Source organism: Octopus sinensis, linkage group LG4 (assembly GCF_006345805.1).
Source record: "Octopus sinensis linkage group LG4, ASM634580v1, whole genome shotgun sequence".
NCBI classification, from domain to species: domain Eukaryota; kingdom Metazoa; phylum Mollusca; class Cephalopoda; order Octopoda; family Octopodidae; genus Octopus; species Octopus sinensis.
In genome coordinates, this window is record NC_043000.1 from 144,360,537 (window position 1) to 144,432,625 (window position 72,089).

Consider the following 72,089-nt stretch of genomic DNA (forward strand, 5'->3'; position numbering starts at 1 on the left):
TAAGTAAACCTCAGTTCGCATGTATATATACAAGCACACACACACACACATATACATATATATAATATATATATATATATATATATTATATATATATATATGATGTATGTATGCATGTATATATAGTATATATTATATATGTATATATATATATATATATATAATATATATAATAAATATTAGGGAATAAATCCAATTACAGGGAAAAAATCAGATTTAGGATTAAACCGATTTTATAGTAAGATATTATAAAATATTATTAGAGACAAAACCACTATTTTGCAAAACAAACAAGGAAAGACTTAATCAATACATAAAATTTTAATAAATAGTCAAAAAAACCGCCACTACAATCGTTTCTTGTCTTGATCGACAATCTTCAGGTGGACTTCCAATAATTCAGTGTCAAATATGACTTCATAATTTGACACTGAATTATTGGAAGTCCACCTGAAGATTGTCGATCAAGACAAGAAACGATTGTAGTGGCGGTTTTTTGACTATTTATTAAAATTTTATGTATTGATTAAGTCTTTCCTTGTTTGTTTTGCAAAATAGTGGTTTTGTCTCTAATAATATTATATATATATATACAATAATATGTTACATTACTCGGTAGTCAAGATAAAACTCTGAGTTTCAGATGCCGAAGTGGAAATCCACAACACCATCTCTTCAGTTATCTGGCTATTTGAAAACGCTATGAAAAAATACCTTACTCACCCGAGGTGGCCTTCGATATAGGTAAATATTTCCTAGCACTGATAGATAGACATTTTCCAGTTAACCATACTTATAGGAAACTCTTCAATAGACACAATTTAAAAATTAGTTTTAGTTCAGCTACCAATTTTAAAAACATAATCAAACATAACATACAAAAAACACAAGAAAACAGCTGTTCATGCAGGAATAAAGAATTGTGCCCGCTAAATGGAGCTTGCATGTCCAACACCATCATATATGAAGCTACCGTAAACTCTATAACCACTAAAGACACCGTTTCCACGAAGAAATACGTGGGCCTTACAGAGGGTAATTTCAAGGCCAGGTTCAATAACCACACTTTGAGCTTTAGGCACTGGAACAAAAGAAAAGCGACACAATTATCTAATCACATTTGTTCTTTAAGAGATAAAGATGTCAATTATAACATACAATGGAAGATTTGGGCCAGATGTAAGCCCTATACCAACGGCAGCGGAAGGTGCGGTCTATGCGATATGGAGAGATGGCTTATCTGGAAAAGCAGCTTAGACCCTACTACATGTCTAAATACAAGGACAGAGCTTTTCGGATCATGCCCACATGTGACTAAATTTCTGTTACGTTTTTGGTCCCCTAAAGAAAACAGATAGAACATGCTTTCTATGTTATGTCCCAAGAAGAATTTATATATTTGTATATATTTTTATATATTTTTTATGTATTTTTATATAATTTTTATGACGAAAAATGCGAGCGATGTATAAGTACGCAGGCAAGCAGAGTTATAACACAGTAATTTCCCTTTATTTAACGGTATTTTTTCATAGCGTTTTCAAATAGCCAGATAACCGAAGAGATGGTGTTGTGGATTTCCACTTCGGCATCTAAAACTCAGAGTTTTATCTTGACTACCGAGTAATGTAACATTATTGTATAGATAAATTTCCTGTATTTACATAATATTGAAGTCTCTTTCTTTCTTTTGTTATCTTACCGTTTTATCAATATATATATATATATATATATATATATATATATATACAGTGCCTGCGTATGCCATTGTCCTAACAAACACCCGGAAGGAAGGAAATTTTATAGAATTTTCCTTGATGGAAAACTTTACGTTAGCCGCGTTTGGAACTCGTCAGTTGTGGGGGGGGGTATGTTGTGTGTGTGTGTGTGTGTATCTTTCTCCTGCCCACATCTGAATAAAGCCACGGATTTGCGCTCATTAGAGCAACGTCGAAATATTTCGATTTTAGATTTCAAGAGACCACACCAATTTTGTGTATTTTCTTTGAAGCAGATCTTGCTATGCTCACTTCCCTCAGTTGATTTACTATCGCATTGTGTCTTCATTTTGAAACTCTGAAATATCGCACCCCCTTTGGGTTCGAAAATATTATCTGTGATTATTTAACCTTGGGTTGAGGGATCCCTTCATTGACCGAATATATCTCTGTATGTGTATCCTCCTTTGGTTTTCGATGACTCCATTTCTGCGACATAATATACGGCTTTTATTTTTCCCTGACATTCAAATGCCGTTCATTATAAAGTCTTGTTTCTCTTTTGGTAGCTTTCAATTACATACGAATATATTTTTGCGGCTAGATGCATAGCAATTTAGACAAACGAGCTTTTCAGTTTGGCGACGAGACCTATATGGCCTGAGTCGAGGGCATCCAGTTTTTCTTGATTTTGGGTTGGCAACGTTTAGATAGATAGATAAATTTAGAGTTGTTTATGTAGAAATCTGAGGTTGAGCTACTGGATCATAGTAAAATGGCGTTTAATCTCATGCACGTTACGTGCATTCTTCTGTAAAGATAATTAGGTAGCATGAATATGATCTTGGTTGGGAAACGGAATTAATATAATTCCACGTCCGCAAAGAGAATATACTGCTAGTGTTACCGTAATTATTTAGAAGCGAAGAGTTGCAGAATCCATAGTGAAGCACATACACGTTTGTGACTTATGGTAATACACGTTTGTGACTTATGGTAATACAAACGTAAAAGATAATAAGTCAGTTGTCCATGCATCACAACAAATCACTTTTTATATGAAATATAGTGTAGTCATGAATTTACACCGGCGAGCAGTATCGTGCAGATTATGTTATATAAGGTTGTGGATGTTATCTTCGATGTCATTGGTTATATATCTGATCAGACTGTATGATACATTATCGCGTCAACAATTGTAATTAGTAATATTGATGATTCTTCATAATGTTATCTCGAAAGGTATAACCTTTTTTATACTATGAAAATTATGTGTGTGCGCGTGTGTGTTTGCGTATTTGTATGTGTGTATGTATGTATATGTATGTATATATATATATATATATATATATATATATAATATGTTATATTAAATTAGAGATAAAACCACTACTAGGCAAATCAAACAGTGAAAATCATAAGCCAATACATAGAAATAAAATTAATTTTAAAATATATAAAAAATATAAAATATAAAATATAAACATCCAATTAAAATATTTAAATTAAAGTTAGAAATTAAAGCAAATTATTTAAATTAATAATTTAAACTTATAAATTATAAATATATATATATATATATATATATATATATATATATAATATATATATATAAATATTTATTATTATTTTATTTAATTAGTTATTTTTTTATGTATTTATATTTTTTATTTATTTATTCTATTTCTTTTTATTTTTTCTATTTTTATATTTTTATATTCATTTATTTATTTATTTATTTTTTTATAAACTATCAAAAAGTATTACAAGTTTAATAAGATAAAGACTATATATATATATATATTGCTTCACTTCATGGCCTTGATTGATGCGGTTGCGTTTCACCCGGATTAGTGGTCCCAGATACTTCATCATAGTATTGCCCACCAATGTCCACTACAGCCAGTCTCCATTCCTCCTTCCAGATGACGTCGACTCTCTGGAAATCTTCCCCGATCCTGTCCAGCCATATGGTTGGGGGGTTTGTCACGTGGCCTCTTTCAGCTTGCTGCTGCTACATCGAATGAAAATATAGCCCTGGCAAGATAATCCAGCGGAGAAAGTTTACATGTCCGAACCAGCGCAGAGGACGAATAGCTATGAGTACACATTGTTCGTTGATGGAAGTAATGCCATAGTCTGTCAAGTAATATTTTGCAATGAGAACTCCATTGAGCAATTAGCACTTCATTCATAATTATTGGCTGTAAATTGCGTAATATTTGATCGATATTTAGAAAATATCGATTATGAATAAATTATTAATTCTAGAAACGTGTGTACATGTCTGTGTTTGCACGTATACGCACACACACATTCACACCCATATATAATATATATATATACATATATATATATATATATATATATATATATATATATATATATATATTTGTGTTTTACACTCACGTACACACGCACAGACACAAATGCACACACACACAGACTCACGCGCGCACACATATGCGATATATTCAGAATATGCGCGTAAGTGCAGGAATTGAATAACCGACACGGAACATATTGAGTTAGAAATTTATGAATCTCAGTTCATAACGAAATATATTTCAGTGAATGTATTTGAAATTTAATTAACAAATTCAATATTTTATATTTTATGTGTCTCAGTTATATACACCTGAAAGACATATCATTGATAAAACAATAGTGTATTTAGGAAAAAATACAAAACATTTAAATTTCTGTTCATATGCACTCACATTTAAATAACAAACTTACACATAAAGAAACTTTTACATTGTTTCAAGCCAGAAGAGGTTTTCATATTTCTAACGTATATTGATCAAAGTATTCAGGAAAAGCCAACTTTTTGTTATGAGATGAGCAAAAATGTTTGTTTACGAATAAATGTATATATGTAAATCATTTTTCTGTTTAATATTACTATTGTGATGAATAAATTGTTCGTTCTATGGAAGGCAAATGCACATTATTGCAGGATTGTAACTTAGTAAGGCAAATACGAATATTTAAAGCACATGCACACATGCGTACACACATATACGCGCACACACATAGATCTATGTAAGTATATGTGTGTGTATTTGTGTGTGCGCGTCTGTGTATAGATACTGTATATTGAAAAAGAAGAGGCAGCCAGCACTTTGGATATTTGGATAATCCTTTATTAGCGCTAGCGTTCGTTTGCAAACTCGTGAAGACAAAAAAATATATATATATTCGGTCTCCATATATATTTATGTATGTATATATATATATATATATATATATATATATATATATATATATATATATATATATATATATATGTATATGCATATATATCATCATCATCATGATCATCATCATGATCATCATCATCATCGTCGTCGTCGTCGTCATTTAACGTCCGCTTTCCATGCTAGCATGGGTTGGACGGTTTGACTGTGCGCTGGCGAACCAGATGGCTGCACTAGACCCAAGTCTTGATCTGGCAGAGTTTCTACAGCTGAATGCCCTTCCTAACGCCAATCCTTCCGAGAGTGTAGTGGGTGCTTTTACGTGCCACCTGCACGGGGGCCAGTCAGGCGGTATAGTCAACGACCTCGCTCAAATTTTTTGACAGATGCCAACGGCACAGGTCCCAGTATGGCGATGCTGGTAACGATCTTGCTCTAATGGTGCATCCTACATGCCACAGGAATGTATATATATATACATACGTATATATAGGTAAAAACGAAAAGAATCCATATACACAACTATAGGTATGTACTCTTACATACATACAAATACTTATAAAAAGTAATAACAACTTAATTGAAACTGAATGCACAGTCACAGTATAATATAAAAAAAAGGATAAGATATGCTCAAAAATTCAAATATTCCGGAAAATTTAGATATTTGATAAAATTCTCTGCAATGAGAAATAAGAAACTTTACATGACTGAACAATTTCATAGCTATATTTCACGATTGTGAGTTCAATTGGTCTCATAGGAGTAAGTTATATTAAAAATAAGTTACGATGAAGTATCAAGTGTCAGGTCAATTTAAACAAAAATAAAATACGTTTAAAAACGTTGATATTCTTAGAATAGACTTTTAATATCATCTGCTAGGCTTGGAGTCTAATGGTTAGATTGAAGTTTAGATTTATGCACTGTAATTATATTAAAATTTAATAGTTTTGAAGTTTGCTTCAGTTTCTTATAATCACAGCATTGATTAATAGCCAAAACAAAATGAATTAAAAGTAGGAGGGAAGTAATCGAAAGATACAAATAATCGTATTATTACGTGGAAAATGATGGGAAGAAAATATTTAAAATTCAAATTGTTAGAGCTAATACGTTGATACAAGCATACATACACACATACAAAAAGCGCACACACACACACACACACGCAATCACACATATAAGCACACACACAAATACATATAGAAACACACACACAAATACACATGCAAACACACATACATATACAAACAATGCACACATGCACACGCACAAACACACACATAATTAGACAGACCCGCAGACACATATTTTCAAATTTTTTATATTACTATAAGGATCCATGCCTTTTAATTTCAAGCCTTCAAGTGTCCCACGAAAAGAAGCTGTTGTTGGGAAATAAGGTAACAAATACTGTGGTGGAGTGTGAACTATTATACTTATAAGAGGAAGCATTTACTCTTTTACTCTTTTACTTGTTTCCGTCTTTTGACTGCGGCCATGCTGGAGCACCGCCTTTAATCGAGCAACCTGGCCCCCTGGATTTATTCTTTTGTAAGCCCAGTACTTATTCTATCAGTCTCTTTTGCCGAACCGCTAAGTAATGGGGACGTAAACACACCAGCATCGGTTGTCAAGCAATGCTAGGGGGACACACACAGACACAGAAATACACCCACGCATATATATATATATATATATATATATACATATATACGACGGGCTTCTTTCAGTTGTCCGTCTACCAAATCCACTCACAAGGCGTTGGTCGGCCCGAGGCTATAGTAGAAGACACTTGCCCAAAGTTCCACGCAGTGGGACTGAACCCGGTACCATGTGGTTGGTAAACAAGCTACTTACCACACAGCCACTCCTGCGCCTGAACAAATTTTCAGAGTTCCATTTATTGCCTTTCAATTTCAAGCGTGATTACACGAGTTAAAACATCCTTTGCTTTCAACATATATGTGTGTGTGTGTGCATGTGTGAGTGTGTTTGTGTGTGTGTGTGTGTATGTATGTGTGCGGGTATTTCTGAGTATTGGTATATTTCTACCGTTGTCTGTATATAATTAGATCTTCAATTTTGATAGCACAAAATAAAATATGGCTGTGCGTAATGCAGTCACTACAAGAGACGTTTAGAATTAGTACACTGATTCTTCTTATACAATTTCCTAAATTTTGAATATTGTTTATGCCTCAAGGTAAACTGCAGAAATACAGAAAACAGTGAACGAATAAACGACAAATTTTACATTTTCTCCCTTGCAGCTGAAACTTTGATAGAAGCGAAGTACAGTTTTCCCAGTGTAACAAATATTTCTAACGTAAACCTTGTCTGACTTGCATTTTGCGGTTTTAAGTGTATTTATTTATCTAATAATTTCTTTATTTATTGATGGTGGCAGGGACTTTAATTCTTTCATGCCGAGAGCGTCGAGAATGATAAAAATTTCAATGTCAAAGACTGCATCAAGAAGCCAGCAACTTTACGCTTAGCTGTCATTTGACAGGCTCGAAATAGTGACCAATTTTCCTTGACATTAAACTTTTTACGTATTACACTCTAAAAGAAGTATTAGTTGTGTATGGTTTAAATGCCTTTTGTAACAATTCTGACAGTGAGAATTGATATAGAGCTAAAAAACATATTAAGAACTAGAACAATACCACCAAACATTATTGTTCACTTTATAGCTTGCACAGCTTTACTGCAAGTATCTGCAATTATACTGCAAAGTTTATAAGACACGTTCTTTTATTGATTTATTTTTGTTGAAGCTATGGACAAGTGATTGTCTCAAGTTAATTTATGTCTTGACACCGGGCATTGTTAGCCATTTGTAGATTCCATTGTTTCTTATTTTATAAAGATTTGCATATTATTTTATTATCGCATTCCGGATCGTTGCTGTCTAAGTTCAAATCTCGTCGAGATCAACTTCGTCTTTCATGCTACCAGTATCGATAAGATAACGTACAGTATTTGGGTTGAAAGTTTAATCCAACCACACCTCTCTAAATTATTGGTTTTGCGCACAAATGAGAAACATTTGTTATATTTCTAATGTTGTTTTTTCTTTTTCTGTCGATGTTTTGTTATCTGTTACCTATTTTACATCACACCTGTGGCTATCAAAGAATGGGTAAATTGTTCATTAAGTTTATATAAAATTTTATATATTTTTCTATGTATCTTCTCATTGGAAGAAATTAGATTCTAGCCTAGCAGATTTTGTTTTAATCGCATCTTTTAAAAAACGGCGCTAGGGAAGTGAATGTTATTTACAGATGCAATTGATAAAATCTCCATAGTTAAGAATATAACATATATACTAACATTTACATATGTGTGTATATGCGTGTATGTATGTATGTATATATATATATATATATACACATACATGCATGCATGCATTTACTCGCGTGGACTACATATATATATGTAAATGCATATAAAATAATGCATACATGTGCATATTTAAATATAGAAGAAAATAAATGTAAAAATAATTTGGGGAGGAAGAGATGCATGTCTTGAGCATGTTGCATTGATTTTGCATCATTTGAACTAATGTTTTACATTCATTACATATGCAGAATTATTTAGTTCTTTAATAAGCATTATATTATAGGATTATATAGTCATGTTAAGGAAACTGAGTTCACTGATTGAGCAATAATATTTACGCAGTATATGTTAGTTCAAATGGAAGCCGCTTCTATTTCAATATATTCAAATGCTAACTGAATCGTTCACATATAATAATACTTCGAATTGTTACTCCAAGCTGTTACTCCTACACACTTTATATTGTTGGTATTATTTTGTACTTTGCAGTTGGCATGTGATTTATCTGTCGCATATTTTTAAACCATTGTGATATATGTGTCACAGTTGAAAGAGTCAAATGAATCTGCGTTTTTGCTGCGTTGATTTAATTGTTTTAATTGTCTTTAAACTCTTCCTATAAAATTTTTACTAACTAGTATTGGCCGTAGCATCTGTAGACATTCCGCTATCAAGAGTATTGTTATCTTCCCATGTATTTGCCATAACTATTTACTTATTATCTCCAGAGAGTCTATTTCATAACTTGTTACTATATAGAGGCAACATTCAATTTGCATCATTGTTTCGAATATCACCCATTCAATTTGCCCTTTTATACACTTTGTGTTTATCTATTTGTGTCAGCCTTTTGGAGCATTATAGAGAGAACGATTATACCGTTCCTGTGGTTAGCGTATTAATGACACTTGTTTTTATCACGCATACGATATCTTCCATTACGATGTTCAACTTTTCAGTTTCCGAACTATCTTGCGCAGATAGTTTATTGAATGCCTATATGTGTAATCAATAATTATTACATACGCCATTAATAGAATTTGATAGGTGCTGCGTTATAGCTACATGTGTGCTTTATCCACCATACTTCAATATAAGGAAACGTTTTAGCATAATTAATGTGATCAACATAGGTAGAGTGTAGTGCTTGTTTGATACTTTAACAAATTTCTAATACTTTTGTATATCTCGTTTCAGTAAAACAAATTTATGTGTGTGTCTCAAATTTCTTTTTTCAATTTGCATGACTTTTAAGTTTTACTAAAAAAATCTGAAACATTTCAGTGTTTTTTTTTTTTTAGTATCTTTATATTTGGCACGAACTGCGTTTGCAGTCAGGATCACGCAGAAAAAATTATGATATTCTAGGATCGTTAGTACATTTGCACTAACTACGTGGAAAATATTGCTTTCCAAAGATTTCATAATAGTATCCTATTATTGCTTGCTTGTAAGGCGGCGAGCTGGCAGAAACGTTAGCACGCAGTGCGAAATGCTTATCAGTATTTCGTTTGCCGTTACGTTCTGAGTTCAAATTCCGTCGAGGTCAACTTTGCCTTTCATCCTTTCGGGTTCGATAAATTAAGTACCAGTTACGCACTGGGGTCGATATAATCTACTTAATCCGTCTGCCTACCGTGTTTGTCCTCTCTGTGTTTAGCCCCTTGTGGGTAGTAAAGAAATAGGTATTTCGTCTGTTTTTACGTTCTGAGTTCAAATTCCGCTGAGGTCGATTTGCCTTTCATCCTTTCGTGGTCGATAAATTGAATAACATTTACGTACTGAGGGCGATCTAATTTACTGACTACTTCCCTAATAATATTGGGCCATGTACGTAGAATACAAAAGAATTAGTGATTGTTTGAAGGCTATTTGGTATTTGTGGTTGCAAATTTAAGAATTTGCCCACCTTTTGAATGAGTTGCTTCCCCTCTTTTTTTTTTGTGATGTGCAATTCCAAGTTATTGATATATCTTGAAAGACATATATTATGAAAAACCTGCCAGACATATCGGTAGGGAAGCCACTAACTCCTTATGTGTAGGATGTTTCTTTCGTGTTAATTATTAGCTTGTTAATAAATTATAAAATAGCTTGTAAAATCTACGTTAAACAAAAGCATATTAATTTCCTGTCAGTTTGAGCTAATATGTACAGGTATTATTTATTGTAAAGCAGGCTTATAGAGTAAATTCTTTAACGTAAACTAATAGGCATTGTTCGCCACAAAACGTAGGGCCGTCAATTTAGCATCATACACAGCTATACTATTTATAGCGATTGCAATTGCCATTTCGTGTTAACTATTTTTTAAAGTCAGCAATGTAGATATACCACTGAACTTATTGAACATAGTGACATGTAGGTAAATTATTTGAGACGTAATTTTCTGTCATTCAATAGTAACTCATTGTTTACCGTTTTAAACTTACTTTTAGGTTCAAACAACTCAGAAATTTCATCTACTAAATTCATATTGTGAAAGACATGGAATTATTTTGTTTCTTGAAGAACAGGTATATTTTTTCATGAAGAAGAGATTTATTTAAGTACTGAGGTTGATCCGTCTGACAACAGCCCTTCGAAGTGGTGCTGCAGTATGGTCACAATCTACAGACTGAAACAAGTAAAAGATAAAAGATAATTCATCTTTAATGGAATTATGTTTAATGACAATGATACAAGTTATAGGGAACATTTCTCTTAATATTTTCGAATCTTTTGAAATTTGCCCCTCTTTGTCTAAATGACAAACTCCCGTCTAGTAATCCGACATTGATTAAATTTTGTGGCTAATAGTCTTCTATTGAAAATTACATGTTGAGCACTTTCCGCTATTAATGTTTTTGTGTATATAAGTGCATAATATTGTTACAGAGATTAACAAGATCTACAGCATAATGTCTATCAAAGTATTTAGAAAAAAACTATGTGGATACAAATATAGGTCTTATTGTTTATCCGCAAGCCAGGAAATAATGAGCGTATGATCAGAGATATCTTAGCAATGGCCATTTATTAATTTTGTGAATATTATATACTTCGCTATATCTACAAAATATCTTTTTAAGAAACAGTCTGATGGAGTTAGAGCGAAAGTGGTTAATATTCATAGTAACTCGAATGACAGCTAATAGGAGCTATTGGTACGTCGATATAACATAGTGTTATGTTTGACAGTGAGGCATTCCGTCAGCAACTGCATACGAATCTCTATCTTTCAATGCATACTCATTCTCCTTCACTAAAATCGTGCTGTTCACTTATTTAACATTCACTCACATGTTTAATTCCGTAGCCTTGAACGTTGGTTTGGGTGTGCCAGGCGAATGAGAGTAGGGCAGAGTTTAACATTACTTCAGATAATTTTGATTCCAGAGAGAATATAATATAGGCAGTAATATAGAAAAAAACTGATACATGTGCAGCCGCACATACGTAGGCATTTATGTATATATCTATATATCTATCTATCTATCTATTATCTATCTATCTATCTATCTATCTATCTATCTATCTATCTATCTATCTAATCTATCTATCTATCTATCTATATATCTATCTATATATATATCTATATATATATATATATATATATATATATATATTATATACATAAATACATATATACATCATACGTGTAAGACACAAGCACGCTTTTATATACATATACATATACATTTTTATATATATATATATATATATATATTATATATATATATTATATAGGCATCATTCGTATAAGGCAGATAAGTGCGCTTGTAAATAATTATATTTACATGTATATATGTTTATGTGTGCGCGCGCGCTAGTGCTAAGATAACGTGTCCTACCCATAAACTCTCTATATAGGCGTAAAGGTGACGTTAGGAAGTAGAATCAGAAAGGATAAAGAAGAAAAAAATAAGAAATTTATATATGCCATTTAATATATAAATGACTGATTTTGTAACCAATTTCAAAACGATTTTACAAGTGTACGTGAAGAAATTTTCAAGTACTGTTTATCAACTTTGACTCTAATTTCACGTTAGCATATATGTACCTATATACATCAGAAAAATGCATACATCTCCTTTGTAAGCAGACAGGCAGACAGCCAGATAGACAGACAGAAAAACACAAGCACACTCACACACACACACACACACTAATATACTTACATATATATATATACGTGCATATTTATAAGTACATATATATAAGTATATGTACAAAAACATATGTATATAGATATATATGCACATATATAAGTATACATATGTGTATGTTTGTGCATATATATATGTGTGTGTTTTATATATATATATATATATATATATATATATATAATATATATATATATACGTATATATGTACACACACACAGAACAGATAAAACTGGGTTTGATGAGTATAGGAAATTATTGGCGAAATAAAGATCTCCTTCTTGAGAGAATGAACCATGTAATCTACATTGAGTGCACCAGAGTAATTTCATTAAAATCATCGAAAGCACAACATTTTGCGCATCTAACACATACACAAATACGCATAAACATTTATACATACACAGAGATGGTGCTTGTGTATGTTCGTATGTATAAGTATGTATATAGATATATATATATATATGTGTGTGTGTGTGTGTGTGTGTGTGTGTGTGTGTGTATGTATGTCTCTTTATTAGTGCGGGTGTGTGAGTGCATCAATGTGCATGTAGCAAAAGAATGAGTATGGGAATGGACTATCCTCTATGATTATCATAAAAACCAATTTATTCGAAACTTCAACAACTGCACTGGTTTAACTCGGCGAGAAAGTGTAGGAATTTTCAATAGATATCCGGAATCTCCACTTGCGCGAAAAGAGACGTCTCTTTTTTATTTAATATCTATCTTTTCAGTAAATGAAGTATTTGTTTTATTGACTTAAATATCGTTTTTGTACTCACTTATTTGGATATAGAAATATTGCATTCTTCACCGATAATTCTGGGCCTACATACATGTACTTATATATATATATATATATCGACATAATCCCCCACCCACCCAGCCTCCTCCTCCTCATCATCATCATAATCAAATATGTTCTGTTAAACAAGGTTAAGTTCCGCGCTATTGCAATTTCGAGGAGACATGAGTATAGCTACTTAATATGGTTTCTTATATATTCATAATTTTTTTTTTTAAATTATACTTTACTATTTCTGTGTATGAATTATTGAAGAGTGTTGTAAACGCCATATATATACGTGTATATAATTTTATGGGTAAGTGTAAGTACAAATATGTATATATATATATATATATAAATATATAACCACACAGACACACACAGACGAGAAGTAATGTTTATCATCACTTTAAATATACTATCGTTTATAGCCGCCAGAGGACGCCCCTTCATGCAGCTGGTTATTGATGCAGACTGCATCCGATATGTATTTTAAGCTGGGGAGCGAACCCCCGCCACTTCTATTGAGGACAGGACAACCAGACCATCCTGTTTCAAGCTATTTGTGCTCATCCTCTATAGGTGACACCAGTCCACCAGCGATCTCAGAAATTTGCTCCAATTCACTATATATAGAAAAATAAGTGAGTGACAACCATCACTGAGTTTGCAACCACTTATCTGCTATCTCTAACCGACGGGTGTCCAGCAATGAAAAGGAGCAAAATAGCTCGAAACCGGACGGTCCGTTGATCCCGTGGTTGCTGGAAGAGGGAAGTCCCCTCCCCAACCTGCTTTCAATATATATCAGGTGCAGACGGCATCGATAACCAGCTGTAAGAGGTGTCCTCCTGGGGTTAAAAACGATTGTAAAGTCAATTCCTACGGAACAGCCATGTTGAAATGGTAATAACCATTACTTCGCAGTATATTTAGTACTTTCATCTTTTATACAGATTTCCTATGTAGCTACTTTGCTTGTTGCAAAATCACTGACTGGTTGGCAATAAAGTTTCTATTATTGCGAGCTGGAGTGAACTATTGCTATCGCTAGTAGACGTATGTCCAACGCTAAGGATACGGACAGATAGATCGAAAGCAGAAGTCTGATGGTCCTGCCGTCGCTTTAAGAGGATAGGTTTTCGCTACCCTGCTCACAATATATATCGGGTGTATATAGCTTCGATATCTAGTTGTAGGAAGCGTCTTCTTAGCGTAAAAAACGGAAGCAAACTCGGTTACTACGAAACAACCATTTTCAAGCGGCGATAAACACTACTTATATATATATATATATATATATATATATATATATATATATATATATATACAGATATTTTATAATTATAAACATAATTATAATTAGGGTTCATCTAATTGCTTCATCACATACCGAATTTTGAAATAAGAGTGAAAATTCCTTTTCTACTACTATAAGAATCTCCATGACGCTAGCATACTTTTTTACGAAGGCAAAGAGAAAAACAATGAAGCAATACACATACACACACACACACACACACACACATATATATATATATATATATCTCATTATAAAAGGCAGATTTTATCTGCCTCCCTTTGTCTCTTATAGAAATCTACAATATAGGATTTCTTCAATTACAATCTACCTAGCATTTTTAAGAGTAGAATGCATCGGGTCGTGCCAGGTCCAGTTTTTCAAATTTCAACCCCAATTAAGCAAAATTTAGAGAAAACTCACATTGTGGTGTGTAAGTGAAGTGCTTTTCTTAGTGTGGGCTACAGCACACACACACACGCACACACACAAAAACGGAGCGATCTGCTTCACTGATGCTATCACCCTAATTTCTCCTCCTTTCTCTTTGCAAGTGTGCAACGATTAAAATGAAAGTATTTATATAAAACGAGAGAAGTGTACCTTAAACCAGTACTCAAAAAAAAAACAACAACACAGCAGACAGAAACAAATAAATACATAACGATTTACTAAAAACACAATTTCTTCAATTAGAGTTTACCTATGATTTTTCAAAGTATTCCATTCGGTCATAGCATACAAAATTTCTTTCAATTTCACCCCCATTTCAGAAAACATTCAAGAAAACTCAATATTTTACCATTTCACTCTGCATATTACTCCCACTTCATATTTACACACATAGACACGCAAATATATAAATAAAATTGTAAGCTAACGTGTGTGTGTGTGTGCGTGTGTGTGAGTGTGTGTGTGTGTGCGTGTGTGTGAGAGGGTGCGTGTGTGTCTGTGTGTGTGTGTGCGTGTGTGTGAGTGTGTGACAGGGATGAGCATGTCAAACTGGTCATCCTTTTTGCTAGATCACCTAACATCTAAAGTTATCTCTAAGTAGCAGTCGCCCAAAAGTGTATATAGACACACACATGTATGTATAATGTGTGTGTATATATTTCCATAAAGGTAACCATTCACTCCATACAAGTTATTTAGGACGAATTGGACGAATATAAGATCTAAAGTATATCCAAGTAGCAGAAAGATCGCCCAAAAGTGTATATAGATATTTAAATGTATTTATATATTCATCTATACACACATGTATGTATGATGTGTGTGTATATATTTCCATAGAGGTAACCATTCACTCCGCACAAAGTTTTTTAGGACGGACGAAAATCTTCATATATAAAAGAAAGGTTGTGTGTCTGTCTACTCCGATTTAGATTCCTAACTACTCCCACATTTTGCGATGCAGTTTAACCAAAACCGAGTATCTTATAGTGGTGATTCATATCGAGCCCTTCTGTGTATTAGCGCGCGTCTTCGATGAGTCTACGATTTTACAAATAATTTACCATCATTTTCTCCCATTTTAATGCATATTTCTTTAATAAAGGGAAGTAACTCTCAAACTTCACACCAATATGCGTGCTCATATGCGACGTAATATCACATCAGCAGCATTTCCTCACACCCTCCTTGCACTTGGCGTAGGCAAAATACCAGGGGATGAAAATGGTAATATTGCCATCGATTCCATTTGTACCATTGTTAAGATGCCTTCTGATCTCAGAGATGCAGTGTTCCAAGATCTACAAGCTAATTATCAGAATATGGATTGGATTGGCCAAAAGGCTATACTGTCCCCGAGGAATAAAACTGTTCACCATATTAATGATGAAATGCTAAAACTCATTCCTGGGGAAGTCTATGTATATCAGTCTATCAATACAACTCCTGACCCACAGGACGTCTTCAACTATCCAATAGAGGTACTCAATTCCTTTGAGCACCCCGGACTAACACCACACATTCTCAAACTTAAAGTTGGTGCCCCTATAATCCTCATCAGAAATTTGGTTCCCCCAAAACAATGCAATGGCACACGTTTGATCGTTAAGTCCTTATCTCCCAGCGTAAGCTTATATCAATATTTGCCTGAATAATCATCATAATTCAGTGCAATCATTAACAGTACTTTCAAGCAATTCAGCCCCGAGCAACGCCGGGCAATTCTGTTAGTATATATATATATATATATACAAACTTTATATCTTGTTACTAATCATATTTTCGTTCACCAAACTATCACACGACAGCACTTACCTTATAGTGTGTCCTGCAAGAAATTTGCGGAGACAAGATCAATTCCTGACAAGACGGGAGATCTCAATCTACTTTCAATTGCAATATAGTTATTTGGGTAAAATTTTCGGTTAAAATTTTTAAAAAACTTTTGGTGAAAATATTCCCTGAAAATTTTCGAAAACCCATATAACGCATATGCTCCGTATGCTGAAGTCTATAAACGTCTATATCGTCATAGTTGTTAAGTGTAAAGCAGAATCTGTTGTATCGTGGATGGTGAGGCATCTTGACAGTAGTAGTAAACCAGAAATCACTTGATATATACACAGAAAGCAGTAGCAGCAGCCAACTGGAAATTTTTAGCCATAACATCTATTTTTAGCTCGGAGAAAATTTTCGAACAATTATTTGGAAAGATTTTCGGGACAAATTTTCCAAATATTTTCGGGTAAAAATTTCGGTTAAAATTTTCGAAATATTTTTGGAGAAAATTATCGGCAAAAATTTTCCAAAAACTTTTGGTTGAAATTTTCGGTGAAAATTTTCGAAAACCCATATAAGGAATATGCTCCATATGCTGAAGTCTATAAACGTCTATATCTTCATAGTTAAGTGTAAAGCAGTCTCTGGTGTATCGTGGATGGTGAGGCGTCTTGACTGTATTAGTAAACAAGAATTCACTCTATATATACACAGAAAGCAGTAGCAGCAGCTACATAGAGAGCTATTTTTACCAATAACATAAATGTATTTTCGGGTAAAATTTTCGGTGAACATTTTCGAAAAATTTTGGGGGAAAATTACCGAAAAATCATAAAGTATGGAAGGCCATCGGTGCCAAAATAACAAAGTACGGAAGGCGAACTGGGCAAAAATCACAAAATATGGAAAGGCAGCGGTGCCAAAATCACAAAGTATGGAAAGCCAGCGGTGCCAAAATCAAAATGTGTGGAAATCCAGCGGTGCCAAAATCACAAAGTATGGAAACCTAGCGGTGCCGAAATTACAAATTATGGCTCGTTCGGGGAAAATTTTCGGAAAATTTTTTGTGAAAATTTTTGTGGAAAATTTTCGGTGAAAATTTTTGAAAAATTTTTGGGTAAAATTTTCGAAAAATTCTTGTGAAAATTTTCTAAAAATTTCGGGGGAAAATTTTCGGTGAAAATTATCGAAAAATTTTTGGTTAAAATTCTCGAAAGAATTTTGAGGAGAATTATCGGCAAAAATTTTCGAAAAACCTTTGGTTGAAATTTTCTCTGAAAATCTTCGAAAACCCATATAACGAATATGCTCCATGTGCTGATGTCTATAAACGTCTATATCGTCATAGTTGTTAAGTGTAAAGCAGAATCTGCTGTATTGTGGATGGTGAGGCATCATGACAGTAGTAGTAAACCAGAATTCATATTACATACACACAGAAAGCAGCAACAGCAGCCAACTGGAAATCTATTTTTCGCGAAAATTTTCCGAAAATTTCAAAAAAGTTTTGGTGAAAATTGTCGAAAACCCATATAACACATATGCTCCGTATGCTGAAGTCTACAAACGTCTATATCATCATAGTTGTTAAGTGTAAAGCAGAATCTGTTGTATCGTGGATGGTGAGGCATCTTGACAGTAGTAGTAAACCAGAATTCACTTACAGAAAGCAGCAGCAGCAGCCAACTGGAAATCTATTTTTAGCCATAACATCTATTTTTAGCTCGGGGAAAATTTTCGAACAATTATTTAGAAAGATTTTCGGGAGAAATTTTCCAAAAATTTTCGGGTAAAATTTTTGGTTAAAATTTTCGAAAAATTGTTGGGTAAAATTTTTGGCGAAAATTTTCGAAAAAGTTTTGAGGAAAAATTTTCGATGAAAATTTTCGAAAAATCACTGGCGAAAATTTTCGAAAAACTTTTGCGTAAAATTTTCGAGAAATTTTTTGGGAAAATTTTCGGTGATAATTTTAGAAAAACCATATAACGAATATGCTCCATATGCTGAATTCTATAAACGTCGACATCGTCATAGTTGTTAAGTGTAAAGCAGTCGCTGGTGTATTGTGGATGGTGAGGCGTCTTGACTGTATTAGTAAACAAGAATTCACTCTATATATACACAGAAAGCAGTAGCAGCAGCTACATAGAGATCTATTTTTAGCAATAACATAAATGTATTTTTCGGTAAAATTTTCAGTGAACATTTTCTTAAAATTTTCGAAAACTTTTTTGTGAAAATTTTTGATAAAGATTTGGCTAAAGTTTTCGGTTAAAATTTTTGAAAAACCATTTAACGAATATGCTCCATATGCTGCAGTCTATAAACCACGACATCGTTGTCGGTGAAAATTTTCGGATAATTTTTGAAAAATATTTTCTGGGACACCTTTCTGAAAATTTTTGGTGAAAATTTTCGGAAAATTTTTGGATAAAACTTTAGTGAAAATTTTCGGAAAAATTTTGTTGAAAATTTTCGAAAAATTATTTGTGAAAATTTTCGAAAAATTATTTGTGAAAATTTTCGAAAAAATTTTGGGGAAGGTTTTCGGCAAAAATTTTCGAAAAACTATATAACGAATACACTCCATATGCTGAAGTCTATAAACGTCGACATCGTCATAGTTGTTAAGTGTAAAGCAGAATCTGGTGTATCGTGGATGGTGAGGCATCTTCAGTGCAGTAGTAAACCAGATTTCACTCTATATATACACAGAAAGCAGCAGCAGCCACATAAAGTTCTATTTCTCGCAATAACATATATCTATTTTTGGGTAAAATTTTCGATGAACAGTTTCGAAAAATTTGGGGGGAAAATTACCGAAAAATCATAAAGTATGGAAGGCCATCTGTGCCAAAATAACAAAGTACGGAAGGCGAACTGGGCAAAAATCACAAAGTATGGAAAGGCAGCGGTGCCAAAATCACAAAGTATGGAAAGCCAGCGGTGCCAAAATCAAAATGTATGGAAATACAGCGGTGCCAAAATCACAAAGTATGAAAACCTATCGGTGCCGAAATCACAAATTATGGCTTTTTTGGGGAAGGTTTTCAAAATTTTTTTGAAAAATTGTAACGTGATAAATATATCGCAATTATTTCACCTTTCAAATTATCTGATAGATTGTCAACCAGAGACCAAAGAACTTTTGGGAGTCTGGATGGTACGTTATCATGTAAATTGTGCAGCTATGATCAGTTGTTCGAATTGTTTGGGAAATATAGGATATTAGTTGTTTGAATGTTAGATATTCCTAACGGTATATTCTCAACGCTTTCACGTGACCCGGTAGTCAAATGACAGTGACGCATGTGATCTTCACTCTTCAATTTTCGACATGAGAATTCAAAATACGTGAATTTACGAGAAGGTGAATGTTAATCGCAAAACCTTGAAAAGGACATCTTAGTGAGGGTGAGCGAAACATGAGCAGAGGTTTGCGTTAGCCGGGAAGGAGATGAGTTTAGGTGACATGACATCAGCCATCTTCGCAGTGAAGCCCAGTGAAGTGTAACTGAAGCAAGACGGGAAAAGCACAATGTTGTAGTAATTTGACAAATGGTGAGCATTATTGCTTTAGAATTTCTGCATGTCTTCTTCGATATCTGTGGATATAATCCTTACATCTTCCTAAATACTGGTAAAATATTCATTCTGAGAAAGTTTTGAGCTTTCTCTTGATCTTTAATTGCGGACATCTGGGATTTATTATTATTATTATTATTATTATTATTATTATTATTATTATTATTATTATTATTATTATTATTATTATTATTATTATTATTATTATTATTCAGTAGTTTTATTTTTATAGCGTGCTTTCACTTCACTACCGAGCGCAGCTCTGTCTGCCTTGGGTATGTGCTGTGATTTGTTGTGATGCTCTGATTGTTAGTCCTGGTGTTTTTGTTATGTATTTGTCTGAAAACTTTTTTATCATGCCTAATGCACCTACTATGATAGGAATTGTTTCTGTTTTCAGATTCCACATTCTAGTTACCTCTATTTCCAGATCTTTGTATTTTGAGAGTTTCTCCATTTCTTTTAGAGACACGTTGTCATCAGCCGGTATTGATACATCAATTAGAAAGCATTTTTTTCTTCATGGTCTCTGACAACTATATCTGGTCTGTTGGCCTTAATTTCTCTATCTGTGTGTATTGGCATATCCCAGAGTATGATTGCTTTCTCGTTTTCTGTGACCTTTTCTGGTGTGTGCCTATACCATCTTTTTTCTGTTGTTATTCCATAATGTTGGCATAGCGTCCAATGTATGTAGGTTCCAACTCTGTCATGTCTGTGAATATATTCCTTCTTAGCCAGGACTGGGCAGCTAGAGATAATATGATTTATTGTTTCTTGTCCATCTCCACATATTCTGCAGTTACTTGTAATATTTCTTTTCATTACATGTTTTTGGTAATTTCTGGTGGGGAGGCTTTGGTCTTGTGCTGCAATTAAAAATCCCTCTGTTTTTGTTTTGTGTCCTGAGCTTCTCAACCATTGCTGGGATTTTTCTTTGTCTATTTCTTTTGCGTTTAGTTTAGTCCAGTATTTACCATGAAGGGGCTTTTCTTGCCATCGTCTTATCATGGTTCGTTGCTGTTCTATTTTTAGTTTGGATTTCATTTGTTTTATAGCTTTTGTTGTTTCTTCATCTTCTTCTTCTTCTTCTTCATATTTATTAGGTGGTATGATTTCTTGTTTGTATTTGTCAGCTTCCTTAAATACTGAGAACAGTTTTTTGTTTTGCTCGTGTTTTGCCGCTATCTGGATCAGTTTTCCTTCCTTCTGAAGTAGATATTTTTGCAGTCCTATGGTGGTTATTTTATAGTAGTTTCCCAGCTGTATAAGGCCTCTACCACCTTCTATACGTTGTATATATAATCTTTCTATGTCAGATTTTGGGTGATGCATCCTAGATCCTGTCATTATTTTTCTTGATTTCCTATCTATTTTGGTCAGTTCATTTCCTGTCCAGTTAAGGATATTGTAGCTGTAACTTATAACTGGGACAGCTAAAGTGTTGATACCTATTATCTTGTTTTTAGCATTGAGCTCTGTGTTTAGTATTGATCTAACTCGTCTATAATATTCTTTTTTTATTTTCTCTTTCATTTGTGTGTGTTGTGTCTTATCTAGTTCATGGATTCCTAAGTATTTGTAAGTTGGCTTTGGTCTAATTCTTTTATTTCATTGGTTTTATCTAGTGTGATGTTGTTACTCTTAACTAGTTTTCCTCTTTTCATGGTTACTTTGGCGCATTTTTCTAATGCAAATTTCATATCTATTTCTTTGGTAAATCCATGAACTGTCTTTAATAGTGTTTCCAGCTGTTTGTCATTTGCAGCGTATAGTTTTAGGTCATCCATATATAAAAGGTGGCTGATCGTTTTGCCGTAACATTTATATCCGCATCCAGTTCTATTTAGCATATCAGATAGAGGTGACAGTGCCAAGCAGAAAAGGAGTGTCTCCCTGGAATATTCCTCTTCTAATGGGGATGTCTTTGGTTTTCATGAGTCCCTCTTTTTTTTGGAGGTGTAGGACTGTTTGCCATTTATTCATAGAGTGCTCTATGAATTTTATGATTGTTGGTGCTACTTTGTTAATGGCTAGTGTTTCGAGGATCCATGTGTGGGGGATGCTATCAAACGCCTTTTTGTAGTCAATCCAGGCCATACTGAGGCCTTTCTTCTTTCTTTGGCTGTCTTCAGTTATGGCTTTATTAATCATTAGTTGATCTTTACAGCCATATGAGCCTTTGCGGCATCCTTTCTGCTCTTCTGGGAACAGTTTGTTTTCGTCCAGGTGCTTGTTCAGCCTTTGTGATATCACTGCAGTAAATGCCTTGAACATAGTAGGGAGGCAGGTTATTGGTCTGTAGTTTTCTGGTTTTTCTGTTTCATTTGATTTGGTAATTAAGATGGTTTTCCCCTTCGTGAGCCATTCAGGCAGCTTTTTGTGCATTCCTGTTAGATATTTCAACCAGAAGTTGGGGATCTTGTCATGCCCACGTGCCTTCCAGTTGCTTAGTCTTTGCAGTGCCTGGGTGACCTCTTCAGTTGTTTTATTATTATTATTATTAATATGATTATTAGTATTATTATTATTATCATTATTATTATTATTATCATTACTATTATCATTATTATTATTATATTATTATTATTATTGTTTTTATTGTTATCACTATTTTGTAACTTGACAGCTACAATTTGTGATGCAAGTTTCAAAATATTTGTAGTATTTATTACTACAAATAATATATTTTCATTTAAATCGAATGTCAGAGATTAGTAATTTTGACGTACACTGTATGAACTTGAATATATTTCAGTTGATAATTTATAAATTTAGAATCCTTATATGAAAGCGTTATACGCGAAGGATTTGCATTCTGGATTTAGCACAGAGAAAATATAAACATTTGGATAGCATGACGTGTTGTAATTAAGTTCCCTAATGTCGAGCAATAACACAAGTAACATTCCAATTAATACCCGGTTTTAAATTAGCATTGATAATCGTTGTCCTATCTCTAAACACAATGCTGAATTTGAAGATTTTATGTTGTTTAATAATCTATTTCCTTCGTGTGCATGGATATTTTTGAAAGCTGATATATGGCGAAATATATGTTACTTTTTAATCATGATGAATACGATAACTCCTTAAGGTAAATTGACAACATCAGTTGAAGATCTTAAAGAATGCGATCCTGGTAAGAGGCTCTCTTTTTATTATTTCAGTAAAAATGTCAGGAGGACTTGCTTTGTTTAATAGCACGTGATAATAGACAGAGAAAAGATAAATAAGGAATAATTGCACAGGATGAAATTATGCCCTGTGCGTCAGAAAGAATACCTTAGTATTCCTTTCCTGACTTTTTGATACGCAATATTAACTAACTTCAGCATCATTATTAATATGGTATCCATCCATAGCACAGCCGTATCCAACCTATGAAGACAACAGACAATAACCCACCTCTATTTTAGCGAATACGCAAAAAGTAAAAAACTATTGTGAGTTATGCAAATATTTGTATAAATATGTATATTGTATATTCTTGAATATTGTATGTTCTTGTATATTTTATACTCATGTATAGTGTATATTCTTTAGGCGTTTTGTGTTAAAATCTTTCATTATATCGGAATTTCTAACCTGATCCTATATTTGAATCACGGGGTTCAAATCTTGAACTCAGAACCTGAGTTCAATCTCATGCACTGCATTAACCAACATCACTAGAAGTTCTGAGTACAGTCCCAGTCATAACACTAAGGTAATTCACAGAAAATACACTGAAGCAAAAATTTCTCGAAACGCAGTGTAAAGAATGAGAACAGTGTACATCTGTGAATCAAGTAAATGGTGATATTAGCAATTCTGAAGCAACAACGGAGTACAACACAAGACACCTGATGAAAGCTGGAGTGTAGAACAGCCGTAGCATAGTGAAATCGGCATTTAAGATGAGAGCACAGGTTCGACTGTGGCAAACAGTATACATGATATAACTTCCTTATCTAGCAAATATATAATCGTATCGATTTAATCCTTTTCATTTAACAACCAGCGCAAATCCTCCTTGTCTATATGGTTTACAATTTAACATTTCTCCTTTTGATGTACTATATTATTTAACATCATCTGCGGTAGTATTGTATTTATAACATATCAAGATAAGTTCAAAACGATCAATTATTAATGACAATTTCAGGGAATCCCTTTAATTTCTTGATTTTCTTTTCACAAAATAGACGTTTTCGTAAGTGACATATCTAAAACTTTCTGAGAAAAAAAATATTGTGTACGTCCAACTGAAATCTCGTTGTATGTAAATACATTCAAGGAAGTTAAAATTCTATAAAGCTAGGTACAATCAGCACTGCGATTTTTGTAGTAGTACTACATATAATTTAGCTTCTTAAAAGCTGTCTGAAATAAATAAAATATTACAAAATATAATGAAAGCCTACAAGTAATATAAGTTATAAAACTGCAAATGCTGCAATAAATGATGACACGGTTCTATATAGTATCTAATATATGTACTATACATTTATATTAACTTATGTACTTGTCTCTACTTTCTACCTTTCCACATTTTCTTTGCTTCAGTAAAATTAGATCGATAATTTTAATGTCGACTATATTTAATGCAAGCAGAATTTCCGACGAGTCAATTATGCATTGCATAATAGTTTGAGAGTTAGAAGCTACCAAGTCTATACTACTTACTATAACAATTCTTTTACACATAATATCTCTATCACACACACTCATGACTTTTGTTTCTTTCTGCTTCTTAATCAATAGATATTTTCATCGATAAATTTGTTTGCAATTTCTAAAAGGAAATATACTAAAAAAAAAATAATAATAATACTTTATATATTAGAATGCTTATATATTCGTATATGTGTGTGAGTTGTTTAGAATTTGAAATGTATCTGTATATATATAATGCAGTATTCACATTCTTAGGAATTTTAACCGCGTTTAATATATCGCTATTGAGAACTGTATCATATTCAATCGAATATAAAATCGTTGAGGAACTAAAACAGGATCCGTTTTATGAAGCTTTCAAAATTACTCTAAAAAGCTCCTAAACATACATATTTGTATAGGTACATATGTATATATATATATATATATAATATATATATATATATATATATATATATATATATATATATATATATATATATATACATACATATATACATATATATATAGTGTGTGTGTGTGTGTATAAATATATATATATATATATATATATATATATATATATGTATGTGTGTGTGTGTGTGTGTGTGTGTGTGTGTGTGTGTGTGTTGTAATGCAATCTACTTCACTGAAAAATATACGTCAAAATTTAACCATTTCTAGCAATTTTGAATAAGGAAACATACCTATTTGAAAAAAAAAAAGCAAAACAAACCCTTCTAACATTCTATTCTTTCTAAACCAAATCATGTTAACTTAATAAAACCTAGTCATTCCCAACATTTTTGGTTATCTCCCTCATTCCGAAAAACTCCCTGATTACTTTCCCCTGTCTAGAACTCTCATACTTCACTTCATACGAAGTGATGACACAATATCGCTAAAGAAATTTAAGATATTTGATATTCTCAGTTATTGACTCACCATTTCGTTCATGTAAACCTTAGTATATATGCCAGCAACATATTTTCTGAACACAGAAGTTGCTCTTGCACAATCATGCTCTAGTTCTTGTGTGTACGTGAGGTGGGAAGGGAGGTACAAAGATACAGACAGGCAGACAGAGAGACACAGAAAAGAAGATGAGGAGGAGGGAGTTGAAGAAGATGGAGAGGGAGACAAGAAGGTGGAAGATGAAGAAGAAGAGAGGGAGAGAGAGTGAACGAGAGGGATAGAATGAATCAGAGTACAAGAGAGAATGAAACAAACAAAGGATGTTTGCTAAATATAATAACTAATTTTCCGTAGGCAGAATGCATGTTGGAAATATTAAGAGAGGAACTTTACGCACTCCTATGATTACAGAACGCATACATGCAAATACACACTCATATAAAACACGCACGCGCACACACACACATACATACACACACACAAACACACACATACACACACACACACATACACACATATATATATATAGATATATATATATATATATATGTAATGATATTAATCTGAAAATATGAATATGATAAATCTGCCCTTGACACGTTATTCCACTAAAAATCTAGGTTAACTATACTGATGTACGTATTAAAACCTAGTGATGTTATCGACTTCATACATAGGCATTTAATAAAACCAATGAGGGTCACATTACAAGGACAACGTTCACATATATCAATGTTTGTTTTTATTTTCAGTTACAATTGAAGAATTTTGAACTAACCTGATGGATTGCTTTGCAGATTTGTTACGAAAAAATTCATTTTGGTCATACAAGAATGTTTTTGACTTGGACGTCACTGTCAGTAGCATTAATCTATTACAATAATTTGCATGTATACACAAACATAGACACATACATATCTTTATCTATGTCTATCTATATATATATATATGTGTGTGTGTGTGTGTGTGTGTGTGTGTGTGTATCTGGGTCTGCACGTGTGTGTATATGTCATATATATGTGTGTGTATGTATATATGAGTGTGCGTATATACATACATGTACATATATACATATATATATATAAAATAGATGTGCTAAGAAGTTTGCTTCTTAACCACAGGTTTCTGGGTCCAGTTCTACTGCGCAGCACATTGGGCAAATGCCTTCAACCATATCCTCGCGTCGACCAAAGCAATATGCGTGAATTTAGCATGCGGAAACTGAAAGAAGTCCGTCTTATATATGTTGACTCAGGGATCCCATCTGAATCGGAAAAACTTAAGTTAGCGTTAATATGTTTAATGTACTATACATTAAGAAAAACTCTACTGAAATGCAATTGTTAGTTAGTTTTCTATGTAATTTGGGTAGATTCGTAAGCGAATCATCTCACGTGGATTCATTTTAAAACGAACTACTTTATGAATGGATTGCTATGTAAAGGAGCACATATTTTCTCATGGGATGCGTTATATTAATGCACACATATATATAGATATATATATATACATATATATAATGAAAGTAAGGAACAGGATTGCAAGTAGTAATGCAGTACGACTATTCCAGTGGCTCCATTTTATGCAATAATTATATCAATTTAAATGCAACAGTATCTTTAGCTGCATAAAACTTAATGAACATTAACAGGTAAATTATATTAATATAAAGATTTCGACTTCGTTCTTCCACTTACCTACCTAATTCAACCGAATCATCTTAAATAGTTCTTATTTATATATATATTACACAATGAAATTCAAATTTTGCTTGATTTTCACATTTTATTTACAATCTTATAATAATATAATGAAATGATAGAATAGTAAATGTCCATTTATACTTTTATGCAAACTATGAGGACGTCAGGTTCATGTTACAGTAATGGCAGTTCTGTTTTAGAATTTACAACTCTAGTAAGATGGCTCAACTATGTGCCCTATATAAATTATCATAGACTCCAGAACATCAATTTTTGCAAACTCTGTTCTGTCCAATCAGTGTGTAGCTTTACCAAATTACTCAAGTTGATTGGTGATTGGTTTAGGCGTCATAATTTGTTGAACATGACAAGAGATCTGTATTTTGATCTGTATATATATATATATATATATATATATATATATATATATATATATATATATATAGATATAATATATATATATTAATATAGATATATATATATATAATATAAATTATATATATATATATATATATTTATATAATATATATATAATATATATATATATATATATATATATATATATATATCTATATATATATATATATATATATATAATATATATATATATAAAGTGTGGTGTGTGTGTGTGTGGAGGCGCAATGGCCCGGTGGTTAGGTCATCGGACTCGCGGTTGTAGGATCGCGGTTTCGATTCAAGACGGGCGTTGCGAGTGTTTATTGAGGGAAAATACCTAAAGCTCCACGAGGCTCCGGCAGTGGGTGGTGGCGATCCCTGCTATACTCTTTCGCTGCAACTTTCTCTCACTCTTTCTTCTGTTGGCCTGCTCACTTAGCCAGCGGGGTGGCGTCATTTGAAGGCTAAATCAATGCGCAACGCGTTGTGACCAGCGATGTGTAGCACCATCTGATAGCCTATTCGGTCACGGTGATGACGGTGATATATATATATATAATGCTTGATGCTTCTTCTATACTCAGCACATAATCTAGCGTTTCGCTGAAATCTAAATAACTAGTCCAATTAACAGAGAGTTCAACAAGTTATATGTAATGCAGGACATTTTATTTCAATGGGGTCAATGGCTATCTGGCAATATTGTGAAGATACAATTTTGTGAGACGGTAAAAAAAGCAGTGCTACTCTATATTGAATATATAAAGTGAGTTGCTCGTTTCTTAACAGTAGTCTAGGAGATGAATGAATAATTTTCCTATGCCGTACTACACCGAATCGAGAAGGACAAAGCTAAAAAAAGTAAGACTTGAAAAGAAAAGTAGCTGTGCTGGCCATTGTTTAGGCGGTTCTAAAGAGATTGGATTTCTGGCTGCAATACAGAAACACGCAGCCGAGGAAAGATAGGCGCCATTGAGGAGAAAAAGATTTCTCTAGGATTTATCATCGTCAAAGTATTTATTAACTGCTAACCTCTCACAGCACACGTCTCGTAAGCAGGTCACAAACATCCTATAAAGGTGATAGTTTTGATTGTCACCCGTTGAGTTTCAGAGAGTACGAATTCAATATAACTGCAATGCAGCTCCGTGTTTATAGATAGATGTTAATCTCTGTGAAATATAATAAATACCACCGTGTTGTCGCAAACGCATATCGTAATTATCATCATTAATTGAATATTGCAAGTAATAAGGCTACAACTAATAGCAGGTCATGACTGCAATTCATTTATCTTTTTCTTAGCTAAAATAAAAGACAGCGAAATCGGCAGACGTGGCTGTGTGGAAATAAGCATGTTTGGTAACTACATCGTTACGGATTCAGTCTCACATTGTGCAAGTGTCTTCTACTATAGACTCGGCTTGAGCAAAGCTTTATGAACGCATGTGATGAACAGAAACTGAAAGTAGTTGTGTGTGTGTGTGTATGTATGTGCGTATGTATGTGTGTGTATACGTATGCGTGTATATATATATATATATATATATATATATATATATATATATATTATATATATATATACTCATTCCCTTATCTACGTTCTTTGAGCTCGGATGGTAAATACTTATGCGCAATTAACATAGTGGGATTTTATACTATTTGTCTAAACCATGTTTTCTTACCTCTTCCTTCTCCCTTTTGTTTATATTGTATGCTCTTGTTTTGCATTCTGATTCAGATCGGTTGCCTTAATTCAAATGCCCTATGAAGATGAAGAATTTTATTTTCGCTTTTATGTTTAGATTGCATTCTGGGAATTTTGATGAGAAACAGCTATTAGCTATGTTATGCCTTGCTTTGCATTAATCAGCAACTTTTAAATGTGCCCTCGGAAAAGCAGAGCAGGTTCCTTTTCAGAGTTTTCTTGCAAGTGGTGACTTCCCAGAAAGATTAAACAAGAGATCAATATGTCCTATTTATTTGGAGGAAGCAGCGGATATACCATTTCTTTGACATCACACATCTGCAAAGTCATGGAACGAATAGGCCAACGGAAACTCATTGCATTCCTTGAGTAAAAGGACTAGCTGTGTGACACCCATCACAACTTTTGGCCTGGTACAAGCAGCTTGGTACAGCCTTTATAGCACTCAGACAATATGTTAAGGTAGGTTGAAGACACAGATGTGCACATGATATATTTCGAAATTAGGAAGCCGGAGAGAACTACATTGGGTAGATGTATGTTTTCAAAACAAAACTAGATCTGAGAATGACAGTGATATAGACTTTGGAGAAACAGCAACCAAAGAACATGAAAACTTCAACCAAGCAGAACCAAACAGATAACAACATTTTGCATGCGTGAAGACCTTGGTCTGTCAAAAGAGTAATCAGAACTGTTCTCTTGACATTCTTTAGAACAGGAAAAGATTTTGTTTACAGTTGAGCCGTAGGCCCGAATGTTAAACGTGATGGGTGTTAAACAGTAAGATCTTAGTGAATGGAGATTCTTTATAGATAATTCAAAGAAAAATGTGTATTATTCCGTAATGGAAACATATTTGGTGCATTTCCTATTGGTCAGTCTGTGCACTTCAAATAGAATTATGAGCATATAGAAAGTCGTACTAGAATTACTTAAGTATGATGAACACAAATGGGTCATATGTGTGGATGTAAAAACGGGCACATTTTACTTGGCCCACAAACTGTGTATACAAAATATCCGTGTTTCCTATGTTTATGGAATAGCCAGGCAAGAGACAAACATTCGGAAGAGAAACTCTGATCATTTAGGAAATGTTTGACTGTTGAGGAGAAGAATATCATATACCAATCACGTATTGAGCGAGAGAAAATCATTTTCCCTTACCTTCATATTAAACTAGGACTAATGATGTAATTTGTCAAAGCTCTCAATGTGGAAGGCAACTGTTTCATATTGTTATGTACAACATTTTCTGGCGTAAGTTATGATAAAATAACGGCTGGTGTTTTTTTTATGGGCCACAAATCAGAAAGTTAACAAGGTGCCAGAATGTCTCGAACATGATGACTGACATAGAAAAAAGAACATGGGATTCATCTGTGACTGTTGTAAAAGGATTTTGCGGAGAGTAGAAAGGCTGTAAATTACAAAGATTTTGGGAGACATTACTTTATAGCTTTCATGATTTAGGCTGCAACATAAGCATAAAGTTTCATTTTTTTCAATAGCCTTCTCGAGGAATTTCCTAATCTCGGAGACGTCAGAGATGAGCATCGTGAGAGCTTTTATCAAACAATCAGGATTATGGAGGAGAGATATACAGGCCTATGGAACACATACATGACGACAGACTAATGTTCGAGAATTCAAAGACTCTGTGTAGATATGAAATACTCCACATTTTCGCAAGCGAAAATTTGTTCCATATATGACAGTTCGTGCTTTAAACTTCATATTAGAAAAACAGTGTGTATTTAGTAAAATTGATGCCATGTTATATTTCATATTGTATTGACATTTATAACATGGTTGTAAGCTATAAGACGTAGTAAGCTATCCAAGTAAATAATTTATACAGTACATCATAAGATAGAGGTATTCTATAGAATGAAGATCTGATGTGTTAGGGAAAAATGGATAACACATTTGAACTAAGCGTTTCAAAGTTAATTACAGTAATTACAAAAACGAAGTCAGCAAAAAGTGTGTTGACCAGTGTTATCATTTATTTCGCAGTCTCCAGATCATTTGGACGGAAAAATATGAAATTCGTATACAAGGTTAGAACAGTGCTGGAGGAGTAGTTTTCATCACGGATATATGAATTTTGGAACTGGAACCTTGCAAGATAGATGGAAGAGCATTGTAGAAAATGAAGGAGAGTATAGCTTAGATTTTTTTTAAATCGTTGTTTATCTTAATTTTGAAAAATAGAAGTATAAAAAACTGCATCATATATGGGATAACCCAATATGTGTGTGTGTATGTGTATGTATATATTCATATCTATATCCATATATATATATTATATACATATATCTAAAGATATTGGTCTGTATAACAAGGTAGCGGTAGTTGCATGCACACACACATACACTCACACATATATATATATATATATATACATATATATATATATATATATATAATATATATATATATATATATATACATAAACACACATGCACACATATACACATACGCATATATATATATATATACACTTGTATATGTGTGAGTGTGGGTGCTTCTAGTTTCTATGTGAGTGTGTGTGTATGTTTGTGTGCGTGTAAAAAGGTATGTGCTTATTAACATTTGGCTTTTGTTCAAGTCTCCTGCACTCCCCTTTCTTTTCTGTCATGACATATTCATATTTGCTATCTCTAGTTCTCACAAAGTTTTATTTGCTCTCGTATTTATAAGATATATTAAAAAATCTCTCCATGAATTCTTAGTTTTGAAAGAATTTTTAATGGGAAAATTATATTAATATCAATATGTAGTATCTTCAAATATTCCAAATATATACAATACACACGATGTACAATACTTACACATTTGTACACTAATATGAAATTATATAAAATAAATACATAAAACACTTCATGTGTGCATAAATGTGTACATTTATATATACATGTATATATATATATATGTGCGTATACACACATATATATAATATATATATATATATATATATATGTACATATAAATATAAACATATATATGTATGTATATATATATGTGTATGTATATATATATATATATATTATATATATATATATAATCTGTACAGTTATATATACATACATATATATATATATATACACACATGTGTATGTACACATATATATGTTCATATAAATATAAACACACAGACATATATATATATATATATGTATTTATGTATATATATATATACATATATATATATGTATATATATATATTTGTATATATATGTGTATATATATATATATGTGTGTGTGTGTGTGTGTGTGTGCGTGTGTGTGTGTAGCTTTCGTATTTGTGAGTGTAAATTTGTTTATTAGCTAGCAATGAAGCAATCACGAAAACATATTCATATATGACATACAGTTATAGAAAATGTGTAAAAAAAAATATTCAGAAAGCCTTGGGAATATTTTGCGAGATTAATTGCAGCTGATATTATTGTTGATCTTGTAGTTTTCGATTACAATAATGTTGATTCTAATTGTGGTGACGATGATGATCATGATAAAGCTTAGAAAGATGATTATGGTGATCAAGTTCACTAAATGTGTGTTTATGTATATGCTTCTAAAAGCATGCGTGCGAAACTGCGTGCATGCATATGGTTTACAAAATATTCTTTTTACAATCGCCCGCACAGCATCTGCAGTGGTTTGAATCAGGAAGAAAAGACTTTGCTAATGTATAACGTGTTAGATTTTGAGTAGTTCATTAAGTGCATCATTCTATAATGAAAAGTATAGTTCCACCTCCAGCCTACAAAATATTTCCATTTAAGATATCAATAAATCTGCTATCTGCATCTCACTTTCTTTTAATCTCTCTAACTGACTCTCTATGTCTCGTTCTCTAGTGCAAACTATCTCACACCCACATTCACACACACACACGCACACATACATATATGTGTATATCCATATATGTATTATACATTTATATATATATATATATATATATAATATATATATATGATGATATACATACAACACACACACACATATATATACATATCCATAAATGTACATATTATACACACACAACACACACACACACACATATATATATGTATATGTCCATATATGTATTATACATTTGTAATATATATATATATATATATATTATATACATAAATACACCACACATATATATATACAAATATGTACATACGTATATACACATGTACATATGTATACACAAACACACACACACACATATTATATATATATATATATATATATATATATATATATAATATATATACACGCATACATAATGACATTTTAATATACACACATATTTTAAGAAGTCGCTTGTGTGCAGCTATACGTGTGAAACACTGTTGATTTTATATTCTCACATTTATGTCTCCTGCTATAAAAAAAAACTTAAGCGTTTTCTCCCCTTTGTGCAATATAAGAATCGTTCATTCATTATTATATCAATATCTATTACTATCTACACCGTGTTTATCGCTCTATATAATAATCTATCTCTGTATGTCTACCTGTCCGTATGTCTGTCAGTCTCCCTCTCTCATTCTGTCTCTCCCCACCGCGCACACATATACAGGGTGCGGTGAAAAAACTATTGTCTAAATTACGCATAAATGAAAATAACACTGACATATCATTTAAAAAAAGGTAAAAGTACATAAGAACATATTATATATATACATAAATTCGAAAATGGGGAAAACCTCTCAGGATAACAAACACATCGATCGGACCCACATTTATAGCTTTCTTTATACAAATCATTGCATAACAAATAGGTAATGTTACAAATCATACGGCCGTTTCTGTAACCGTTGCAAACACTGTCTATAAATAATTGTGAAAAAAAGTTCTTCATCTGCGTAGGACATTCGAATTAAGACACGGAGCTTCATCAGATTAAAAGACAAAGACATGCAATATGAACAAAGGGAAGAAGAAATAGGAAAGAAAACATTGCCTAGAATAGAAGTCAAGAAGACCAATGTATTAATAAAAACTACACCTCGGGGCTACGAGGTCTGTAGATAAAGGAGTGCACTAGTAATGTTCTAGGGAATACTAAAATTTATTCACGGGTAGTTTCAATATAAGTGGGGGCTAGGTGATTTTAAATTTATGAAAAGGAGTTATCAAAAAAAATTGTACAAGGAAACTTACTAACATGATTATCAAAGGGAAGTACCTGTGCTAACGAAGTCAACTCAAGTAAAATGTATCCACAATATTACCCTAAGGTGCTTAAGAAAGTGTACTCACAGAAATATTAAGGCGGCGACCTGGCAGAATTGTTAGCACGCCTGGCGAAATGCTTAGCCGTATTTCGTCTACCGCTACGTTCTGAATTCGAATTCCGCCGAGGTCGACTTTGCCTTTCATCCATCGGGGTCGATTAAATAAGTACCAGTTACGCACTGCTGTCGATATAATTGACTTAATCCGTTTGTCTGTTCTTGTTTGTCCCCTTTATGTTTATTCCCTTGCGGGCAATAAAGAAATTAGAAATATTACCGAGAATCCCACCTATGGTCCACAATGTGGCAAGTCTAAATTCAGCGTTCTCTACAATTGGTCAGTTATAATTTGAACCGAGGTCACAAGTTGTCTCTCTCACTCTGGGTATCTTTGGGTTTGGTTGATTTAAGGTATTTTCAAAAACGTCCATCCTCTCTGCGCCATCACACACACACACACACACACACATATATATATAAGTATGTATTTATATATTTTGAACCAACTCAAAATTTTGTATGCATATACATGCATATGCATACACATACATATATATACGTGCATACAGACATACATGTATACACATATATATATATATATATATATATTATATATATATATATATATATATGTAAGTATATATATGTATTTATATATTTTGAACCAACTCAAAATTTTGTATGCATATACATATATATACGTGCATACAAACATACATGTATACATACATATATATATATATATATATATATATATACATATATATATATATATATATGTATGTAAGTATATATATATATATATATATATATATATATATATTTGCATGTATCACCAAGTCTGATTCCTTCGAAATACCGATGTGTTACTCAAATTATCGTGATTTAATTACTCCCATTCACGGTTTCTGTTCTTCATATGCTGTCACCCCTTTTTCGCTGTCAATTATGTTTCTATTTTTCTCTCTTGCTCTCTCTCTCTTTCTCTCTCTCTCTCTCTCTCTCTCTCTTTCTATCTTTTTCAGTCTTTTTCCCTCTTTTCCGTTCATTCTTACTTTCGTCCTTTCTCTCTATATCTTTTTGTCTCATATGTCAGTTTTACTACACAATATTTGTCTGTTCTGTGATGGCAGGATCCATCTTGAACACTGGTTGCATATAATTCCCCTGACAGTATATTTAGTGAAAGCAACATGCTTCATTTTCCATATTTCTTTAACTAACTTTTTTCATTACTTTTCAGATCTCACATGTTATGTTAGCACCTTCAGACTTCTATGTTTTAATAATTGCTAAGGTCTACATTCAACATGTTAAGGAAGATAAATATGCCATTTTCACCAGCCTGGTCGGTGAGATTTAATAACCAACATTTTCAAGTTCACGTGTAATATTTCTGAAATTCCTAACCTGTATCTATGCAGTTTTCTTTTGTTTTGTTCCTTCTTAATATTCAGTTGATATCATTTTTCAATTATATATAAAACATCAAAATTCTACAATAATTATAGAGTAATTTCAGAAGGTAAAATTTTCAGCTTTGTGCTGCAAATCATTCTATGATATTCTATACTTATACATGCATATATATATATATTATATATATATATATATTTATACTTACATATTTCTATCTTTCAATCTCTCTCTCTGTATATATATATATATATATATATATATATATATATATATATATATATATATATATATATATATATATATAATATATATATATATATATATATATACATACGTATATGTATATATAATTATATGTTGTTGGCTCTGTGAATTGTTAACATCTATGTACGAACATTGAGAAATGTAGCTTTATTATTTATCGTTACGGGTTGTTGATAAACGGGTAGATAAAACAGCAGTTATGTCTGCAGATTGTTTATCAATTTGTTATCGTATCACAGATTGATATCTCATCCTCTCGGAAACAGGTTATATAATAGTACAGCTATAATACACGTGCAGACACTTACAGTATAACAGTACACACTAGCACACAATTATGTAGGCGCATATATGTCTCTGTATATATCTGTGTGTACGGGAGTTTCTGCATAGGAAAAAATATATATATAAATATATACACATAAAGATACACATATTTTTATGTATGTATGTACTCATATATAAATGTATATATACATACTTATGTATGTCTTAATACATATGTGTGCATATGTGTTTGTGTGTGTGTTTGTATGCATATATATATATCTCTGTGTGTGTATGTGTGTATAAATTACATATATATATACGTATATATATATAAATGGAAATAAATGCATGTGTAGGAATATATATGTAAATATATATGTGTGTGTGCGTGCGTGCGTGTATGAATGTGTGTGTGTCACACACGCACATACATCAAACTTTTATGAAATACTCAGAATAATTAAATAATATATATTTAATGGAACTTGCATTGGAAATTAATTAACTTTGTTTCGAAATTAAAAGAATCACAGCCGACTATGTAAACAAAAATATTTTAAACCACACCTTATCTACAATATCATTATACAGCAGGAATGTTTTGAATGTAAAAAAAAAACGTATAAAAATATTAAATTATGTATATTTCCTCGTTTTACGTCTGTCAAAATGAGTGATGCTAGCTCTTTTTTTTGTGGCGGGTGAGAATGACTGAGGAAAGTAATTGAATTAATATATGAGTTGCATTATTAACAGCGTAGAGCCAGTATTATGTACTTGATCAAACATATGCGACTATCTATATTATTTTTCAGCTTAGAGCGATTTCTTTTCATTTTCATCTGTAATACAAACTAAATTTCATCATGAAAATATCGTTGCGTTTGGCATTTCCTTGTAGTGTATAACGTTTGTGTAAGAGAGAAAAGGAAACACTATATATGATAGCAAGAAGACACTTAACTTCTGTTTCTTCGTAAGATTTAGAGGTTTCCTTTTTGTCAATCAGAAGCTTAATAGAGGGTTGAATTCTCTAAAACGTCCTAAACGTCCTACTCTTAAACACTTCTTATAAAAGAAAAGATTTTGTGACACAGCTTTTCTTTCATACTTGCACATGGCCATCCGATTCAAAGAGATAATGATCCTTTGGTTGACGAGGACTAAATTCAGCCATGTTTGCTATTATGTATGCTATTTAAGCCCTAGTGAAGTCGGTTGCACATTTATGGATGTTTTAAGTAAGCAAAAAAGAACGAGTGGGTAAATTATCAGAACTGGCAAAGTCAATCCAAATTTTTCTTTTCAATTAAGGTTCAATATTTCCTGATGTCTGAGAAGTATGAATTGCATCTTTAGATAATGATAATTATAAGAATAAATAACGATATTCATCTGTCAGATTGAGGAATAATTTATAATCATTTTGCTTTCTTTTTAAAATTTATTTTAAAGAAAACGTCTACAACAAATTAATAAATTATATACTCACCGTTGTTGTTTACGACTTCCTCCCATCGTTCAATAAGTTTTTCGATGTCTCTGCGATAGAAATCTTGCGGTCCTGACTCAAAGAATTCGTCCAGTTAAGCTCTAAATTCCACGTCAATATAGAACAATACACCGCTCGAAAGTGCTCGAAACGTTCGAAACAGATGAAACCTGACGGTGCCAAGTCTAGAGAGTGTGTAGGTTGTAGTAGCACTTCCCATTCGAGCGTTAATTTTTTCTTGTTTACGATCAAAATGTGTGGCACCTAGGCGCTGAGTTTCTCAACCTTGCCTATTGAATGAAGGTGGTTCACAACATTCTTTTTTCTCACATTCCATCTGCTGCGCAAATTCTCTGGGCATTTGACGGAATTTTTATGAAGAAGTTGTTTTAATCGCTCTTCATCGAACTGAATTGGTCGACCGATTTGTGATACGTTCTGGAGGTTCAGATACCCATTTTTGATGCGCGAAAATCAATGCCGAGCGGTACTTCAAGACCTTGATCCTTCTCCATACACAGCATAAAACTCACGAGTAGCTTCGGAGGCCTTAACACCTCGACTAAATGCTCAGTCGAAAATGCTCAGATTTCTCCAAATGACATTCCCTTTTACATGTTCTAAAAATACACAAACATCAATAAAATTAAGGGAATCAAAACACAGTATCTTGTAGAGCAAAGAAAAGTCTTTAAAATAACCAAATGTATTTTGCCAATGCGTTTTATTTCTGCTTGAATTTTTTAATTTGAAAAAAAAATCGCCTATGAAATAGTCAAACATAAGATAAAAATGAGAGGTAACGAGGAATTTGTAAGCAAAAAGTCGCATCTACCCATGGTCTGAGTTAACGCATCATCATCACTAGTATTATCTGAAGACAGAACTGAAGGCAATATTTTAAGTAGTTTTCAATCATATTTGTGCGGTGTCATTCAGTTACTTGAATTATATTCATAGGGAGCAGAGCACTAAACATGTGCTCAGGGAAACTAAAAAAATAAATTATACCGAATCAAATTTAATCGTATTTTCATACGAAATTGCGGCATAGTATATAAATATATTCGTGTCTGTATTTCAGCAACCACTATCAATGTATATGTGAACTTCGCTCTGATTCATACAAATGGTAGATCAGATATCATTACATATGTGTATGTATATGAATGTGAATCCATGTATATATATATATATATATATATATATATATATGCGTATACATACATGTGTGTATATGTTTATATATATATATATATATTTACATGTATATATATGTATATATATATATGCATGTACATATGTATGTATATATATATATATATATATATATATATATTATATATATATATATGCATGTACATATGTATGTATATATATATATATATATATATAATATATATATATATATATATATATATATATATATATATATATATATACGCATATATATATATATATATTTCTACTTATTATTGCTGAGAATATATGGTCATTTATCACCCTGTATGTCTAGAATATTAGTTTTCTTATTTCTTCTGAAATTAATACAACATTGATAAGTTGAGCCTAATAAACACTGTAGTTTTTGACTTCATTTAAATCATATCAATTACAAATGTTTGGCTTCCTTAATACTGTAAACCTGGATTGTCTTCTTGAAAGTAACATTTCTTCGGTCCGAAAATGATTCATTCGTGAGACGTGACACCAAAGAAGAGCACACCTTCAATCTCTGCGTGCGATTAGGCTCGGAAAGTTTGTGAGAACCCATTGATTGATTGATTGATTGATTGATTGATTCTAGTTTCAGCTTATGAGCTGTGGCCATGCTGGGGCACCGCCATTTGGTGTTGCTACTTGGTTTCACTTCATGGAGGCTTTCTAGCAACTGCTATTTGGTGCATGAGAGAGTTCGATGCAGCTGCCCTCATCTGCCCCTCCTGCCGTGAAGTTGGTTCATCTGGGACACCTGACAGGAAGAGATCCAGCTTCATTTTAAAGACATCTGACCCACTTTGCTGTCTTTTCCGATGGCACGCAGCTGTCGATGAATAACTGAATTACCAAATCCAACATTGACTTCTATATATGTAATTATAAGGCGCTTATAGTAAATAACCAAATACTGAGCTGGAGAGAATCATAAATAATGACATTTTCCATTGTCCTTATTCGGTTATAAAGCTCTGTAATTTTCGCTTCTATGCACAAAATCCACAGAATGACATTTTTGAAGAGGTATTCGTAATACTAATACATCTTCCTTTGTGAAGAAGTATAAATACTTCACTAATACTTCTCTTTTCCGAAGAAGTATTAGTGTAACTCTGTGCATATCATTCCTATGAAGTATCTGTTACATCACATTTTTCCTGAAATATTAAATCGTCTTATGTAATAATTGTTCACTGTATACATATGTATGACAGAAAACATTTCTATTGTAATGTTTAATGCTCATTGAAACACATTATACTTTTAATAGAATGTAAATTTGCAAGGCACGCTGGACCTGCATTTCTTAGCAGAATAATTTTATAAATTCAATAAATTGATTTGAACTCAAAGCAGTGTGGAAGAATATTAGACGTTTACCTGTTTTTGAATGCTAAAGACCGGTTACGCTTTTACCAATCACACTTAGCAAACATGACACTGGCTTGGAAATTTATCGATCTATCACGTAAAACTGCATATTTTCTCAGAAATCTATGATAAAGAAAGAAAAAAACAAACTTTCATGCGATTCATATTCTCTTTTGATTTCGATCTAAAAATAAAATATATACATATATTCATACTATAGTTCTTAGAGGAAATGTCAAAGAATTTAGCGGCCATGTTCAATTCAGTTTGTACAGAAATTATTTATCATACGGTACAAACGACTTCAGAATTGTGTTTTATTGAATTTGATTTTTTTACGAAAGCTTTCTTTTCAAATAATAATTTCAGGAATAATTTAGAATTTTGATACACAAAATTGATATGACCAACCCAACGCAGACAACAATTACTAACCTATCTTTGTATAGCTTATACGGATTTATTAAAATGAATATTTAAGCGTGACTATATAAGACATTCAAATTTTATCTATATTGCTAACTAACTTTATGTTATTTGTGTTTTAGAGAAATAGGAAACAAATTCAAACATCTGCACTTATAGAGCAGAATATGCATACATTCGCAATTAATTATCGGGATAGATTTTTATCTCTGATTATTACGTATCCTACGGGAAAGTAGTACAAGAAACATTGTTTTGCACTTGGAAAATAATTTCAGGCATGTGTAGAATAATTTTCAATTACCAGGATAAACTAACGCAGTTGAAATGTACCGTCCATAATGAGAGTGATGATAGATATGGAAAAGGAATATTTAGTGAACGACTGTGTTGCAAATGTACATCCAATTCTTTAATAAAACCTACACAAATCTGAACGTCACAAATGCATAATGATATATGTATAAAGCGGCAAGCTGTCTGAATCGTTACTTCAAACGGCTTAGATGCATTTCTTCTGAATATATGTTCAGAGTTCAAACGCCATTTCGGGGGCGATGAAATAAGTACCAGTTGAGCATTAGGGTTGTGTGTGTATAAATTTGTGCGTGAATCCATTAGTGCGTGTGTCTGTGTGTACCTGCGCGTGCATGTGTGTGTTTATGCGCGTGCAAGGGTGCATGGAAAAGGTAAAGAGACCACTATACAGCGTGAAGTAAATCAAATACACTCATGTGGTTTCTATGACATACAAAACAACTCCTGAAAGTTAATTGTTTCTTTACTCAACTAAACATATGAGAAATGCGTTTTCAAAAGATTACAAATTAATGACGTGACTTCATATCAGTTATATACCGACACATATCAAGTTGCAAATATTTTTCAGACCGTCGTTATTTTTTCCCTATTCCTCTTTTTTCTTTTATTTTTGTTACGGATTTCACCAAGTTAGTAAGTACTTGTCAAAATGTTAATAACATATTACAAAACCGTGTGACGAGGTTAGAAAATAGTATAATAAACCTCCACACTTAACAGTAAACTACAATCCACACCATAGATAATGCACTGATAAACCTAAAATATTTCAATTTTTACTTACATTTCTCGCATCAGCATAATAACATCTACATTTATCTTATCGACTCCACGTACTACATTCTATGCATCGCAATACACTAAATTATTATTCGGTGTTTATTTAATGTCGTTTCCAGATGACTTGGTACATTTTAAAGCTGTATTCTGTAAGAGTGTCTATCCATTATTTCCAATGAATTACTGTATACAGATGGACGGATGAATTAGTTTAAATTTGGACGATGCACTTAATTACATGGTTGTACCAAAATTCATTTAGAAACATATTAATTCGTCTGTTATTATATTACCACTCCATAAGCATATTTTTCAATTTTACATACAGACGCACTCAAACAAATGCACCTAGCCACACACACACACACACAATGCAGTTCGAAAAAGCCCGCCATTTACAAGAGTGTATGATGAATAAACACTTCCATGTGCTACGGTAGAGGCGCGGGTTGTCGGTTCGGTCCCGATAGGTATGTTTGGTTTTGTTTATTTTTGATGTGTTCTTAATATGTTTCACTGATGAACAAAAGACGTAGATAATACGTTAATTGCGAAATCACAAGTGATCTGGAACTAAATTCTTTTTCTAAATGTCTTGCTTCAAGAGCTGTATTCGGTACGATTCGTTTATTTTTGGTAATAATGACCTTGAAAGTCCCTCCTAGCGTGTGGCATTTATGTGTAATAATGCCCTCTATATAATATAAATATATATATATAATATATGTATATATATATATATATATATATATATATATATATATATAGTATATATATATATATTATATATATATATATTATATATATATAAATATATGTATATATATATATATATAATATATATATATATATATATATAATATATATATATATATATATATACATGTGGAGGCGCAATGGCCCAGTGGTTAGGGCAGCGGACTCGCGGTCATAGGATTACGGTTTCGATTCCTAGACTAGGCATTGTGAGTGTTTATTGGGCGAAAACACCTAAAACTCCACGAGCCTCCGGCAGGGGGGGGGGGCGATACGTGCTGTACTCTTTCGCCGCAACTTTCTCTCAGTCTTTCTTCTGTCGGTCTGGCGTCATTTAAAGGCTAAAACAATGCGAAACGCATTGTGACCAGCGATGTGTAGCAACATCTGATAGCCTGGGCGGTCACGGTGATCACGGTGATACATATATATACATACATACATACATACATATATACATACATACACACACACTTATAATTGTATATATATATATATATATATGGTAACTAAATTAGGGAAGATGTAATATACGAAAGTTTTTATTATCAATCACAACAATTATTTCGACACATCCCACCTGAATCCCTCATGGGTGGGTCACTTAACAGCTTGTTCAGGAGCATCCAGTGGTGCAGATAGGTCTCATCATGTGATAAATCGATGTAACTCGTTAAAATAACAGTTCCGCAACGTATCTTCGAATTTCGTAGACTGAAAAACATCAAAACTATGGAAAATCTTCATTTATATAGAAGGTAAACATAAAAACATAGACGGCCAAAAAAAAAAAAGAACAAGCAATACAACGAGAAAATATTCTAAATAACCGTTAACAGATATGGATGTATCAACGCCCTCGCGCAAGTTACATGGCGCATGACCACTCGCTCTTACAAGCATCGCAAAAATGTAAGCATGCGTACACGTGTGGTTTGGTGCACTCACGATCACAGAGTTAGTTAAATAGCTACTTGGTGTTTATAAGAACGGGTATGTTAAAACTGAACTTAATTCATCCATACCTGAAAATATATTATGGTAACATTTACGCAAATTCATTCCCACGGCATTGTGCGAACGTACATTTATATCACTAGGCATCTTGAGAGTCTTTTAGAAAATATATTAATGATCTTCTCTTTTGTCCACAGACTAAATAGGAATTCTTTGGAGCAGAGTTGGCATCACCGGGAAATGGTAGTTTATAGACTTGCGTGCCTTACTATGCACCAAGTTATATTCTACTTAATTTAATCACCCTTCAGTCATACAAAATCGGCCAAAAATGTTGAATATCTCTTCTTGATTCTCTTCAAGCTGACGACATAATTGCTATAACGATTCGTAAATGAATCAAGTATCTGCCCAATGTAAACTTAAGGTCCTGCTCTTTTGTTCACGGTACAAATCTTGTACCGTGAACAGATATAGGCATTTTGATTTTTCTCCACATGAGTATTTATCATATCTATTTGTATATAGGGCAGTTCCGACTTCATTTTTCTGGTTTTGTTACCAAGTTAACAATATCATAAGCATTTCAACTATTACGATTTGGCAATAATTGGTGCTTTTCATTGCAGTTTGCATCTCCTTTGTTGGTATTTAGATATGTACGTTCGCTAGATCCAGTAGGTGGGTTATTGAAATCTTGTCATAATTTACTATTATTTCTGCGGTGAATAAGCTGCCTTATATTAGAAGAGTTAGCGGATGATGAATTTACGGTGATATTGATTAGATTTAGGAAAACATTAGGTAAAGTTTTCCAGTGAACTTGGTTGAAACATGCGAAGCAAGAATGATATTTTTTTACAATGAATTCGGAGACTTGCATATCTGCATATCTTTCATTTTAATTTTTAGAGTTAATTATACAGCGTGTACTTCTGCTGCATAGAAAATTAACAGTTGCATTTGGAACCAATTATTTTCAGCTACGCAACTTTATTCAAGGTCTGACCATATGTGGTAGTCGAAGCGAACTGAGTTTATTTATACGTTGCTAAACATTTTGCTAGATTACTATGGTTTTAGATACGAAAGATAAAGTGAAAGTGTCATTTAGAACTTTCATATGGCTATAAACGTTAGGCCGTGTTCACTTCAAATCAAATTTGTGGGTAGACCTTGGATAAAGCTGCGTAGTTGATAATAGCTGATTGTAAATGCAACCGTTGATTCTCTGTCGGTCGTGTCTAAACCAATAATGCTGCATAATTAACTTCAAATATAGGTTTTTACAGTAATTTTCGTACGTTTGTCATTTAATTTGATAATTGGTTCATTCAAAGTCGCGAAAAAATTAGCGGCATGAAGTGAGTCATTCAAATTCGTTTTTCGATCACTCATTTTCGCACTTCGGTCAAAGAATTTAGCATTTACATCATTCAAATTAAATGCCCGTCGAGAGCATTAAAATTAGTTGGAATGTGAGGAAGCGTCATTTCGAGAATTCAAATTCGCACTTGAGCATTCGAGTTCAATATAAGTTTATTCGATTTAACACAAAATTTACATGTCTGTTTTCACTCACATTCAAAGAGTGAATATTAGAAATCACAATTTTAAATGGCATATTTTCTCATGTAAATTGTATTATGTTGTTATAGCTAGAAGGAAGAAATAAATTATGAGATACTTTTATAAATTATGAGTCTTTTCCATTGCAACATTCGTAACCGGTCGGTATCAGTTGAGTTTTATATCCCTTTCTATTACACCAGATTGTAATCATGGAGCCACGCGTAAGGTACATGCGTATATCAGACAAAGATAGGGAAAGGTTGTTTGATGCCTTCGAGAGGCATCAAACCGTTTACCTGCATCTGGTAGACACATTTGTTATCAAAAAGAGTATTGCTCTGTCCAGAGTAGCGACCTACCTACGGTCTGGGTAGCACCACAAGTTACCCAGAGTAGGTGCCCTCCACCTTAAGTTTGATGAAGAAATGCGAGCCAGGCTTCAGGTTATTATTCATGGCAGCCCACTCGTCATGCTTCAACAGATGAAGAGAAATATAGAGGCATTGTTGCTCAGAAATCCGCCTGTTTCCGTGTCTTCAATCTCACTGGCTCTAGTTGGGATATTGATAGCAATGAAGTTGACCGATGACGATCCAGAATTGTCCCCCAAACTCTGGAAAAGCATTATGATTATGCGAATTGGTTCGCAGATGAGGGAGTCGTCGGCCATTGTATATTCATTGATGAATGTGGGTACACAATTTGTACCAGGCGCTCTTTTGGATGATCCTCTCGAGTAGTTCCTGTTCGCACAGTTGTCAACTGTCAGCTTGGCACAAACTGCAACGTCAGTTTCGCGGTGTCGGAAAAAACCATCCTGGTTCATCAATCCATCGCAAACGATACAGTAACATTAAACTCTTTCGCGAACCTCTTGGCAGAAACAGTTCGAGTATGTGCCGATATATACACAGCGGATTAATTCACTTACTTATTCTACGATAGCGCCGGCCACACTTCCGTGCCGAGCTCCCAGCAGATCAGGATGAAACTTCTACCTCCCTACTAGCCGTTTCTTAATAGTACAGAAATGGCACACTCTGCGTTTAAGGCTGCTGTCAAGCGGGACGTCGCTCGATCTGGGTTGCAGCAAAGGGTTAACAACCGGACAGCTACAGAAGAAACCCGCATGACTAAGGGAGAATAGTGAGCACGTGTCATACAATAGGTCGCAAGGCGTAACATTGACGCTATCACTCCAGAAAATTGTATTCGGTGGTATAGACACCTAGTCTTATCTCTCAAGATGCCTCGACCGCCAGTAAATAAACGGCTAAATTATCTCAAACGAATTCTCCTTATTAAGACTGTAAATCAATAATTATCTTAGTGTCCATAGCACCTTTTCCCCGATGAAAGAAAAAATACAAAATAAAAGAAATATATACTTTTCCCATCAAGACATATTATGCAAAGGAAGAAAACATAAAGTATTCAAAATCAAAGAGGAACTCAACATTTGTTGTTATTGTGAGTTCCTTTAAAAAAAGATTGAAAAGTCTGGAATGTGATTTCATGAAATCTTTAACAATAAATGTACCTATGCAAAAATAACAGAATACACAGAAAAGACATGGTCACGATAGAGTGCTTAAATCATAAATAATGAATGAAAACATATCATTATGATAATGATCATGAGATAAAACCAAAACAGCTATTGTGCTAATCGATTGCACAAAGTGTTAAACATATTGTACCGAAACGAATTTGAATGCTCGAAAAGAAGCTTCGTCGCATTCCGACTAATTTGAATGTTCTCGACGGGCATTTTAATTTGCATTGTGTGTTTGACCGAAGTGCGAATTGAACGGTCGTAAAACGTATTTGAATGATTAAGTTCATGGCGCTTAATTTTTTTCGAGACTTCCAATGACCCGATTATCAAATTGTATGATAAACGCACGAAAATGACTGCAAAATCCTATATAAAAATACAAAAAAATATAGATTTAGCGGTTTCCGTATTCATTGTAATTGTTTTGAATTTACACTCCCAGAAATATTCATAATGCAGTAAAGCGAACCCAGGATTTACTCAAGGGTAAATTAGAATGTGATTCCTCTCCCTAAGTAAACCTACGTCCCCTTACTACACAATGCGTTTAACCTGAAACCGCTCTCCGCCTGCATAATGTTTTTCTATATATTCATATATCTATCTATCTTTCTGTCTATCTATCTACTCTGTATTTTATATATATATATGCAACATGTGAAATACAGGGATAGCAGTGAGGAAATAAGAGAGAGTAACAAAGAGAGAACTAACACACACACACACACACACACATACACATACACTGATATATTGCTTATCGAAACAATTACATTTGCAGGAAGTGACTAATATAGGAAATATAAATACATTTACGGCATCAAAGTCTTTTCAATCGACAATAAAGTATAATTTTTTGTACGCCTGCAGTTCTTATGCAATAAGATCTCCTGTGTTCATTAATGCAAGCACGTATCTTATCAAATAAATGAGAAATTGAGGTCAACTCACAGAAAGCTCAAGAAGCACCAACCATTTTGAAGTATTACACAACTTTTGTAGCTGAACAATGTCTTGTACAGAATACAAACACTCTAGAATTTACATATATGTGTATATATAATGTTCGTAAATTACCGAGTAACATATTCACATACCCGATCAAAGGTCAGCTAAGTTGATACAATAACTTGCGGTAATATAATGCACTGATGTTACCAATCAAAATGTTACTTACGAGAAATTATATGCGGCTAATGCGTTTGAAATTCTTGGCAATTAAATGCTACTCTCTTACAGCATACTATCCATTACTGCTTAGCAATGAGCTGCAACCTCTCATTAAATCGAGAGAAGTATTAATGTCGCTTGAACTTCAGTATTTCGCTGTAATATTAAGAGTAGATTTTCGCGTATCAATTAGTCCTCTACGGATGTAATCAAAGCTATTTTTTAAGCACAGATGCTTCGCTTCAATGATTCTACTAGCAGCAATGTCGAAAATGATATTCAATATAATCACTAGTCAACCTAATAATATATGGGCAATATTTGTCTTAATGAGCTATCGTCGTTGTTAAAGAATTTCTACGACAGAATTGGTTAAATAAATTTCTAAAGCTACTGCTTGTAGATAAACTTACTGCACACAGCTTACCAACAATGCAACACCATTGATTTGTTCTTAGCTTTCACGACATTCTAAGGTAACGCATATAAACTTACATGAGAATAGTCTCCCAAATACGCACGTAAGACAAATAGTAACATTATATAGATATATATATATATATGTGTGTGTGTGTGTGTGTGTGTGTGTGTATGTGTGTATAAATAAATAAATATATATATATATATATATAGAGAGAGAGAGAGAGATGTATGTATGCATATCTATGTATGTATGGATAAATGTATATATATATATATATGTATGTATGCATGTATATATGAATATCTATCTATCTATCTATATCTATCTATCTATCTATCTATCTATCTATCTATCTATATATATATATATATATATATATATATATATATTTCAGAATGAAAAAAAACAAGGCTGTGAAGTTTTCAGAACATTTATAAATGTTCTAAAATCTTTACAGCCTGTTCTTTTTTAATCTCATTCTAAAGAAAACATTATATATACACATGCTGATATATGACCTACGTTGGATTGCTTATTCGTGTAATCACCGAACCTGGAGCTTAAATATGGTTTATCCATAGCACTTACTCACCTGACGTATCTACCTGACAACTTTGGGTCTTATTGACACCATTAACTCTCATAACCTATATAAATATATGTATATATATTACGGGAAATCAAGAATCATTTGTGCTTTCCCTAAGACATTGTCTTAACTACCAGCATGGCCATCAACGCTCAAATATTTAAGATGGGGGACATGGGTGGTCACGTATCCGATTTTCACTATGACCGCTCAAGCTTTCGGTTCCATACACTGACCGTGCTGTGCTGCGTAGAAGTGTGTATGAATGGATCAAGAAGTTCAAGAGTGGCATAAGAAGCATGGAGCATAACGAAGGAGCAGGATGATGATCAATGTATACCACTGACGTTAATGTACAACAATCACAAGAGATGGTTGTTTCAAAATGCCCAGTGGTAATCGAAGAAGTTGCTTGTTTACTGCAAATTAATCAAAGTTCTGCTAGCCAAGTGATCCACGACAATCATCGCTTCCGTAAACTCCGTGCAAAATAGGAGCCAAGAGAGATTATAGAAGCTTAAAAACTCAACCGTGTTAAGATCAGTCAATGTTTACGAGACCGCTACAACGATGGGATCAAAGCTTTGTTTATGAGAGACGAGACACAGAAACAGAGACAGTGTTGGGATGCGTCCATCATTTTGAACCGGAATTGCCAGCTAAGAAGAAATTCAAGAGCAGCATTAAGAAAGAAAACATTGTTTATCTTTATGCGAGAGCCAAATGACCTCTACTGGAACATTATTTGGAAAAATGGTCTGTTGAAAGAAAGACGCACTCATGACATCTAGTTACATGTATTATAATTTAAAAACCAATTTAATACGGTCCCATGTAACTTAAAGTTTCTTACACTCCTTACAGGAATGTAGGTTGTCGGGCCCAATCCACCTGAGCCCAACGAGTTAGGTTCCTGCATTGTACTTGCGAAAGTTCAAGCTGCACTGGATAGACTCAAACGTTTTTGAAGTAGTATTAGTATTAGTAGTAGAAGTAGTAGTAGTTGTTGTTGTTATTGTTGTTGTAGTGGTAACAGCAGCAGTAGAATATCTTTATAAATAGAGGTATTGTGTTCGATTTCCTGTTGCTGCCTGCTGGCAACATTTGTCTTGTAGGAGCATTAACCCAATCCTCTAATCTGCTTTCACATCTATCCTACGTTTGAGTTTATTTTATTTTCTGTGTAAAATAATTATATATATATGTGTATATATATATATACATAAATATATATATATATATATATATATATATATATATATATTATATATATGTATATATATATATATATATATATATATATATATATATATATATATATATATATATATATATATTATATATATATATAATATATATATATATATATATATAATATATATATATATATATAAACTCACGTAGCAGTGCTCGCGTGAGCTTATAGCTAGGCGGTTTACCATTATATTATTAACTCTGTCATCGAAACGGTGTCCAGTAAATGGAAAGTCTTCTTTTATAATACTGGAAAGAATAAATTTCCATATTGCAAAACATACATCACTCTTTCTTTTCTGTCATTCTTACAGACTGGATGAGAATATATTGACGTACACGTAATCTCTCAATCAAATTTATACACACAACTTAGAAACTCATAACATACACAGTTAAATGTCTTCTTGTCTTATTTAGATACTAGATTGCTATTTTTCCCTTATTTCTCACGTAACAATGGATGCATGCAACGCAATAGATTTATCAAGAAGATTTTTCTACTTGTTCCACATTCTATAGCTTTAGTATTGCCTTACAAATATGTTCTTCAGCATAATAAATATACATTTTGTAGATATGTAATATTTGAACATTAATATAATAAAAATATCGAATTACATTTCGCTGCATAGTTTGCGAACACGGGTGTTTACCTAATATTCCATGATACAATAATGACCACCCCAGGATATTTTAATCTGAAAAGCAATGCTAATATCAACGAGATTCTCAATACATGTGCTTATAATTCTACTGATATCCATCATCATCATCATTGTTCGACCGTGGTCGAGGCAATGGAATTTACCATGCTACGCCAGACTTCACGGTCCATCATAGCATTACGGAGGTCCTGCTACTGGATGCCTGTGTTCCTGGAGATTACATCAGGGTAGGAGAGTGTGCGCCCTCTGGTATTGCGAGTAGATGGCTTCCTGAGGAGAAGAGTAGAAATTACTTCTTTTTCAGCTCTACAACAATGTCCAGCAAACTGGACTCTCCTACCTTTCACAAGAGATGACACAGGTGGAAGTTTCCCATATATTTGCATTTTGGTTGGATGGCACTTCCACGAGAGATCTTCAGCTCTCATAAGGAGGCGAGTGTAGGTTCCATCCAACCGCCTCTCAAGCTTCTTTGATAACGTCCAGGTTGTACACTCAATATTAAGGTTATTCATTGTAGTGAGCTGGCAGAATCATTGGCACGCTTGGTAAAATGCGTAGAGGCATTTCGTCTCGTTTTTATGTTCTGAGTTCAAATTGCACCGAAATCTGCATTGCCTTACATCCTCTGAGTCCATAAAATGAGTATCGATAGAGCTTTGGGTTCGATGTAATCGACTAACGCACTCAACCGTAAATACTGGCCTTGAGTCAAAATTTAAAAGTACTAGCTGAGCACTGGCATCGATATAAAAGACTACATCTCGCTTCTAAAATATCAGGCCGAGCAGAAAATAATACTAATAATATTTAAACGCTTTAGTTTTTATTTCTAAGTGCAATTAGAGAATGGAAATGTGCCTAGTTATAAAAAATTTAGATGAAAATTTAACATGTGTATAACTCCGACACAATCCTGTCAAAGTGTTTTATAAAAGCAAAGACGTCGCGTTTAGATATTTTTATCTGGGAAACTCTTTCGATAAGTTTCAAGATTTGTCATCCAAAATTCTAAGCGGAAATAGGTATAATATGATTAGGTGGATAAACACATAAAGGATAATATCATAATTGGCATTATTAGAAGCGTTTATTATCTTATTAATAAATAAATATGTATTTCTACAGCTGTTAAAAATCATTGCCAAACATCTTGCAAATATCTGTACGTCTTCAAATAACATAAGGTATCTTTCGAGAATGGAGTCTTTTTCATAAAATATGACTGTGATACAGAATTATCCCGTTTGATTTTCAACATTGAGCTGTTTTATCATAGCTAAATTAACCCTAATAAACCAAACATAAAACATTATGTAAACTATGAAAGGCCAACCTTTTAAATTTTCCAGAATGAAATCATTTAGAATAGTGATACTCGTATTATTATGCTTATGAAAAGAATTCCCATTCGTTTAACAATGAGACACAGTGCCACAAAATGCAAAACGACATATTTCTAACACTCAATAATACAGTTGCCAAATATTCCGTTCTATATTTAAGAGATGAGGAATTATGTACATTATGTACATTATTAACAATTGACGGATATTGGTCATCATTTTTCGGCTGATATACCTTTCAGCCTTCATCTTGGGGAAATTTTGAAGCTGTGTTCTCATTCCTAAGGTATTTTTCCATGTTATTATTGTTATTATTATTATTATTATTATTATTATTATTATTATTATTATTATTATTGTTATTAATATTATTATTATTATTATTCAGGTCACTGCCGGGAATCGAACTCGGAATCTTGGGGTTAGTATCCCGCGCTCTTAACCGCTCCGCCATATACCCACGGGCATATTTGACAACCTAGCTATCCATCTGACATTCGTTGACTTTAAAATGAAGTTTAAATATTTTTTTAAAATTTTATAATGATTAAACGCGAAATTCTGTATGTCCAGAATCCCTATAACTCAGTCGACATTTGCTCCATTTAGACATATTACACCTTATATGAATCACAGGATGAAAAATCTTACCTTCATTTTGTTTTTGAATATCCAGCATTGGGATCTGATTTAAAAGTATTTGGGTTGATATTTCCTAGCAAGTAAATCTTGGCTGATTTACGCCATCTTTGTTGGTGTTTGTCAGATGACGCCAGAGGACAAGGGGGAGAAAATCACATTTGCTTCGTTAATTTTATGTCAAGGTAATAACTTTGGAATTCAACGTGCAACTGGACTAATAGAATGATTGCATTACAGAATTAATTCTCATCCATCCTTAACCTTTGATCAAGCAATACTGGGGCATGTAGTGATTTTAAACGTAATATAGTCATGCCATTTAGGTCTCTTTAATTTGGGGTCGCCTTCTCAATTACACAACCGCAGGAGAGAAGCCAAAATTCCTCACGGAGTGCTGCTTTTAAGCTAGTCCATTAAGAAATGAAAGACTATGTTGCATTATTCGCGAAGAAAATGGATTATAAATTGGTAATAGGTTTTCTGATACAAGTGTGATATGATATAAGGTACCTACATTTTATTAAGGTCTGAATAATGAAAAATTCTGCAGTCACACTAACATAGAGATATATTAGAATATAAGCTTCATTCGTTATATCAATTTATATTGGTATTATGACGTATGCTTCAGTCAAAAGAACAAAATGTATATCATTCTTGATTTTCTGTTGTGAAATCTTCGGTTTCGATGAGCGTGTGTCTATCTAAGCTCACGACTAAATAAGCAGCTATAATATAACACTAAATAAACTCGCATATTGTAATGTATTGTATATTACAATGTTTGTCACCGAGCTGATAGGATCGGTAGCAAACCGGGCAAAATGCTTAGAGGCTTAATATTTCTTATTTCAAATTCTGACGAGGATGATTTGCCTGTCTTCCTGTTGTGTCGTTAAAATATGGAGCAGTACTAGGATCATGTTATCAATTTGCCCACTCCCCAAATTTACTGACCTTGTACCAAAATTTGAAAAAGATATGATGAAATATATATTATATCTGTTAATATACACAGCATTTAGTAAAGAGCTACCCGGAGTTTCATGCAATGCAGACAATTATTCCAAGCTCAATTCACATCGGTCGTAAGTGCTGGTGTTCTCTCAGGGACCAGCGTCATGATTTTCAAACATGACTGATCATGTACACTGACTCTGAAATATTGCTTGGAAACTCCATGTACATCATATAAATCTGTAATTTATAATTTATTGAGTAAAGTTTGCTAATTAGTTGTTTGTATGCTGAAATTGAAACATACTTGAAACACTTCATGATTCGCTTTCGGTTTATATAATGTTTCTCCGTCTAATGATGAAGATTCCTTAACTTATGTAGGCAATTAAGTTCTGGTTTACCGTTGAGGCTTGGTTTATTGTTATGAAAATGCTGTGTGTACATATATATATACACATATGGATGTATGTATGTTTGTATGTATATATATATATATATACATATATATGCATATATATATGCATATATATATATATATATATATATATATATATATATATATATATGTGTGTGTGTATTGGCAGGGCTTACTGCTAGGGAGTCGGCCGTATACTAGAAATAGACCATCAACGGTCAAACTACAAGGAAATTCACTAAATTGTTCTCTAGTACTAAGCACGAACCGCAGTGAATTATTTACTGCAGCCCTTCGCCTCAGAAATTTATTAGCGCGCCAGAGCCAAGACATTTGAAATTTTATCACTAGTGTAATCGGTAAAGCTACACACGTGTCTGTACTGGCACGAATGCTGGGGTTAGCTTTTCTGTTTACATTACTATGAACGGATGCACTGAAGAAGCACGGACATTTGGATTGCGTAAGTAATTCTCTTGTTAAGGCTGAAACCGAGGTATGCATTTAATTCTGTTTTTTATATAAATTTTCATCTGTCATGCCCGCCAAAGTTGGTTCTGGTGTTCGCTGTATTTTTCCTCTAGAGAATTTCCTTGTAGTTTGACCGTTGATGGTCTATTTCTAGTATACGGCCGACTCCCTAGCAGTAAGCCCTGCCAATATACACATATATTAGAATTTTCTCTGACTCCTCAGATTTTTGTATGCTGGACTACTGGTTTTAAATTGATATTAAAATTAATATTAATTTATCTCCCTCATTATATATATATATATATATATATATATATATATATATATTATATATATATATATGCATATATATATACCAGCGTTCGTAATATTTACTCTCGTTTGGCTTAACAGCCCTCATTGTCTGTGTTACTGTTATACTCCTTGCCCAGTCTTTTACTGTTTATAATTTGTACTGTCTTTACTGTCCTGTTTTTGTTGCCATTTTTTTCCCTCCGCAAAAAAATCTCAAATTTTATTTAATTTGCTTTTTGCGGGAAGGAATGTTTCAAAGAAGTCGTGTCTCACCTTGACCTTCGAAACGCGGAGTAGATGAAACAGAGGCGACTGAAGAAGGGAAATTTTCATTGTGTTGTATGACCTGTACTCTATTTTTTCGTTGTTTGAGAAATATGTCGACGCCTTTTTTTCGTGCCTTGTACCCATATATACATGTAGATGTAGATATATATATATATATAGAGAGAGAGAGAGTGAGAGAGAGAGAGTGAGAGAGAGAGAGATTGATAGATAGATAGATATGCACATATATTTTATATATATATGTATGTGTGAGTATATATATATATATATATATATATATATATACACATATATACATACATAAAATTATAATTAAGGTTATCTAAGAAATACCACCATGCAAGATATAGCAGCTAAAACTTGACTCTAAAACCACATTAAATGTTCATACAATTTGTGCGTATATTCCACTAATGAAGGCAAAGCATTTCTTATGCAGAGTCTGAAATATGGGATCTGAAATTATCCAGTATTCTTTTTTGCTAGTTTATTTTGTCTCTCTGTGTTCTCTCCTGGTGCTGTATGAACATTTAATGTGATTTTAGAGTCAAGTTTTGGCTGCTATAACTAGCATAGAGGTATCTCTTAGATACCCTTAATTATAATTTTAATAATAACTATTACCTTTGAGGTTTTTATTCCTATGCTGGCCACCTGAATATGATCGGTATTTTAAAGAACGATCTTATCCTTATTTATATAAATTTATACACACACACATACATACATACGTATATATATATATATATACATATATATATATATATATATATATCTATATATATATATATCTATATATATATATATATATATATATATATATACATATATATATATATATATATATATATATATATATATATATATATATATATATATATATATATAATATATATATATATATATATATAGATATATATATATATATATATATATATATATATCTATATATATATATATATGAGGCGTGTTTCTCCTCCTCTGTGCGTATTGTCTCTCAGGTCCTACTGTAAAATTGCGCCTCCATAATTACGTCCTTATTTTCTGTATAATATAAACTTCGAAAAGTAATCAGGAACAATAATATTCACACAAACAACATTATATTATGTCCAAATTACTGAACAATATATACTCAAACTAAATTCAAATGACAAGGAATTTTCCCCCAAAATACAATCCCCGTACTCAGAAACTTTCTGTAAAGTCATATAAATGTGAATTCCCTGTCATATTATGCACCACACAAAACAATAAATCGTCAAACTGCAATATACGTATAAAGTTAGAAATAAGGATAGCTATCAATAAATAACCCTTGTGATAAATATATTGAAGAAATGCTTGGTGTGAACCATGAAACTATTTTAGTATCAATATGCGCTCACAATACGATAAGCGCAAATCAAACAGAACCGGAAACATATCGCTTTATATATATTAATATATAAATTCTGTACATAAATATCCCAATGAAAGTAAGATATCAAGGTACTTTGAAAAGTAATGCTTCAGAAAAAACGTATACCATTCAGGTCATAAATATTAGGGTTGCTGTAGTTTCATAGAGAATATATTTAAAAATAACTAATGCAATATGCGTCACGATGTGTTACCGCTACTGTTTATAACTAATGAAATCGATATTTTAATCTATGAGTGGGGTATCGTTTACTACCTTTACCATACAGAATTTTGAATTTCGTCTGTTAATGTCCTATACATCTGCGACAACTCTCTGATCACGTACAAAACATTTAAAGTATTCCACGTCAAACAGTAATATGAAAAGGCACTTATCAATTATTTTCCTTCGGCTTAATAGGGAATGGATTGCTTTATATTAATGTACTAAAATTTGGTTTTAAATTTGTAATGCTGACTGTATACAAAAGTTGCCAACTCAGGAGGAATACCTATGAAATAAAAGTTACTCTATTTCTACCTATTGTGATCATGGAAACTTTAGAAATAAAAATTGTTATTGAAGTCTTCCCTCACTGCATATACTCTCAGGCTATTAGTATTTCTCAAAATATGTAGAGAATATGCTCTGAACTAGGGAATGCCAATTGATTTATAATGATGCCCATTGCAAGCTAAAATCTTTGTCAGTATCATAGAATACAGTCCTATACGTAAGCAAAAATTATGTTAAATTTAAGATCATATGATAATAGTAAATTTTTAAGAAATGACGGCCATGCATGTTTATATCCTAATTTCAGATGGAAAGAAATTACAAGTAAATGTCAAACAAAAAAGACAAAGTTGTTAACGGAAATTTCCAAAGTGAAGATTTTTTTCAAAGAAATATTGGTTCCAAATTTTGGAACCAGTAAGTTCTGGATAGTGGGGAAGGTGATTACTGGTATGAATTTTATCTAACCCGAAATGGATGGAATGCTAAGTCGATCCTACCAGAATTTCAATTCAGAACGTAAAAACAGGCGAAACGTCGCTAAGCACTTCGTCCAGCGAGTAAACATTCTGTCGGCTCATCGCATTCTCTATTAAAGAAATATTATTGTGTTTCACTGACACTTCATTGGTTCCTTAAACATTATCAACGAATCTTTAATCTTGGGATATTCAAGATTCTTCCCAACTTTGTAATTGCAGAATGCTTAATCTGCTCCGTCACATTTATATATCTTGCAAACAAAGCTTAGTTTACGACGCTATGTTTCGCTTTATAAAAAAAATTAATAAGGAAATCAGAGCTACTGAGCGTATTCTTAAAATGAATGTAACATATCTACCAAAGACAAATGTATACATGGAAATGAAGAACGCTTGAAAGCATGTCACCGCATCATCGCTCTCTCTCACTCTGTGTGTATATATATATAGTGATGCTTATATGCCAACATATTCTGGCAGGCTTAAAAGGACGGTGTTACATTTGTTACAGCCGCAGGAAAACATCTTTTCCAGCTGGCTTTGTGTCTGTATAGCGTTCGCAAGGAGATCATCGCTTGTATCTCTAGCCTCACCTGATACTCATAGACCCGGTTATTAGGTGGCTACCTGTCTTCAGAGTGAGACAATCAGAGGCCAGGGACAAAAGTTTTTGCCACTCGCAAATCCTATATACATTTTAAGCGACGCAGATTCGTTGATGTCGTTCAAAGTAAAACATCTTGTTTTAAATCCCTGAGTGAGAGATATACACCAACAGTACCAAATATGTATGTTTATATGCCAACAGAATGTGGCAGTCCTATAAAGGATGACGTTACTGTTGCCATAGCACCAGAAAACCATCTTTTCCAGCTGGGTATCGACACACAGTTTATGTCCGTACAGAATTACCTGAACGCAGTTCATGAATGGGCAGGTAAGAATAACGTGTAGTTCAATGACGCAAAATTTCAAGCACTCCGCTATCAGTCCACAAACGAACTACAACTGAATTACATGGGACCAGCAGGCAACGTAATCCCATAATTAGAGTCGTGCGCGAGCTGGGGATCCACATGAGAAACGACGCAACCTTCCATGTGCACATTGCTCAGATGGTAACATTATATAGGCGGATAGGAGGTTGGATCCTTAGATGATTCAGGACCAGGAACAGTGACACAATATTTCTGTTTGGAGAACCTTTGTGATCAGTCGTTTGGCCACCAAAGAACGTAAAACTAATAGCGGAACTAGAGGCAACCCAACGCCACTACACAAAGAAGATAGACTCAGTACAACACATAGGCTACTGGGAGAGGTTAAAGGAACTGGGACTCTACTCCCTGGAGAGGAGACGTGAGAGATATACAGAGCTATACATATGGGAAATAATGGAGGGTCGAGGTACAAATTTCAGAATAGAAATCTACAACAATCCCCAAAGATGATGGCACTGCACAGTACCAAAGTTCCTATGTTCTCTTTAGGGGAGAAACCAATACTGTATTAGCTTGGGATTCAAGGGACCACAACTTATTTAATGCCTTACCACAGAACATCAAGTATCTGAAAGGTGTAGATATGGAAGTCTTCAAAAGCGTGTAGACAGTTTTTCTTTTGCAATACAAGTTGAACCCATGTTGTGGCAGGAGACACAAAGAAGAGGACACACAAAGCAGAAGCAATATTGAAAAACATCCCCCGAAACAGTAAAGGCGGTGCACCAGCATGGCCTCAGTCTCTGGTTGAAACCCGTAAAAGATAAAGGAGAAAAAATATGTATATTCTTTTACTCATTTATTCTTTTATGTGTTTAAATAATTTGACTGCGGGCATGCTTGAGCAGCACCTTAAAGGTTCTTTTTTATTCGAATAAATCGACCCTAGGATTTATTCTTTGTATGACTCAGTACTTATTCTATCATACACTATTGCAGAATCACTAACTTACGGGAACAGAAACACACAAAGATCGGTTGTCAAGCGAAGGTGAGGGGACAAAAACAGAAACACAAACAAATATACACATATATATTATATATATACAACGGGCTTCTTTCAGTTCACGTCTACCAAATCCACTGACAAGGCTTTGGTCGGCCTTAAGCTATACTAGTAAACAGTTGCCCAAGTTTCCACGCAGTTGAACTGAACCCGGAACCATGTGGTAAAGAAACAAGCTTCTTATCACAGAGCCACGTCTGGGCCTTATTTTTATGTATATATATATATATATATATATATATATATATATATATATATATATATATATATATATATAGATATATATATATATATATATTTACATAGATACGCACACGCGTATTTGTACTTATATTAATATATATGTGGACATACTCATTATAACTATATGTTTATTTTATCTGCATGCATATAAATATGTATATACGTACACACACATGTACGCACTTACATAAATGCATGCACATACTCATAAATATCTGTGTCATTGTATGCTTCTGTCTTCGTGCGTTCATATGTAAGAATATCGTTTATATATATTGAAACCTTAATTTGTCTCGGATATTTATTCCTAAACCAATTTCCTGCAAACTGACCTCTATGAAGACGACTAAGATCAAGACCAGCATCGGTGTCAAGAGTTCAAATATTACAGACAAAAGTAAGATTGTTAAATTATAGGTACTTACTTTGATAATACAGTTATTTTCTAATTGCCCTTTCACGAAATTGGAGAGAAGAATGTGAATTCTATATTCTAAAAACTGAAATGATATACAAATTTGTTCCGTTATTGATTAGTTCTAGGAGAGATATTTAAATCTAAATCAATTACTGTTCGGTAAAAAGAAGGAAAAATAGACTGTGATGGAAATTACTTGAACGAAACCAGACAATATCAGCAAAGAAACGGGAAATGAACGAATGAGATGAAATAAAGAGCAAGAGATAAGGGACTGATGAAACTGGACGAGAATTACAACCACAAAACAAAAAAGAAATGAACAAAATATTATTGCGAACTATGGAAAACAATCATAAAATACAAATAAAACGAAGGCAAAATGACATACAGCCGATAAATATATTCGTGTGTATATGTGTTTGTATATATGTATATAGGTATATGCATTTGTGTGTGTATATATGCAAATAAACGTATACTTTTTTATATATCTATATATATATATATATATATATATATATATATATATTATATATATATATATATATATATATATATATACATATGTACATATATCTATCTATCTACCTCTCACTCTCTCTCTGAGGGGGTACCCAAAAGAAAATCACATTTTGCAATATTATTTTATTCACTTAGTTTTACATGTTAACCAGTTTTGGCCTTCGAAGAAACGTCCAGATCGAATTCCAGTTGTTCTTTCAGATCACGATCCTCATTCCGTTGTGACTACTTTTGATCTTCTGTGATCAAGCGAAGCACAAATATCGACGCGACTCGTTTTATTCGGAAGTCGTCACTCACAATTCGTTAGTAGAAGCTTCAGATCACACCAGTTATATCAACATGTTCATCAATTATGGGGTAACGCTTCGCCAAGATAAATTTTCGAGATGTTTCACCTCTTCGGGCGGTCCACGGTCGTTATTATTATTATCATTGAGTGAGAGAGCAGTGCATGCCATCAAAGTGACACTGGGGTAAAATATACGAAGCCCAGTATACCCATCATGACTACCCGTCTGATAAGGGTACACTAGGCACATGCATCACAACCATGTGTGCGCGACATGGTGATCTCATATCAAGATAAACAGCACATGACCTTGCAGGTGGGGCCCAGTTAGAATTTTCTTCAGGTCGAGTAACCCATCCCACTCGAAAGGTCCCTGAATAAGGGTTGTTTAAGGATGTTGAACGAAATACCCATGTTTCCAGAGGTGAATTATTCAAACCCCAAAGAATCCCTCTCAACACACGGCTATGATGCTCCCCCAATACTTCTGCTCGTGATCAGAGATGCACATATCTTCAGCCACTAAGTGATATGCTCAACTGGTTATGGTCAAACAACTGACAAGCAAATCTGTGGTATTGAGCAGCTTATTTGCTGTAGCCCATCTTTTATACCAAGACAAAACAATGTACATGATAACACTTCCAATCAGTTAAGATGAGAAGCCATGGGAGCCACTGCCTGGTACTGCATCAGGGCATTTATTATTATTATTATTATTATTATTATTATTATTATTATTATTATTATTATTATTATTATTATTATTATTATTATTATTATTACTTTTTTTTTCTTCTTTCAAATTTGCTTCCATTTCTTGCCGAGTGTCTTCCCGACTCCTAGGGCAAAGAAACTCATAGTATACATTGGTAGGCCATTAAACCAAACTCAGTAGTTCGTTCATTTTTTTTTAAGTTAAATTAAAATACATGAGCAGCAACAGTTCTCACATCGACAATGCTCTTCTCAATACGTGTGATGTACCAGTTAAGACAATCTTTTAAACTTCTTGCAGGGATGGTAAGCCAGGGATCATTCTCATATAATTTTCGGTTCCCTTCTTGATCATTCCTAGTGCTCCTACGATCACTGGTATTGTAACCGCCTTGAGATGCCACATTTTCTCAATTTCAATGAGTAGGTCTTTATATTTTCTGAGCTTGTCAAACTCTTTCGCTGAGATATTATGATCACAGGGGATGCTCATGTCGATCAATAAGCAAACTTTATTGTTTTGGTCTTTCACAACAATATCTGGTTTATTGGCCTTGGTGGTTCGGTCTGTATGTACTGGAAAGTCCCACAGAATGGTTACATTTTCTCCTTCAGTTACAGCCTCAGGGTGGTGATTATACCACTTGTCGGCAGTTTTGATATTGTAATGCCGACTTATTAGCCAGTGGAGATATTGGCCAACTCTGTCATGTCTTAATTTATACTCCACTGGTGCTAAGACTTTACATCCAGAGATTAGGTGGTCCACTGTTTCAATCATGTCGTTGCAGAATCGGCATTTTGGGTCTGCTCCATTTTTCATCACATTGGCCTGGTAGTTCCGGGTTAATAGGCTTTGTTCTTGAGCAGCCAGGATGAAACCTTCGCTCTCTGCTTTTAGCCCTGAGCTCCGTAGCCACTGATGGGTTTGCTTCTGGTCAACATCAGCTTGTATGCTGCGGGTCACATATTTGCCGTGCAGAGGTTTCTCCTCCCACCTATCAGCCAATTGCTCGTGCGCTTTCTTCATTGCCATCATTTTCGCCTTCTTTGCAACAATAGTTGCCGTACTTCCCTCGGGTTGTTCAGTTTGGGTATCCTGCACGAGATCAATAGCAAATTTTTTGCTTTCCTTGATGATAGAATGAAGCTTCTTTCGTCTCTCGTGATTTTCCACGAGCTTTAGCATCAAGTCATTCGATATTTCGAGATATTTGGCCAGTCCAATTGTGGTTGTTTTGTAAGCTAGTTCAAATTGGATCAGGCCTCGACCTCCTTGGGCTCTGGGAAGGTAAAGGCGATCTACGTCTGCCTTTGGGTGGTGCATCCTATTACAACTCAGCAGCTTGCGTATGTTTCTATCTATATTCTTTACTTCACTCATATTCCAGTTCAACACATTGTAGCTATAAGTAACAACTGGAACTGCTAAGGAATTTATAGCTAACACCTTGTTACGTGCATTTAGTTCAGATTTCAGGACTGCACGAACTCTCCTATAACATTCCTTCCTGATTTTCTCTTTCATGCTTGCATGCTGAATACCAGAGCCTTCATTTATCCCTAAATATTTGTATGTTTGTTCTTGCTCAAGCTCTCTTATGACTGTGTCAACATCTAACACAACTGAATTTGTGGTCTTCACTTTCCCTTTCTGGAAAGTGGCCTTGGCACACTTCTCAAGTCCAAACTCCATCCCGATGTCATCGCTGAATGCTTTCACGGTGCGCAATAGGCCTTCAAGTTCATTATTGTCTTTACCATAAATTTTAAGTCATCCATATAAAATAGATGGTTTATTTTTTTATTGGCAATTTTATACCCATACCCTGTTCTGTTTAATTCACTTGTAAGGGGTATTAGGGCTATGCAGAATATTAAAGGTGAAAGTGAGTCACCTTGAAAAATTCCACAGTTGATGTTTATATTTTCTGAGGCAAGTACTCCATTAGAGTGGTATAGTTGGAGATTCGTATTCCACAACGACATATTGTGCTTCAGGAAGTTTGAAATCACAGGGGAAATTTTGAAGATGTCCAGCGATCTCAAGATCCATGGATGCGGTATACTGTCGAAGGCCTTTTTGTAGTCAATCCATGCGGTGCTGAGATTTCTGCGCTTGTTGTGACAGTTCTGAAGGATCATACGATTGATTAGCAGTTGATCTTTGCATCCGTAAGAGCCTCGGCGGCACCCTTTTTGTTCGATGGGGAAAATATCGTTCTTCTCCATGAATGCATATGTTTTCTCCGCCAGGATAGATGTTAGGATTTTATACGTGGTGTATAGACAGGTTATAGGCCGATAGTTTTTTGGAAGGTTGGTTTCGTTATTCTTTGGGAGTAGGTAAGTAATGCCACTTGCTAACCATTAAGGCGTTTTCTTTGGGTCTCTCATAATTCCATTGAGCAGCTGAACTAGCTTACCGTGTGCGCATGGGAGCGATGTGAGCCAGAAATTCGGCACCCTATCTTTACCGGGGGATTTCCAATTATGGGCCTTCGTGAGTGCCTTTCTTAGGTCTGTTATTGTGATGTCTTCCCATGCTTGTTGTTGTAAATTTTGCTAGGATCCTTCAGTTTGTACAATCCAGTCTGCATTTATGTTGTACGTCTTCTTGTCACTCCAAATCCTTTTCCAAAAGTTTTGAACTTCTTCCATGGGAATTATTATTATTATTATTATTATTATTATTATTATTATTATTATTATTATTATTATTATTATCATTATCATTATTATTATTATTATTATTATTATTATTATTATTATTATTATTATTAGTATTATTGTTATTGTTGTTGTTGTTGTTGTTGTTGTTATTATTATTATCATTATTATTATTATTATTATTATTATTATTATTATTATTATTATAATTATTATCATCATCATCATCATCATTCAGCTTGGAATCGAATTCGGAAGCTTGGGATTAGTAGCCCGCAATATCTCCTTCCAGTAAAACCATCAATAGAAGCGAATATGACCAAAGACTGCGTGTATTCCATCCCATGCAGCTGTGGTAGCTTATACAAAGGCGAAACATGCCGCCCCCTCGAAATAAGGGTTGACGAACATCACAAAGCTATGACACGAGGAGATACTGATAAACAGGCTATAGCTGATCATGTATAGCAAAATGGAAACCACGTTCTCCTGTGGGATATAGTTAAAATAATAGACAGAGAACACCTCTGGAAATTACGAAAGCTAAAAGAAGCAGCTCATATGCTAGGACAAAATAACTCCTAAGCAGAGCGAGTACAGATAATAGTAACATATGGAAACCGGCATTAAGGAAGGATAGGAGAATATTAGATTTATAAGCACCGAAATTAATTCCATATTTGCCCACGGGCATATAGCTTAGAGGGTAAGAGCATGAGCCACTAATTCCAAGATTCCGAGTTCGATTCCAAGCAATGATCTACATAATAATAGTAATAGTAATAATAATAATAATATCGAAAAATAACCAGGTTCGAAATTTCCCTAAGACACCTGATGAAGGCTGGAATGTATATCAGCCGAAACGTTGTGTAAACAAATATCCGTCAAACGCAAATAATGTAAATAATGTAATAATTCCTCATCTCTTAAATATAGAACTTAAATATAGAAAAGAGAAAGGATAGACGAAAGACAAAGAAAATCTCCAGAGCAGGAAAAGAAAGATGATCACGTGAGGAAAAGAAAGTTGAACGATGATCACGTGTGAGCAACGAAAAAGAGAAAGAGGGGAGAGGGGGACTGATAAGAAACAGTGAGGATGAGAAAAATGCAATTAAAGAAGGATTGCGGAAGAAAACTATATAGAGTAGAGTCGCATCAAAAGGGTTAAGATTAACTTAGGTGGAAATGGATGCGAAGTTTTTAATTAAATAATAATATAAATAATATGTGTGTGTATGTGTCTCCAAACATTCAATATTTTTTTGTAAACTGGTAGACAAACATTTTACTATCTACCAAAGCAATAGCATCTACAGTTTACTAATATGAAAATATCTTGCCCTGAAATTCCTCATCTTAACATGACAGATTGTAGATGAATATATGGTAACTGTGCAACGAACCTATTTCGCATATTCTACAAGACAATAGCTTACGTGTTTTATTTATTGGTGATATTTAGCATTACGGCAGCATTTGTAAAAGGGTAAAGAAATTCAAATATATTATGTGCAAAATAGGATGAGCAACTTAATGTTATTGTCAAGGAATTAAATATAAATTTACGTTGAATTAATATTAATAGCTTAGATCGAATTCCATGAATTAATATAATGTAAAAATATAAATGTTTCAATGAAATACCTCAAATTTACGAGGAACGGGAATATATAATAGAAATGATTTTTCGATATTGTTTACATTAAAAGTAAATTTAATTAATTTTGCTTCATAAATGCATGCCTTTTTTCTGGCATGATACCACTGCTGTTAATGTCTCTCAGATGCTTCTCTTATCTGATATTTATACACCTCTGTTATTAAAAATAAAGAGCAATCATAAGTGAGTAGCTGCCTCCATTTAGCTTGAAGGTGTGGTTGGTTGGTTGGTTCATTGTTTCTTTCTCAATGATCAGTTAGGAATTTGCCTAATATTATGTGTATTATACATTTATTTTATTGAATGCAACAAATGTATCAAGTAACATAATGGGTATGTCTAAAAATATATAACTTTCACATCTTTCTCAAACGTAACTAACCATCCATTCCTACTGTCATGCATACTTCCCTCTGATCATATATGCAGAAAGATTTATTACAAATATGCGTTTCAAGCTGTATTTGTTGGACAGTGGTATAGCATCGTTTAGAAAAAGAAACACAATGTATTATAATCTTACCTTCTTATTCTTTTATTCATTTATTCGTTTCAGTCATTTGACTGTAGCCATGCTGGAGCAGCGCCGTTAGTCAAACAAATTTACCCCAGGACTTGCCGAACCGGTAGGGTACGGGGAAGTAAACACACAGGCATCGGTTGTCAAGCGATGGTGGCTGGGTGGGAGAAACACAGACAAACACACAAACATACACACACATATATATATATACGACGAGCTTCTTTCTGTTTCCGTTTACCAAATCCACTCACAAGGCTTTGGTCAGCCCGAAGTTTTAGGAGAAAAAACTTGCCCAAGGTATCACACAGTGGGACTGAGCCCGGATCCATGTGGTTGGTAAGCAAGATACTTACCACAAATTCAATCCTGTGCCTTATAACTATACAACTATTTGACAATACAATTAAAAGGGTTCCATAGAATATCCCGTTCAAGAACACATTTACAGGCTTCATGGCTGCGAATGTGCTTAGGTCCTGTACTAAGTAATTCTTGTGTATTTAAGTTCAATTCAATTGCGCTTCGAAATAAACAAGTTTACTCTAAAATATACACAGGTGAGGCAATGCTTTGGAAGTAAAATTTGTTACTGAATTTCATGTAGATGTGTGTGTGTGTGTGTGTGTGTGTGTGTGCGTGCGTGTGACTGTGTGTGGGCGCATGCATGTATGTGTGTGTAAATGTAGATATGTATATATTTATTTTGCGGTCAAAAACTATTGATAATGAAAGGACAGCAATACTTATACATTTGTTCTTATTTAAATGGATTATATCCTTATTTTAAGTGCTGAAATTAACATTGACCTGTAATTTTGAGTATTATAACCTGATAATTTAGATCTATCTTTCTATTTTTTTATCTGTTTATGTATCTATTTATCTATCTGTCTACCTACCTGTTGGCCTACCTATCAACTGATCTGCTTATCTGTCTATCTATATGTTTATGTATCCATATCCATATCTATACATATATGTGTGTATATATGTATAAATAATAGCGAACTTGCAATGGCAGTTGTACAGAGCATCATATCTATAAATCCTCATATTCCTGACGTGTCCTTCACCCACTTGCAAGGCAACATCTTCCCCACTGAAAATTAAAATGTGAAAGCAAATATGCTCACATATCTATTTTCGCTAATGCTTAACTTGTTCCCCCATTCGTATTGTAGAACGTGAAGTATTAGAAATCTTTTAGTGAATGCAAACATTCATGAGCGTTGAGATATTTCCTTGAAAGTGTATGACAAAACAAGCGACAGCTTGTGTGAACTTGTGGTTCAGATTGTTGCATCCCTTAATTTCTCCAAGTAGCGTGCTGGATTGCTTGCGCGTTTAGCAAGTTGTAAATACCGTAAATTAATTACGTATTGTTATATAATTAGTTTCCCATTTATTTCGCTAAATGCTGTGTTTATGCACTAAATATTTCTAATTCATACTCACGTGTAATTTTATAATGGCACAATCTATCTGAGTAAAAAGCTGGAAAAATATCAGGCGCAGATAGAAAATTGAATAATCAATACAAACGACAATAACATGTATTTCAGAAGGAAAGTTTGAAGGTTATAAATTGATTGAACGGAATCTGAAAATTACACAGAAAAAGATGTTCTATTTCTTTCTAGGTCAGTGATTCAGTATTTCACCTCATTGTCTTTTGGTAACCATTCATCCAATTGAAAATAAAGATAAATTCGTTCTAATTTTTAAGCAGATTTGTTAGTGTTCTTAATGTTTCTATGGTCAAAATGTTGAAGAGAATGTTCCAACGGTTATCTAAAATGTCGATGAGGTCAGCAGTTATATAAATTGTTGTTCCAGTAGCTTCGCTCTGTTGCCAGTTATGTACAGAAGAAGCAATTATGTAAATTACTAACATCAAGATGGAACTTTAACTAATAGCATGTCGTTGTTATTCACTTAGATCAGAAAGAACTATAAGCTTGTGATAAGGTAAACAGCTGCAATATGAAGAATGAAGAATTGTAAATTTAAATATATATTTTTACAAGTCATATCAACATTAGTTGGCAATCTTCTAAAACATAGTCTCCACCCCGAAAAAGTGTATATGATTTTCTAATGTAAGATTATTAAAAATAGCTTAGTCTAAGTACTTGAGAAGAAACTAATATATGAATTTTATAAACTATATATCAAGTGACACAAACAACTTTTCAGCAATGGGTGTAGTTCAAATAGCATCATTACGTTCATGTCTATGTGTTTATATTTCAATCATAACTTACTGGTTACTAAGTATAATCTATTAAATATCAACTGTAACCTCTCGAAAGAGCTGTTCGTGACTCCTGCTCCAGAGCGTGAGTTAAGGGGTCACTCCGAAAAGCTCTATCTACGACGATTTCATCTCAATCGAAGGAGAGGGGCTTTCTCCGTCCGGGTTGCGGATCCGTGGAATAAACTGCCGGACGAGATAGTGAAGATGCCGACGACCGCTCGGTTCAAAGTCTCTCTTGACCAGAAATTGCCTGAACTCTTTGTATGAACACTCTCCCTGTACATAACTCCATGTCCCCCTACATGGCCTTGCTTTTGATTTTTGGGCCCAAAAAATTAAATTAAATTAAATTTTTAAAAAATAAAAATTAAGTGTTCGTACCAAATATTCTTCTATGTTTTATTATATTTACTTGCACAAAGGATCATAAAAGAATGATCTTTAAATTTCTTAAATCATATTCCGACTATGTTAACTCTGCTTATCACATATTTGGAGTCGAGAAATAATGTACGATTCAAATACTAGAGTTAATTTCATCGATTGTACACTAATATGTTCTATTCTGTTGGCAGACGGCTTCAGCGTTGTGGATGTGCCGAACACAATGCTTGCGTTAATTAGCCACGACTTTAATGCATCATACCAGAATTGTAAATGAAATAACGGCCATTCATGTAATAGACGGATTGAATCAGCTCGCGTAACATTGGGCATATTAAGTGGCTTGAGCTTTATTAAGGAAGTCATTTGATTCACTTGCATGAACAGCTGCTGTGATATATGGAGCTGCCCTTTTTTGTGAGGTAAGTGTATTTTAGACACTGCTCCGTTACACGGCGGGAGAAAATTTTGTTTGTAAATTCACGTAATACATGCCGAGTATTTTTCGTCAAATTAGTATCCTGCATATTCTTCCACTTACAAGTATGAACATAGTATATGGCTCTTTCACAATATTTATGGCATTTTGGCTGACTAAACATACGCATTGGGAATATCTTACTATACCAAAGCAAATAACAAATGTTGAATTGTTTACACATGACACAGTGCAATGTTGTTGTTTTTTATTATTTTTTGTTATTGGTTTTGATAACTATTTCGTAGGCATTAGAATACACACATCTTTTCGATTTCAATGAGCTCAACTCAATTTCAATGCCAAATTCTTTATAGAAATATTATGATCGCAAAGGATACACATTTCGATATATTAAGAAATATGCTTGTCTTACGCAACAATATTCAGCTTATTCGCATGTACTAGAAAATCCCAAAGAATCGTTAAATGTTCTATCTCAGTGACATCCTCGGGATGGTAATTATACCATTTGGTGGGAGCTTGGATTTCATAATGCAGATATGTAGATATTTCCCAGATTTGTTGTATCCTGATATATACTTTACCGATGCTAAAATTTTACATCCAGAGATTAAGTTGTCTACTGTTTAAAATTTATCATTACAGAATCGACACTTTGGATCTACTTCATTTACCATCACACTGGCTTGGTAATGTTGGATCAAAAAGCTTTGATTTTTGAGAGAACGACGCTTGAAACTTTGTCCTCTGCATTTAGACCTTATCTTTTTAGTCACTGATTAGTTTCTATTTGGTCAACATCAGCCTGTTTGCTAAGGACCCATACAAAGATTCCTGCTCCTACCTACTAGCCAATTGTCCCTGTACCTTGTCTATGCAACTGATATTAGTTACCTCACAACGGTAGTTGCCAAACCTCCTTCATGATGTTCAGGCTGTGTATGATTCTTTATATCAACAACACTTTTTCTCTCTCTTAGATAAAGTGAAGAATCTTTGGACTCACTTGATTTTAACGACTTTTAGCAACCATTGTTTCAAGAAATTTGGCTCGTTCCAGTTGTGACGGTTTTCTATGTAAGTTGTAACTGCAAAAGGCCTCAGTTTTCTTTTGTAAAGACAATGAACGTCTACTTTAGTGGTGCATTTTACTACAAGTGAGCAGTGTACAAATCTTTCTAACAATTTTCATTATTTCAAATGATATTTCAGTTTAACAATGAGAATTCCTAAAGAATTTATGGCTAATACATTGTCAGTTGTATTTGGCTCTTATATTGGAACTACTCGTACTCACCTATAACAATCCTCCGTGATCTCTTCCATGCTTACATGTTGAACCTTAGAGCCTTTATTTTTATCTAGGTATTTATAGGTTTGTTCCTGCTCAAGATATTTATAACTGTTGAGTTTGATGCTATGAAGTTCTCTTTCTTGAACGTGACCTTGACATATATATCAAGACCAAACTCCATCACGATATCATCACTGAATGCTTTCACCGTATCTAACAACCCACCAGGCACATCGTTGTTCTTGTTGTTGGTTTAAGTGATGCTCATAAAATAGAAGACTTATTTTCCTGTTGTCAATTTTGTAACCATACCATGTTCTGTTTAGTTCACTTGTAAGTAGTAATAAAGTATGCCAAAAATTAGAGGTGAAATTGAATCACCT